The sequence below is a fragment of the Nelumbo nucifera genome, chromosome 5 (assembly GCF_055504915.1).
Source record: "Nelumbo nucifera cultivar China Antique chromosome 5, China Antique-T2T, whole genome shotgun sequence".
Taxonomy (NCBI): domain Eukaryota; kingdom Viridiplantae; phylum Streptophyta; class Magnoliopsida; order Proteales; family Nelumbonaceae; genus Nelumbo; species Nelumbo nucifera.
In genome coordinates, this window is record NC_142653.1 from 23,914,930 (window position 1) to 23,985,415 (window position 70,486).

The 70,486-nt window shown below is 42.0% G+C and overlaps 7 protein-coding genes and 1 long non-coding RNA gene across 12 annotated transcripts in view; 2 read left to right on the top strand and 6 right to left on the bottom strand.

Moving 5' to 3' along the window:
* Positions 1-1,649: 1,649 nt before the first annotated feature.
* Positions 1,650-2,315, top strand: LOC104595837 (uncharacterized). Its single transcript, XR_016076638.1, has 2 exons — positions 1,650-1,791; positions 1,881-2,315. It is a non-coding gene; the product is annotated as an uncharacterized LOC104595837 (long non-coding RNA).
* A 12,798-nt stretch (positions 2,316-15,113) lies between these two features.
* On the bottom strand, positions 15,114-16,434 carry LOC148791297 (uncharacterized). Its single transcript, XM_088888144.1, has 3 exons — positions 16,243-16,434; positions 15,894-16,134; positions 15,114-15,619 (listed from the first exon to the last, which is right to left on the bottom strand). Exons 1-3 carry the CDS (start codon positions 16,432-16,434, stop codon positions 15,114-15,116), a joined length of 939 nt encoding a protein of 312 aa, XP_088744270.1.
* Positions 16,435-22,698: 6,264 nt separating this feature from the next.
* Positions 22,699-25,324, bottom strand: LOC104595838 (B3 domain-containing transcription factor VRN1-like). The gene is made up of 4 exons (XM_088888145.1): positions 25,177-25,324; positions 23,878-24,754; positions 23,329-23,700; positions 22,699-23,110 (listed from the first exon to the last, which is right to left on the bottom strand). The coding sequence occupies exons 1-4, from the start codon at positions 25,246-25,248 to the stop codon at positions 22,926-22,928; spliced, it is 1,506 nt and encodes a 501-aa protein (XP_088744271.1). The 5' UTR covers positions 25,249-25,324; the 3' UTR covers positions 22,699-22,925.
* A 9,719-nt stretch (positions 25,325-35,043) lies between these two features.
* LOC104595839 (B3 domain-containing protein Os01g0723500-like) lies at positions 35,044-36,829 on the bottom strand. 2 transcript variants are annotated; one of them, XM_088888535.1, is made up of 4 exons: positions 36,635-36,829; positions 35,972-36,473; positions 35,644-35,786; positions 35,044-35,501 (listed from the first exon to the last, which is right to left on the bottom strand). In XM_088888535.1, exons 1-4 carry the CDS (start codon positions 36,827-36,829, stop codon positions 35,190-35,192), a joined length of 1,152 nt encoding a protein of 383 aa, XP_088744661.1. In that variant the 3' UTR covers positions 35,044-35,189. The 2 variants fall into 2 exon arrangements, with proteins under 2 accessions (XP_088744661.1, XP_010255061.1); XM_010256759.3 differs by having other exon boundaries at positions 35,864-36,473.
* A 624-nt stretch (positions 36,830-37,453) lies between these two features.
* Positions 37,454-39,313, bottom strand: LOC148791298 (putative B3 domain-containing protein Os03g0621600). Its single transcript, XM_088888536.1, has 4 exons — positions 38,736-39,313; positions 38,152-38,533; positions 37,906-38,027; positions 37,454-37,758 (listed from the first exon to the last, which is right to left on the bottom strand). The coding sequence occupies exons 1-4, from the start codon at positions 38,934-38,936 to the stop codon at positions 37,462-37,464; spliced, it is 1,002 nt and encodes a 333-aa protein (XP_088744662.1). The 5' UTR covers positions 38,937-39,313; the 3' UTR covers positions 37,454-37,461.
* A 3,568-nt stretch (positions 39,314-42,881) lies between these two features.
* LOC104595840 (B3 domain-containing protein REM16-like) lies at positions 42,882-45,482 on the bottom strand. The gene is made up of 4 exons (XM_010256760.2): positions 45,288-45,482; positions 44,667-45,207; positions 44,375-44,568; positions 42,882-43,501 (listed from the first exon to the last, which is right to left on the bottom strand). The coding sequence occupies exons 1-4, from the start codon at positions 45,396-45,398 to the stop codon at positions 43,154-43,156; spliced, it is 1,194 nt and encodes a 397-aa protein (XP_010255062.1). The 5' UTR covers positions 45,399-45,482; the 3' UTR covers positions 42,882-43,153.
* An 18,021-nt stretch (positions 45,483-63,503) lies between these two features.
* Positions 63,504-67,861, top strand: LOC104595963 (putative pentatricopeptide repeat-containing protein At3g11460, mitochondrial). Its single transcript, XM_010256911.2, has 2 exons — positions 63,504-65,966; positions 67,141-67,861. Exons 1-2 carry the CDS (start codon positions 63,793-63,795, stop codon positions 67,253-67,255), a joined length of 2,289 nt encoding a protein of 762 aa, XP_010255213.2. The 5' UTR covers positions 63,504-63,792; the 3' UTR covers positions 67,256-67,861.
* A 784-nt stretch (positions 67,862-68,645) lies between these two features.
* The window catches only part of LOC104595841 (B3 domain-containing protein Os01g0723500-like), a 5,478-nt gene continuing 3,637 nt past the window's right edge, over positions 68,646-70,486 (bottom strand). The window contains exons 5-7 of one of the 4 annotated variants that reach the window (XR_016076017.1): positions 69,817-70,028; positions 69,526-69,665; positions 69,066-69,207 (exon numbers count right to left, since the gene is read on the bottom strand). Coding sequence is in view for 1 of the 4 variants with exons in the window: in XM_010256763.2 (XP_010255065.1) it covers positions 68,935-69,207; positions 69,817-70,028 (485 nt within the window). In the remaining 3 variants the exon portion in view is untranslated. Of the gene's footprint in view, positions 69,208-69,525; positions 69,666-69,816; positions 70,029-70,486 lie in introns of all 4 variants that reach the window. The other 3 variants (XR_016076018.1, XR_002022585.2, XM_010256763.2) reach the window with 3 other exon arrangements.

Below are 70,486 nucleotides of genomic sequence, written 5' to 3' on the forward strand. Positions count from 1 at the left end.
CCTAACTGGTTCGATAGAAACACCTCTAAACTCTCCCTTACAATGCCCTCTTCTCTCCTTGGCAACAATTGTTTAACTTGAGATTATTAACTCACTATGTCTTACTTGTCTATTATAAGTCTTGAAATACATTTATGATATTCAAAATTTGAATAAAAAAAAGAAATTGAATATAAAACAGTATCTTTAGACTCCCAAACATGTCATGGAAACCACAAATACAATAGTACAAATTACAAAACCAGCATTCATGTATCAAGTTCAATTGTTGAGCCCTATCTTATTTGACCATGATTCTGCATTTGCACTCTTTCAACTGGAGTCAGAATTTGCTCCTAATGACTTTCTGAGAAAACTTGTTAGAATATATATTTGTCTTCTTAATAATTTTGAAAATAAAATGTTTAATTGCAATGCCTTGAAGCCTCCAAATATGAACAATCCAGAATCCCAATATGGAGATGAATTATCACTGTGAGAGAAGAACATCAGTTCTATGTTTTCTACACGTTTTAAGGATAGTTTAATATTAATTTCATTTATTTGGGGTAATGCTACGACTTCCTCTGCATATTTGCAGATTATCTAAGACAAACCTTTTAATAGTAACTCATAATGCTGAAGCTAGGACAGAACCTTTTTACCTGCACAAGTTTTTTGCACATGCTGAAGCTAAGATCTTCCTCATTTCTCTCAATTCTGTGTCTCCTCCTTCCAATGAGTTGTACCATTGATGCTGGGCCTTCTGGTTGTGAACCATAATTTCTAATACCAATTGGTTGTGCGGGCCCAGCCCAAAGCAAATTTGACCGAGACGTTATAACTCACAACAAATGCAGGGAAACCAGCAGCAAATTGGTTCATTCTATCCATCTGATCAGATTTCACAGGACCTCACTACTCATCCATTCAATGTGAGAGAGAGATTCGTTTACGCTCCAGTCTCCACGTTTAATTCTTGGATTGCGGTTTTTTTTTTCTGCAACAGAAAATTCAGGGCTATGATTCGATGTTTACATTTGCAAAATTTTTACTATGAAAAAAGGTATATATATATACACCAGAAAAGTCCAAAAAAAAGTCGAATACTTAAGTACCATTTGTCTCTTAACTGTACTATGACCATTAACCCCTTCGCACGTGCCACTCCTTGAAAAGCCACGCCACGTTATGACGATGGTGCAGAGCAAGAAGATGATTCCCATCTGATGGTAGTCATGATATGGAGAAAGAAAAAAACAGTGAGTTTTTAGTCTGAGTAGGTTCTGCCATATTCGTCTTTAATAGCTTATCCTACGCCTACCGTACTCGAGCTCTCTTTATTGCTGTATCTGCAACTCGAACCACAAGGAAGAAGAGAAAATAAAATCAAAATGGGGAGGTATGCAACCATAACTTCCACCCTCTTCTTCTTGTCCAACAATCTATCTGTTCTGTGTTTTTTTTTTCTCATTCTCTTTTATCGATTATGTATTTCTTGACTGGTGACGGACTGACGGTATCGTGTCTTGTTTCAGGAAGAGAAGAAACCGGAGGAGAAGAAAGTAGAATATCAGAAGAAAGGAGAAGAAGGGAAGAAAACAGAACAAGAGAAGAAGGAAGAAGCCAAGCCCGATAAGCCAAGTGGGGAGAAGGAGGAGAGGAAAACAGAGGAATCCAAGGATTCCAAGGGTTCAGAAGAAGCCAAGGAGAAGGAGCCCCCTCCTCCACCAGAAGAAGTCGTTCTTAGAGTCTACATGCATTGCGAGGGGTGCGCTAAGAAGGTCAAGAGAAGCTTGAGGGGATTTGAAGGTTCGAGTTTAAGAGATCCATTTTGACTTTGTCTTGCTCTGTGAGAGGTTATTGAATGTGGGTCTCGCCTTTTTATTTTTGTGTTGAAGTTTTTTTCCAGACAGAGAGAGGAGAGAGGAGAAGACTTCACTCACTGTTCGAGTCTTCGAGAGAAGGAGAGAGGGAGCATTACCCAAGAGAGTTCGAGAGACCCGAGGGCACTGCTGCTGCAGCTGGAAGCCCAAGAAGCTTAAGTAGGTCGGAGTCCGAGGGGTTAAAGTTAAGGAGCCGGGAAGAGGAAGAGGATGATGACGATGAGAAGCGACGACAGAAACAAGAAACCCTAGACGAAAGGAACAACGCACGGAAGAAGAGATTAAAAAATGAACAGAGCGGGGAAGCGATGGGCTTGAAGAGCAGATCGGTCATTCAATGAACCACTTTTAATTAATGGAGTTCTTATTTTTGTATTCACATTTTATATGGATCTTCCGGCCTTCTATGAGATTTTCTATTATGAATAAATAAAGAGTTTACTTTCATTACCCATAGAGTAAAAAACAAGTAGCTCGACCGGTAAAGTAGCATACCTAGGGTACAAACACCAAAGGAAAGAGACCAGCGGTCCGAACTCCCCTCGAGGAAACCAACTCCCTAAGAGGAGTCTGAACTCCCTACAAAGGGCCCGACCTCCCTACTAAGAGCTCGAACTCCGTACGAGGAGCTCGAACTTTCCCTTTGGCCCCGAGCCACACAAAGCAGTGACCCAAATAGGCCCGTCTCATGACAGTTCGGGAACCCCCTCTTATCCGAACTCAAGACTTCGCCTCGCACATCGCTCCAAGCACTTTGCCTCCAGAGCATTGAACTAGACGAACCACACCGTACTTGACACCGAAGGAGTCCGTATCCAAGGGCGGCGAACCTGACTAACTTGGGATCTGACACTTGACGGCCGCACTTCAACGGCCACCTGCCATCATCACCTGCCACCACCATCTCCAGTTACAGAGACGGCTCCGACAAAAACAGCAATGACGGCTCTGCCCCAGCAAAGGCAATGACGCCCGAACTGGCAGAAGCACGGAAGTAATCATTCCTGACCGGACAGAAGTCTAGGAGTGATTGCGCGAGGTGGTTATAAAAGGCTCTCCACCCCCCCAAAGAGGAGGTATGCAAATTTTGCGCTATCTGGTTTTATCTTGCCTTTGAAGGATTTTAACTTGAGCTCCGAAGCCTTTACATCGGGTTCCCCCCGGAGCTTCCTCATCTCCCCTGTTTCAGGTTCCCTGCTACTCAGTTCAGAGGCAAGGTCGTTGACAGCTAAGACCGGCCGGATTGCGCATCATCAATTGGCGCCGTCCGTGGAAAAGCGCTTCAAAAAGCCTCCCTCCAAACTCTCATAACCTCTTTTCTTCAAAAAACCCAACACTCATGGCTTCTTCCAGCAACGCCGGATGTGGCACGGAGACAAACACCACCGGGGAACAACTTCAAGTTCCCGTGGTGTGCGTTGGACAGTTCACCATCCCCCTTTCGGTGGATGGGATCCCCAGCTTGATTGCGCCACAAGCAGTGGCACCCGTAAACCTTCCTGCCACGAGCATCCCCTTTCCTCCCCCCATTGAGACAACCTTTACTGAACCAACTGCCGTCCCCCTGGCAACCCGCCAAAACCGGTTGGACGACCTGATGCAGTGCATGCGGGCAATGCAAGCCCAAATGCAACAGTTCCAACAACACCAGCACCAAGTACTGCACAACATCTCCCAGTATCACTATAAACAGCAATTTCCCCAACTGCCGTTGAACCAACCACTACTTCCACCTCGGCACCCTGCTCCGAGGCCGGTTAAGGCCTCCCCGCCAAGGAAAGGCCTTCCGGCCCCAGAACCCCCCTAACAGCCAGGCCTCGTCCCCAGGCCAAAGAGAGAGAAAAATCATCCCCGCCTCGCAGCTCGCAGGCGGGTCGGGAACCTCGCCCGCAAGATCGGCACCTCGGCGCTCCAAGCCCGAGTTCCCGCTCACGGAAAACCGATTCGGCGCTCTGGCAGCAAACTACCTGCATTCCGAGCCCATCGAGCTCGGCAACACGGAGGCCAGCAGCGCCAGTACAAGGCCCACTCAACAACGAAGGCGCCGACGAAGTCACCGAACCGCCAGCCGTGTCTTGTCAGAGCTCAGAGGCAAAGAAGAGACGAGCTCGGACAAGGTAGGAGCTGCCCCGATTCTCTCAGTTCCTTCCCCCCTCGCATCAGAACTCCTGGCGGTCCCCTTGCCCAGAGATTTCAAGCTCCCACCTCTGGACAAGTATGACGGGTCCTTCGACCCCAACGACCACGATGACGCTTTCCAGTCCCAAATGCACCTCGCCAGGGCCAGCGAATCGTGCATGTGCGTGGCCTTCACCACCACTTTCAGGGGGGTAGCCCGCACTTGGGACAGGAACCTAGCCCCTGGGTCGATAAAGTGCTGGGCCCAGTTCGTGCAGGTCTTCACCGCACACTTTGTCACCAGCAAACGGTGCCCCAAAACAGAGGAAAACATCTTCGGAGTAGTCCAAAGGGAAGGAGAATCCATCTGGGGCTACATCAAGCGATTCAATGAAGCATGCTTGCAGATACCGTGGTTAGACCCCGCGGTGCAGCTCGCGGCGGCCAAAAGATGAGTAACACACAAAGAGTTCAAATGGCACATCGTAGCTAACCAACCCGCAACTGTGGCCGAATTCCTCAAGCTCGCGGACAAGTTCATGAGGACAGTGGAAGAAATCAACCAACGAACCGAAGGCGGGAACGAGAAAAGAAAGAGGGAAGGCGAGCCCTCCAACCCAGTCGACAGGAAAAACCCGGCCCGGGAGCCGAAGCCAAACCAGTCGTTCCGGGCTCCCCTAGCAGTTCGGATGTATTACACGCTGTTAAACACGAGGCAGACCGAGATCTTAATGACAATCAAGGACGCCCCATACGTGAAGTGGCCACCTCGCCTATAGGGAAATCCGAACGAGAGAAATAAGAATTTGTATTGTAGTTTCCATAGAGACCACGGTCATAGTACCGAGTAGTGTAATAATCTCCGGGACGAGATAGAGGGACTCATCCGTCGCGGATACTTAAGAAATTTTTTACAGCACAACAATAATAACAATAAGGCAGATCGGCAAGGGGAGCACGAAAAGGATGCCCCCGAATCTTGTAGCAGACCTGTCGAACCGTTGCAGCGACAGCCTCCGGAAGAGAGGCCAGTTCGGGGAACCATCCATGTAATTGTGGGAGGTTCGGTGGTAGCAGGATGTACCTCGGCAGCAGCTCGGACTTCAATTCGCGAAGCAGCCCTCGAGGAACGGAACCCCCCAAAAAGACCAAAGACCGAATAACCAATCTTCTTCACGGAAGACGACGCGCGAGAGGTCCACTACCCCCACGAGGACGCGCTTGTCATTAAACTAAGGATCAACGACTTCGAGGTCAGACGCGTACTCGTAGATTCGGGCAGCTCAGCGGACATCCTCTTTAAAGCAGCATTTGACCAGCTACAGTTACAGAGGAGCGAGATGAAGCCCGCGAACAGTCCTCTGGTGGGTTTCACCGGAGAGGAAGTAAGGCCCCTCGGAAAAATAACAGTACCTGTGGAAGTCGGCACATGGCCTTGCGCGGTCAAACTCAACCATGATTTCCTGGTGGTCGCGACTCCCTCCCCATACAATGCCATAATTGGGCGGCCAATCACGCATGTCCTACGGGCGGTGGTCTCCACCTACTATTTGGCCATGAAGTTCCCTACGGACTTCGGTGTGGGGGTAGCGCGGGGCGACCAGCTCGAGTCCCGCAAGTGTTATGTTGCCGCCCTGAAGGGAAAAACCAAGGTGGCCGACGACCTTGAACTGGAGTAGCCTGCGGAGCAAGGCGAGGAACGAGCTTCGCCCACAAAGGAAACAGTCGCAGTCCCGACTTCGGCTACGGACCCAGCTCGCACACTACAGATCGGGGCTTCCGTCGAGGAACGCCTACGAACCAAACTGGTGAGTTTTTTACTTCAAAATTTAGATATTTTTGCCTGGTCCGCGGCCGACATGCCCGGTATTAGCCCCGGCCTAATAACTCACAAACTTAATACTGACCCTGTACTCAGACCCGTTAGACAAAAGAAACGCAACTTAGCCCCAGAGCGCTAGAGGGCGGTCGACGAGGATGTCGAGAAGCTCCTCGCAGCAGACTTCATAAGGGAAGTCCATTACCCGAGCTGGGTGGCCAACCCAGTGCTAGTAAAAAATGCGAACGGCAAGTGGCACATGTGTGTCGACTACACCGACCTGAACCGAGCTTGCCCGAAAGATTGCTTCCCCCTCCCCAGAATTGACCGCCTAGTGGACGCGACCTCGGGACATGAATTGCTAAGCTTTCTGGATGCCTACTCGGGCTACAACCAAATCCAGATGGACCAGTCCGATGAGGAAAAAACCAACTTCATAACCGAGTTCGTCCTGTACTGCTACAAGGTCACGCCCTTCGGATTAAAAAATGCTGGGGCGACCTTCCAAAGACTTGTAAATAGGCTGTTTCGGCCCCCGATTGGCATGAAGATAGAATGTTATGTAGACGACATGGTCGTCAAGACACAGTTTTCACAGGAATTAATACAAGACTTAGATTCTGTCTTCCAAATCCTGCATCAATTTAGCAGAAAATTGAACCCTAACAAATGCGTCTTCGGCGTCACCTCGAGCAATTTCCTAGGGTACATTGTCAATTGGCGCGGTATTGAGGCCAACCCGGACAGGATAAAAGCCATCCTAGATATGAGACCACCCCAGAAAGTAAAAGAAGTTCAGAGGCTAAACAGCCGCATAGCCGCTCTAAGCCGCTTCATGTCCAAATCAGCAGACCGCTGCCTACCTTTCTTCAAAGCAATCAAAGGCAAAGGGTTCGAGTGGACCCAAGACTGCCAGCTCGCGTTTGACGAGCTAAAAGGTTACCTCGCTAGTGTGCCAACCTTAGCCCGGCCCGAGGAGGGCGAGGTCTTAGAACTGTACCTCTCGGCAAGCGACGAGGTGGTCAGTTCGGTACTAATAAAAGAAACAGACCGGGTCCAGCGACCCATCTATTATGTTAGTAAAATTTTGCAGGGAGCAGAGACAAGGTACCCGCAGATAGAAAAGATAGCATACGCACTGGTGATAGAAGCTCGGAAACTCCGCCCGTACTTCCAGGCTCACACCATCATCGTCCTGACTAACAAACCTCTGAGGCAAGTTTTACTCAAACCCGAGGTTTCCGGTCGACTGACGAAATGGGCCATCGAACTCAGCGAGTACGACCTCCAGTACAAGCCAAGAACTGCTATTAAGGCCCAAGCCTTGGCAAATTTTATCGCCGAGTGTGCGTTTAGCCACGAAGCCCCTGAGCCGGTCGAGCCTGAGATCCCCAGTTCGGGCGAGCTCGGAGCTCTCGAGCCAATAGAGTCTGAACCCCGTGAAGTAGCAGCTTGTGTAGCATCTCTCCTGGTTAGGCCGAACGCGAACTGGGATGAGGAGCCCTGGATCCTTCACGTAGATGGCCCCTCGAACCAGCAGGGCGGCGAGGCTAGAATAGTGCTACGCGGCTCGAGCGGAACAAAATTGGAAGGTCGCAAAGCACATAGTTATCTGCAGCGATTCCCAGCTCGTGGTCAACCAAGTTACAGGCGAGTACAAAGCACGCGAGCTCACTATGATTGCATACTTGGCAAAAGTAAAGGAGGCTCTACTCAACTTCCAGTCACACTTCATCAGGCAAATCCCAAGGTCAGAGAACACTGAGGCCGACGACCTGTCCCGGCTAGCCAGCACGAGTCACAACGCCATGAGAACCATGTACATAAAGGACTTACCTCGGCCCAACATTCTCGATGGGCAGAAGAGGTCGCTCCCGTCTTTGAAGCAGAGCCGAGCTGGATCGACCCACTCACGAGCTTCCTGCTAGATGGAACCCTCCCTGCGGACCGCAATGCAGCCAAGACGGTGCAGTGCCAGTCAGCCAAATACATCATAATAGATGAACGGTTGTACCGACGATCCTACACGCTCCCCTACCTGCGATGCTTGCGACCTGCCGAAGCCGAGCTCGTACTCCGCGACACTCATGAAGGCTTGTGCGGCGGACACCTGGGGGGCAGAGCCCTCGCTCAAAAGGCACTTCGACAAGGATACTACTGGCCAACAATGAAGGCAGAGGCCGTCAAGCTCGTCAGAAAATGTGACAAGTGTCAGAAGCATGCCAATATCCACCATCAGCCTGCTGCCGACCTCAAGTACCTCACCAGTCCATGGCCCTTTGCACAATGGGGCATCGACCTTCTGGGGCCATTCCCGCCAGCAACAGGTGGGAGAAAGTTACCAGTGGTGGCAGTAGATTACTTTACAAAGTGGATAGAAGTTGAACCTCTGGCAACAGTTACAGCCCGAAACATACAGAACTTCTTTTGGAAGAACATAGTATGTCGCTTCGGGCTACCCCGGATACTGATCTCCGACAACGGCAAACAGTTCGAGGATATCAAGTTCCAAGAATGGTGCCAAAGTATGGGAATTAGTCAGAACTTCACGTCGGTCGCACACCCGCAGGCAAATGGTCAAACAAAAATAATGAACAGGGCCATCCTCCGCACACTGAAAGCACGACTAGACCGAGCTAAAGGGTTGTGGGCGGACGAGCTACCAAGTGTTCTATGGGCTCACCGAACCACGAAAAAAACTGCCACAGAAGAGACCCCCTTTAACCTCACCTACGGCACCGAAGCGGTAATCCCGACGGAAATCGAAGTACCTACGCTGCGACTAGAAGCATACGACGAGCAGACAAACGGAGACGAGTTACACACCAACCTCGACCTATTGGACGAGGTGAGAGACCTCGCGCACATCCGAACTGCGGCCTACCAGCAAAAGGTAGCTCGGTACTGTAACGCCAGAGTAAAGAAGAGGAGCTTCTGCGTCGGCGACCTGGTTCTCCGTAAGATAATGGTACCTGAACCCGGCGTAGGAAAACTCGGACCAAATTGGGAAGGACCCTACAGAGTAAAGAAAGCACTCGGGGGGGCATACGAGCTCGAAACCTTAGAGGGAAAGCAAGTACCCCGAGCATGGAACATTGTCAACCTAAGGCGATACTACCTATAGACCGCCAAGCAAAGTGGATAAAATCACCACCAAAACAGGCTGCGCAAGTGCGGTAGCCCGGACAGGAAACAGATCGGACGTATGATTAGTTCGACAAATATGCTCAGTTCGGGAGAAAGAACAACCGACACTTAAGCAAAAGTCATTCCATTTCAAAAGTATGGTAGTACATAAAAAAAAAATTTACAAGCCCGGAGCTATTTCTTCATTATCAGAAGGCACTTCAACAACACCCGAAGGCCCCGCCTCGCCCTCGGAGTCTAGCTCACCGTCAGCAGCATTGGCCATCTCCTGAGTTATGCGCGAAGTGGATATGGCGCTAAAATCGAGCTCGGGGTACGTATTTCGGATCATCCACCGGCTTAGTTTAAAACCCCTCCTGTATGAATCCACCATCAGATCATCAAAGCCCGACGAAGCAATGTACTCATCGACAGCCTTCTTCTTGGCATCTTCGATACCTTGAGAAAAGATCTGCGTCCTCTCCCTGATGTCCTCCTGAAGGTACTCGACCTGATGCTGCAGATCCAGCCTCAAGTCCGTCATGTGCTTCACCACCACTCTCATGGCCTCGACATCTCTCTGAGACCTCGCCTGCCTGATCCGTGAAAAACGGGCAGTCTCTTCGGCAGCGCGATGAGCCTCTTCGGTAGCTCGCGCCTGCCTCGAGCTCCTCTCCACCTGAGCCGCCAAGGCGTGAATAAAAGAATTCACCTACTAAAAGGGACCAAGTGATTAAAAGAACCAACAAAACGAAAGCCAAAGAGCTCTAAAAGAGGGAGAACACTTGCCACCGTGGCATGGGTAACGGCACGACAGGCCACTTGATGCAGAGGGAGATCAGTCCACGCCACGACCTCCTCGGGGAAAATAGCCTCCTTACTCCTTTGAAGAGCATGGGTCGGTGACAACACACTCCTAAAATCTCCCGGGGCCCCCGAGCCCGAGGGCCCAGCTCGCGTATGAGCAAACCCGGAGTAAGCAGGAGCACCGGAGTATGTAGGAGCCCCTATGTAGGTAGTCTCAGCATAAGGGCCCCCTGCCGGCTCCTGCATTGGAGGGACCATCTTGGGCTCCTTGGGCAGATCTTCTGGCTGATAGTCCGACACCTCGGGCTCCGCATCCCGGGGCATCCCGGGGTGAGTTTGCTTGGCAACCCGCTTTCTCCTCTTCATGCCTTGAAACAAGTGCCCACCCCGGGTCCCTCGAGAATCCATCACACCTGCAAAAAGAAGCTCGCCATCAGTAAAAAGCAAGAAAGACCGCAAGATAAGAATCTCCAAGTAAAGAACCTACCCGAACTCAGGCCGGCCACAATGAGCTTGACCTCCGTCAGATACTGTTGACACTTCAGCCCAAGCCGCGCCCATTGCCAGAGGCCCTTCGCCGTCTCTTTGTCAAGTGTGACCCCGGAGTCAGGAGCGGCCATCCCCCACCCGGTCTAAAACGGCCACCCCAGCACACTTCGCACCCCGAAATAGTCTCGCTTCCATGCTGGGACCATGTTGGGGAGCTCATGTAAAAGCTTAAAGCCCGGGCGAGGAGACAGGTTGTAAGCTCGCCTACGCCCGGGGAGGGGACCCGCTTGCTTCTTAAGCATCAAGATTGAAGAAAAAATCTCCAAATCCAACAGAAAGCTCTCTTCACAAAATAAGGAGATATTCCCCACCAAATTTCGAATGGAATTCGGGTGAAGCTGGCCGACCGTCACGCCGAAGTGGTTCAAGACTTCGAAAAGGAGGGGATGGAAAGGCAATCGCAGCCCCGCGGCGAGCTGCTCCCGGAATATCACGATCTCATCAGGAGCGTGTTCCCAAGGAAAGCTACCCGAAGGTATGAAATAAGCGTACTCCCCGGGCAAGTTATAATAGGTAATGAGGGATTGGAGCCCCTCAGGCGTCATGGTCGAAGGACCAAACTTGTCTAACATCCGACCCCGACAAGAGGTGGACGCCAAACTACCCGAAGCGCCTCGGCCTACGAGCTCGAACTCTTCCTCGAGCTCTACCTCCGGCTCGCTAGGGCTATCGGGGGATGCAACTCGGTTCGTAGAACCTGCATCAGACCCGCTGAAAGGACTATCTGAGCCATTCAAGCTAGACATCGGGGAGTGAGATGGGATCTTGGAAAGTACTCACCCGGACAAAGGCTATAGACCACAGGAGCTCGGACGAGCAGAAGACCTTGAACGTGAACTGAAAAAACCTGGGCGCGAACTGGATGCGAGCTGAAACTCGGACGTGAGCTCGAGAGAAATACAAAAGTGACAACAACTGGGGTCCCCCCCGCTATTTATACTCACAGTGACCAAAAGGCGACGGCTTAGATCAAAGCCAATCTGACGGCCTACAGCCACGCTAACCGCACGTCCCCCGAGACCGAAACGTGATTGGCGCACGTCTTTTTGAAACTGACAAAGCGTCGGCGCACATCTTTTCGAAACTGACGGAACGCCAGCGCACGTCTCCTCAGTAAAAGCGGCAACGGCACGTCTTTTTCAAATTTGAAAAGACGCCCACTATCGCGCCCCCCAAGTGGCGCGCTTTTTGAAATTTCGAAATAAAACGCGCACCGCCACATCTATCAGCGATTAGGCAGGCCGGCGCGCTTCCTGCCTAATGGACGCTGGAAGAAACCCAAGGAACCCTGACAACGCACCTCGCACCGTCAGAACCAAGATTCAAAGTGCAGGGCAAATCTACCTGACACCTTGCGAACTCCCCGCGCCAGGGCAAGACCCTTAGCACAAGGAGTGGGGGGCAATTGATGCAGGAAGATTTGGCCCGACCTCGTAAATCATGCCACGTGGCAAAAAACAAGTAGCTCGGCACTTAAAGCAGCATACCTAGGGTACAAACACCAAAGGGAAGAGACCAGCGGTCCGAACTCCCCTCGAGGAGACCGAACTCCCCTCGAGGAAACCAACTCCCTAAGAGGAGCCCGAACTCCCTACAAGGGGCCCGAACTCCCTAAAAGGAGCCCGACCTCCGTACTAAGAGCTCGAACTCCCTACGAGGAGCCCGAACTCTCCCTTTGGCCCCGAGCCACACAAAGCAGTGACCCGAACTGGCCCGTCTCATGACAGTTCGGGCCCCCCCCTTATCCGAACTCAAGACTTCGCCTCGCACACCGCTCCAAGCATTTCGCCTCCAGAGCATTGAACTAGACGAACCACACTGTACCTGACACCGAAGGAGTCCGTATCCAGGGGCGGCGCATCTGACTGACTTGGGATCTGACGCTTGACGGCCGCACTTCAACGGCCACCTGCCACCACCATCTCCAGTTACAGAGACGGCTCCGACAAAAAGAGCAGTGACGGTTCTGCCCCAGCAGAGGCAATGACGCCCAAACTGGCAGAAGCACGGAAGTAATCATTCCCGACCTGACAGAAGTCTAGGAGTGAGTGCGCGAGGTGGTTATAAAAGGCTCTCCACCCCCCAAAGAGGAGGTATGCAAACTTTGCGCTATCTGGTTTTATCTTGCCTTTGAAGGATTTTAACTTGAGCTTTGGAGCCTTTACACCGGGTTCCCCCCGGAGCTTCCTCATCTCCCCCATTTCAAGTTCCCTGCTACTCAGTTCAGAGGCAAGGTCGTTGACAGCTAAGACCGGCCGAATTGCGTATCATCAGTTCTGGTTTCCAACTGTGTGTTAAGCTATTCTTAATTCTAGTTCAAAGTTCAAACATACAGATTGCATTGGGACAGGAGTGGAAGTCTTGTGAGTTCACGTTGTCGTAGATTGACCAAAAGCTTGAAATGTTCAATGTATCTATAATAGCTTGAAAACAAGTATTCCCATTCAATAATAGCTTGTTCTCTCCATTTTTTTATCAAACCTTTTATCTTGGTGTCAAGGGAATACAATTGAGACAAAAATTGTTAGATTTTCAATGTTAGAACTTATAACAATTAAGACTGACAAGTACAGCCGGTTTACAGTTGTTGCCAGTTGATTTCACACGGTCGGAGCTCGGTGAAACAAATAAATCGCCGCAAGTGGTGGTCTATAGAAAAGAAGAATTTCAGATTGGAGAGGAAATTGAGGAATAACATGTTTGGAAGGAAAATGAGGAGGGTGGATGCTTACCACTGGTTGATTCTTGTCGCCAGTTGACTCAATCCTCGAATAGGGCGACATGCACGCGCCCCGTGAACGTAGAGTCAACTGAGAGACGATCAAAATGGATTTGACTACCGGGCTGAAGGTGGTGGTGAAATCAACTCTGGAAACCAACGTGAAGCCTTGGGCAATAAGGTGAGTCTTGTAATGGCCACTGGAACCATCAGGCTTGTGTTTGATTTTATAAATTCATTTGGTGCTGACAACATTCATATCAGCGGAATAAGGAATAAGAGTCCACATGCATTGTAATCTTTGGCCATGGCATCACGCGCAGAGCGAAACGCTTTAGAATAGCAATTGATTCGGTATTGTCATCATTTAATTGAGCAAGAAAGCTATGGGGCAATGGATAGGTTGTGAGATGCGAGGGGGGGGGGGGGGGGGGCGGTATGGCTCCATGCTGTCGACTAGGAGGTGGTACAATTGGTGCGGAAGATCTTCGGGATGACACGTGCCACATGGACCAACATCTGGAGATGACGACTCAAATTAGGGTTGTTCATAAGAATGCTCAACCCGACCAAACCGATCAACCCGGACCGACCCAACCCGAGTCGGTCGGGTTTTCATCCGTACCGGTTGGTTTCGGGTTGGGCACATACATAAACCAAAATCTCGGGTCAGTTTCGGTTTTCTAAATTTTTATTTTATTGATTTACCTACCTAGTTTTACCTAGTTTTTTACTCTAAAAGGCCCATTATTGACACTTGTTTTTACATGAAGAATTTATTGATTTTATTCTTTACCTGAATTAAATTTAGATTTATCTTGGACTCTTCAATATCAAATTATCAACTAATTCAGATTTTATTTGGCTTTGTACAGGAGCAAAACCGAAACTGACCCAACCCAACACAAACCGACCAGGTCGGTTTGGCCTGTCAGTGGGTCGGTTTCGGTTCCCACCTTAGCTAACCCGACCAGGTCGGGTCGGTTGGGGAAATCCCAAGAAACAGACCCAACCCGACCCGTGAACACCCCTAGCTCAAATTGTGAGGGAAATGGTCCTGGCGATGGTGGAGTTGAGGTCACCGTCACGTTTGAAGGAAGATCAGAGGAAATATTTGGTGAGGATGCAGTTGGTGTAGACGACTCTGACATAGTTGAAGAATCTGAACTAGTGGGATGAGCAAATTGAGGTTGAAGATAGACTCCGAAGGGTGGAAAAACAATAGAACCATCAAGAGAAATACCGGGAAATAAGTGCTCATCAAAAGTGACATGTTGAGAAACATACTCACGACCAGTGGAGGGATGGAGACACCATTGGCCCTTGTGTTTGTTGCTATAGCCTAAGAAAATGCACTAATGAGAACAATAGGCAAACATGTTCCTGTTATAGGGACGGAGAAGAGGATAACACTCGCAGCCGAAGATCTTGAGTAACTTGTAATCCAGCAAAACACCAAACAACACCTCAAATAGAGATTTGCCATGTAGAACAGAGGAAGGGAGGCGATTAATTAAATAAACCGTTGTGAGTGCAGCATCGGCATAGAAGGAAAAGGGGAGCAACGAGGAGGCCAGTAAAGACAGTGTGGCTTCAATAACATGAAAATGTTTTCTTTCAGCCGAGCCATTATGTTCATGTGTGTGTGGGCAGGCAAGTCTGTGTGTAATGCCGACGGAGTCCAAATAAGACAAGAGTCTCTGGTATTCTCTACCCCAATCCGATTGTACAAATTTAATCTTAGTATTGAACAGGACTGCAACATGACATTTAAACTTTAAAAATACATCAAGAACATCGGACTTCTTATGCAATAAAAATAACCACGAGAATTTACTATAAGAATCCACAAAAAATCCCATAATAATGGAAACCAAAAGTAGATAACACTGGAATTGGTCCCCAGACATCAAAATAAATTAAATCTAAAGGACTATTAACAATAGTAGACGACGAGGGGAGAAATAACCTATGATTCTTGCCCATTTGACATGACTCACATACTAGATTCAACTTAGACTTGTATTGACCAACTTAAGGTAAGCCGAATTGCTTCACCACTTGTCTTACAATGCGAAGAGCAGGATGTCCAAGACGCTTGTGCCAATCATCAAGAGAGACATTCACCAACCAAAGCAGATGGTTTATTTGGAGCAAATTGATTGGAAGCGATACTGCCCGAAAGCTTATAGAGACCGTCTCTATTGGGCCCTCGAAGCAATGTTATCCCCGTATAATCCATCACAACAAACAAATCTCCATGAAATTCAAGATATAAATGATTATCTTGAGCAAACTTCTGGACATATAATAAATTCTTGGATAGGTTCAGCACATGAAAAATATCATTTATAGTAAACTGATGAGAGGCAGAATTAATAACAGATGAACCAACATGTCTAAACACCAAACCTGAGCCGTTACCAACTTTCACTTGATCGAACATTCCATATTTAGATCGATTTTGGAGATTCTCAACATCGGGTGTCATGTGATGAGTGGCTCCGCTATTCGGGTACCAAGTTGGGTCAAATGAGAAAGTAGAATCGTTGTTGTAGATTGCTGGTTTTGCTTCTTCATTCTGGAAGTTCAGATCATATCGGTGATGACACTTGACTACACCATGTCCCAATTTGTTGCACAATTGGAAAACTATTGGATTGTCGTGCCCCTGGCCTTTGTTATTGGTGCAACTATCAGAAGGACCATGCCCTTGCCTCGACTATAGTTGTTCTTGGGAGTACTAAACTGTTGATTATTACCGAAACCTTTCCCTTTGCGATTGGTGACATTCGTTGAGGGAGAATTGGAATCATATTAGTAGTGTTTTGTTCCAACCAGTTTTGTTCCAATCATATTAGTAGTGTTTTGGAATCATATTGGAACCAACTTGTGCTCTCATGGCCTCTGTTAGTGGTGTTTTGTTCCAACCAGCTTTCATGACCAAGACGAATTCGAAACACATCATCAACATCAAGGTCCTCTAGATCAGACCTATTAGTAATAGCGGTAACAACGGATTCATATTCAGATACGAGATCGACGAGAATATAGGGAATCAAATCACTGGCACTAATAGGTTCAGCTACTGTTGACAAGCTATCAGCAATTGACCTAGCTTTTCTAACATACTGAGAAATAGTCATACCTCATTTCTTTAAACTCTGCAATTGTCTCCTATATTGGAGCAGCCTCGAATGACAATAGTTTGCAAAAGACTTGGCGAGAGCATTCCACACTTCACGAGAGGAGCGATACCTGACAACTTGCGCAAAGGCACCCTCGGTGAGTGATGCAATAATCCATGAGAGCACAAGTTGGTCTTTCTCGAACCAGTCCAAGTATGCTAGATTTGGAATTCTAACTTCGCTACCATTTGGGTCCAGTATTTCTTTTGGAAGAGGGGCAATCGAGCCATCAACATAACCCATCAGCCGATTTGTGTAAAGAACAGGGAGTAGCTAAGCTTTTCAGAGCATGTAGTTGTCATTGTGCAGCTTAATTGGGAGATAGTGTGCGTCACTAATGTGGGAGGTGTTCGAACTCGAAGTGTGATCGAAGGTTGAACTTACGGTGGAGCTTTGTGCAATAGAGGAGTCACTAGAGGCCATTAGGGTGGTCATGGCTCTGATACCAAGTGAAGGTCACAACAACATGTAATGAGAGAACGAACTGGACCGATAATGAGCCCATCGTCCCTAATATATTTATATTAATAGAGTTGTTTATGTACAAGGAGTTCTCCTATCATGGGAACTTCACGGATAAGAAGATAAGAAGAGCTACATGATAAGATTTACATGAGAGACTGGTGGGAAACTAATGCAACTAAGAGAGCTATCTATTGTACACATGGAAGCTATTCTAATACTTGGCATGGGGAAAAGGCATGTATGATTTCCATGGTGTCTTCTACTTGTCTTCCCTCCTTCACCTAGGCTATTATTCTTGTACTGGTTTCTATATGATTCTAAGTATGGCATGGATAGTTGGATACTCGATCTCAGAGGCAGTCATATCAAATATAAGGACATGAAAGTGTGAATCCCATCATATCTGAAAACCAAAAGGTGGCCTTGCAAAGAATGATATTCTACAAACTCCTCCCAACCGTTCTGGAAAAACACATTTACCTTCACTTTCTTTAATCCTACTTTCCATATTTTACCACTAGGGACCCTAAGGACTGCAATAGAGGAGAGAGTTCCCCAGAATTTTCTCAAGAACTTCTCCGGGATCACTTGAAAGACAGTCCAATCAAAACTTCTGGAAAATGCAGAATAAAAGAATTTCTAATAAGAGGAGGCACCTCACGTTGAGGTTGGTCAGGAATTTGAAACTTCATTATACAGAAGGTAACAACATAGAAGTCCATACAGACAAACAGAGACAGACACTACTAGAAACAAACACATAACAAACCAGAGAGAGACGAGCAGAAACAACCAAAATAAAACAAAAACAGCTCCTCACCAAGGAACAAAGCCAACGTCTTTACGTCGGATTTCAATCAGTCAAATCGGAGCTGAGGGGTGCCAATCCAATCTTTCTGCAGCAAAAAGCCTTCCATTTTCATCCTACAGTGCCGCTTTATTTCATTTTCTGCTTGAGAAACTGAAGCTAAAATGACTAGCTTCTAAGAGCTCCATAACGTCCATAAGTAGCCTTTCTGTATTCCATCTATATGCAAAATTTTCCTTTTCCTTTTTCTTTTTTTCTAGAATAAGGCCCGAAAAAGTGAGTTCACTGCAGGTTGCTGTAACTGCAGTAACTCTTATTCTCTTAACAATGTTCCTGTACAAATAAAACCCTTGAAAAGTTGAAATCGAATAAAGATGTCAAGATATCACCACACCAGTCAATAGCACAAATCCTCGTTCGGCCAGGGCAGAAGAGTGAGCCCAGACCAGCCGGCTCAAAACTGGATAAGCTACCAGTACCAAACTCTGAAGTCATGATAACGTCGAGATAGAACAAGCCAGCACAGGCACTGGATGGGATTCTCAAGTGGGAGGTAACAAGACACAGACAGTAGAGTCTAGAGCAAGGGTGGGAGATGATGACAAAGTATCACAAGTGACCGCTTCACCACGCCTTCAAGTGCCCTCGCCGCGTCCACGTCTCGCCATCAAGTGTGTTTTGGGTGGGACTACTTATGTATTTTGTATTGAGGGAATGCCAATGGCATAATTGTAAATACAAGTATGATAGTTCAATATTTTGATGTAACCTTCTTCAGAGCATCAAAAGCTTAAGTTACTCTTTGAGGGAGGTAGGTAGTTGAGTGGTGCCAATACCATATAAAGGTTAAGGACGATGTCCCCTCGACACAAACTTGTATGTTTGTACTTGACACCGTTTAATGCAATATAAATCATCTTTTGACAAATTCATGTGCCATCTTGTTGCCTTTTCTTTTGTTGTTGCTTATCTCATAGGCTTACTCGACCCACAACGAGTGCCACACAGGGCCTCACCATCTAGCCCCGTGACAGTTGGTATCAGAGCCAGAGCTCTGCTACACATTAGACCCTGTCGATCGACTCACATCCAGCACAAACAATGAAATGCAACCACGACACCACCGATGACATACTACATGGGCTGTCTCAAGCCCACAACACTGACAAGGCACCAACCGACGAACCTTCCAAAAGCCAAGCCCCGAAGGGCCACACAACCAAAGCAGGCAAGCAGGACAAGTCCGTTGATCAATTAGCAAGCATGGACATGCATGTCTTGCGTTGCAAGGCAACCGTGAGCGAGACCCGAAATCGGGTTAATGAACTCCAACTAAACATGGAGACTGTTGAGCACGCCATGGTAGAGCAGGAAACCCATGTCAATGGAACCCTCAGAGAGATCCATGACACATTGCAACGTTCCCAAGCCAACTCCTCCCAAAGCAGCCTTCAAGGCATGATGGACAACTTTCAAGCACAATTGGATGAGATGAGGGGTGAGCTATTCCTCATAAAAAGGGTGATTGCCAATTCAACTAGCACCTCATCTGCTCCAACCACACACATAAAGATACGACAACCGACACCCTACTCAGGTGCGCGGGATGCCCTGGAGCTAGACAACTTCTTGTGGAAACTTGAGCAATATTTCTATGCGACTGGCATTCATGATGATCACATTCAGGTATGCATAGCCGCCATGGTCAAGAAAGAGGCCACGACTTAACAGTCAAACAAAGCCCACAAGAGGCTGAAATACATAGACATCACCCTTGGCAGGAGGCCAACTCAAGCCTTGGTAGACATCGGGGCAACACACAATTTCATCTCCCGGGCAGAAGCTGAGCGCCTTGGCTTAACCACCATAAAACAAATGGGCTGGGTCAAGGCTATCAACTCGGGGGCCAAAGCAGTCGAAGGCATGGCTCGTGGAGTAGAGCTCCAAGTTGGCCATGGAGGGGCAACATCAACCTAACTGTGGTTCCCTTGGATGATTTCCATGTTGTTCTCGGAGTGGAGTTCCTAACACAGGAAGAAGCAGCACTCATGCCTCACATCAACAGATTACTCATCTTAGACGAGCGCTCCCCTTGCATGATCTCGGTGACAACAACACTTCAGGTACATGGGAAGCAACTTTCAGCCATTCAATTGTACCAAGAAGCAGATGTCCACCTAGCTAGCACCATGTCAGCAACAGAGAAGGTCCCCTCTTTGACACGTCACATTAGCACCATAATGGGTAAAGAAACCATCACGAAGAAGCAATCTCCGCCCAAGGCGTTCCAACACCAGCCTCAACAACAGTGCCAACATCAGCGTAACTGTCATCCAACGCTGAAGGTGCCCAAGAAACCAAAGGCCATCCCTAACCACAACCATTTCAAACACACCCACTATAGGGGAGAGCGAGTGCCATCCTACCCACATAGGTACCCTTCCTGCAAAAGCCATCACTCCATCCCTCCTAGGAACCTTGCGAGGAGCCACCATGGGGGGACAAATCATTTTGGGAAATTAAGTCTTGACAATCCAAAGCCCATTTTGCTCTGAACCTGGCCCCAACTTTCCCTTCAACCAAGCCAAACAATCCTCTATCTTACCTTGAAGTGGCCAGGAAAGGAGTGAACCTAGACCATAGCCATAAGATTCCCCAACACAATGAACACTTTCAAGACTAACCATCAAGACCATGCCCGAGCCCTGGGAGAGATAGTGTTCATGGAGCAGCTGAAGAATCCTCCTCCACCAACAGCCGGATCAAAGCATCAAGTAAGAGTTGGTCTTCGAGGACGAAGACCAAATTGAGTTGGGGAGACTCACAAGTGACCACTTCCCCGCACCTTCAAATGCCTTCGCCGCTTCCACGTCTCACCATCAGAGTTCCATCAAATGTGTCTTGGGTGGGGCTACTTATGTATTTTGTATTGAGGAGATGTCAATGGCATAATTGTAAATACAAGTATGATAGTTCAATATTTTGATGTAACCTTCTTCCATAACATCAAAAGTTTAAGCTAATCTTTGAGGAGAAATAGGTAATTGAGTTGTGCCAATACGGTGTAAAAGTTAAATACGAATTCTCCTCAATACAAACTTGTGTGTTTGTACTTACAACCATTTAGTGCAATATAAATCATCTTTTGACTAATTCGTATGCCATCTTTTTGCCTTTACCTTATTGCTTATCTCATAGACTTACTCGATTCACAGGGAGTGCCGCACTGGACCTCACCATCTAGCTCCGTGACAGAAGGGGATAGATGATTTGGATATAAACAGCTTTTGTACATAGACAAACAATCCTAGGAGTTAAACCTTGTGTCGGTTGCAATTCATCAGTTCAGACTTGGAAACACAGCCCTGGTTGCCCTCCTTACTTAGAACACACACAATCACAATAAGTGTCGTTCGTTCCCCCAAATTTTTGAAAAAAGAATAAAGAATAAAGCGATTCGTACCAATTTCCAGGTCCCAAAACGACCTCGACATTACAGTTTCCAAGTTGCAATGTCCATCGAAACATTAAAAAAAAAAAAACAAATTAATATAAAAATTTACCTGTCGGTTGATCATCAACCTGTCGTTCTCGAAAAATGGACGCATGAATTATCTTCAAGAAATGAAAGCGCTTAAATGGGGAGTATTGATCGAGGGAATCGTGTTGGCGTTTCCGGCGACGGTTCATTTCTTAGCAGCCACGAAGGACGACTTGCCCAAGGAGATCGGATTCAGGGATAAGGATCGTCGGACATGAAGGCAGTTCTCTTCTCTCGAGAAGAATTACCATCATCTCCATTTCAATAACCACCATTCAGTCAGTCAGCAACAATACTGACTTGGGCGGTTGTCATAATACTCACACCCATCACGCGGCACTGTCCGTGATAGCGATTAGCATATGTGAAGGAGCGTTCCCACCCTCGCCTGCAGAGTGCAGACCACCAACGCACACTCGCTGTTGTATCGTACTTTGAGTTAGAATTCCAGGATTGGCGCTAGTCCGATAGAGCCTAGAGGAAAGGAGAATTCGAGGATTCCGCTGAGATCAGATTGGCGCTGGTACACTAGAGGAAAGGGTTATTAGTTATTAGTTATGATCTTGTGTCGACCCTGTGGTGCTCGGATGGATTCGGATGCCGTATGCTTTTTCCTCCTCTTTCTTTATATTGCACTTCTTCCATCTAATAAGCCTGTGATAATCTATCAAAAAAGCCTGATAGGTTCATTGCTTCATATCAATATGACCATATACTCTGATCTGATCCAGTGTTCTTCGTGGGGCGTGGGTCTCAGCTAAATCACGGGTTTCATAGATAAGACGGGATAACCATGTCCGGTTCTTGCAACATTGCCTCTAATAATTCATGTCAGTGACTCAGTGTTACTGCAAGGATCTTAGATTTCAAGTTCAGAAGGCTCTCTTTGTTTTCAGTGCAAATCTGAACCGGCCGGATAGAAATTTTGCACTGGTTCACTTTTGAATCCATTTATTCATAATTATAATTTATACTTATATCTCAACAGGAACTGATATGCAAATTTTGCACCACCTCTCCCACCTTAATTCTCCTTCCTTTTAAGTGTAGACCACATTATCTTGCGGCGTAACTCCCCCCTATTCGAATGGGATGGAAATGGCATAATTTTATAATTTTATAGGAAAATTCCTGAACAGTATCCTGAATTTTGGGGTTGTGTCAAGTGAGTCCCTAAACTTCAAAACTTGCTTTTATATTATCTTGAACTTTCAAATTGTTTCTAATAAGTCCCAATCGTTAATTGATCATTAGTGAACACCATCACGTGATATCAGGTGTGCATTAAATAATTTCAAAATAACAAAATTATCCTTTATAATATTTTCTAACCATTTTACCCATTTGGTTCAAGTGTTATAAAAGATACTTTTGTCATTTTGAAATTATTTAATGTGCACCTAATATCATATGACAGTATTGACTAACTGTCAACACACAGTTTGAAAATTCAGGATACCTCAAAGTTCAGAATACTGTTTAGGTATTTTCCCTAATTTTATCCTCACAGAAATAGGATATGAAACAAAAGTAAACCAAATTTTTACACTCCATGCATTTAGACCAGTGCAAACAAACTGAGCCTAAAGTAAAACAAATCGGTAAAGCAATGGGGCAAAAGAAGAAAATTTGCTGGAGTCCTGACTCCCGAGGAATCTGATACTGAGGGAGTAATTAAGGAAAAGACATGACTTATAAAAATCTGTCCGATGCAGAACAAAGGACCACAACCTACACTCTATGCACCAACGCCCACCCTGTGAATTGGCACCTGCGGACAGTACATCTTTATATTTTGTAGCTTAATTACTAGCAACTAGGAAGCAGGATGTCGAACCCATGCATCTAAATCAGATCAGTGAGATCAAAAGAAAATAAGATGCAATAGTGAAGGAGAAGCCGGAATATTGATAAGAGATTTCAACGATGTGGAAATGGAAATGGGAATATAGAAACCTTCATCTCAATGTTGTTGGTTTTAGTAAGCTCGAAGACACAGCAATCTCCTTCTTCCAGGTTATTGTCCCGAGCAAATGCAGAACAACCTTTGCTAATCCTAGCCCGACCTCTTCTGTAAATGAACCGGACGTTCCACTTTCTTCCATCTGAAACACATAGTAGGAACAGTTTCATTTGAATCCAAAACTCACCTGATATAAATTAAAAAGAGCTAACATATTTAAAGCAAAAGATATATTTGAAACTTTTAGCTTAAAAGGACTCAAACGAGAAAAGAAACTTGTTTAGAGCCAATAAAAGACGGATCTCCTCTCCGAAACTGTAAAAATTTGTGCCATTTGTATATTCATGTTACTCACCAAACTAGGTCCTTTGCACAGATGCCATGATTCCATGATGACGGTGAAGAAAGGATTCTCAGACTGGAACTGATGGCCATAGATTACTCTACATTTTTCTTCATTTACCACTGACTTTCTCTTTGACACAGAAACTGTAACAATTTGTGCCATTTGTATATTCATGTTACTCACCAAACTAGGTCCTTTGCACAGATGCCATGATTCCATGATGACGGTGAAGAAAGGATTCTCAGACTGGAACTGATGGCCATAGATTACTCCACATTTTTCTTCATTTACCACTGACTTTCTCTTTGACACAGAAACTTTAGATCGTGCCCTAATATTAGCAGTGACTTCGCTCACCTCGTGTTCCGTGGATGAAGTATATCCACCTGCATTCCGAGCTAGCTATCAAGTCATTAGAGAATAAAAACCAGGGAATACCTCACCTAACAGCTTAAGCTATTAGGTTGAATGGTTCCTTGATACTAGTTAATTATAGGGTAAACTGTAAGCAATTTGTGTAACATGAAAAGAACACGGGGCATTAAAGAACTTACGAGGCTCACCTATTTGGTTCTCTTGCTCTGGTGATGAAATTTCTCCATTTCCATATTTTGGCTTTGGACAAGGTGATTCAGTATCATTTCTAGGAGTCTCTGTTTGTTCACTCCCATTGACCAGCTGGAGATCCACATCCCTAGATGAAAATGGAGCAAATGACAGGACATTCTTTGTGTTCTTAGTCGATTTTTGATGGTTGTCATTCATCCGATCGGGAGTGATGGAATGATTTGGAGCCACCCCAACTTCATTCTCAAAATTGAATGCATTGTCTTGAGGATTGTTCTGTTGGACTGATTTGAATGCATTCCCAGCAGCTAATGTTCTCAACTTTCCATTATCTTCAGTTTTCTTTCTTTTATATGTAGCAACAATAGCGGGTTTAGATGGCAGCATCTCCGAGCAAGTTTTATCTCCATTAAAGGGCTGACATGAATGCCTCTGCAATGGCGTATTATCAGTACTCGCTTTGGCCGTTCTTTGATTATCGCATCCATCAATGACCTTTTGTGAATAAGTACGGGTAGGAAACTCAGCCAAGAATTCCATGCAATCCTCCTCTTGTCTTTCCCCCTTGTCTACAAGTTTCCCTTTGTCGAGATTCTCTTCTTCATAATTCTTCGGATAACGTGGATACTGTATCTCAGACATGTCCAATATAAAAACACAAAAACAAGAATCTCCATCATATCTGAAGAAGAGAATTTTCCCTTCACACAGACGGTAATATTCAACAAATTCTTGCCAACCATTCTGGAGCCAAACCCTGCCATCGGCGTCCTTGCTCAATCCTATATCCCAGATATTAGCATCCCGAACCATGAGAACTGCAACACTTGACACATCTTCTCCAAATTTCCTAATAAACTTTCTTGGAATCCCCTGTGAAAACAGAACAACAATAACAAAGCATCCTTTTAAAATCGTCGACGGTGGATCCACAAGCCTTGTGGTTGAATTAATTGTGCAAAAGGGAATGAAACCTCTGTTCTAACCATGATTTGCCAAAACTTAGACAAAGCATATTCATTCGGCAGGATGGTAGATAATTACATCATCCTAAAGCCGCAGCTAGTCTTAGCTAGACAATAGAACAGATATCATCTACTCATGAAGCCTAAAGCTAACGAAACATATTCCTGATCATTAACCCCTTTACAGTATTTCTGTTTGTAAAAGAAATTTTGAGAATATAAGAAGGAACATTATATATTTACAGAAGTACAGAGAACTAAAAATAAGATGCATTACAAGATGATCTGGGGAACTAAAAATATATATTTTTTTTTAAAGAACGAACTTACGAGCCTTTCGGTGAAATCTTCGCCAATCAATATCTTGAAAAAACAAGGTTTTCTTGCTGGTTTTCTACCCATTTTAGTTTGATTCTTGCAGGGAGAGATGCAGAGCAAATGGAGTCCAGAGATGGGGGTGAGAGGGAGACGTGACTTGTATTTACATTAGCTTGATTGTTACGAATATCTCACATGGATGTACGATATGATCATCGCCATCAAATTTTGGCGGGATGCTTTTTTCAGTTATTCAAAAGGCTTCAAGGGATCTGACCGTTGGATCCACTCCTAAAAACAAAAAAAAAGTAGGGTAAAGTACACAAACCTCCCCTGAAGTTTCTAATAATAATAAAAGTCTCCCCTTTACTTTCACTTTAACAAACACCTCCCCTGAAGACGTTAGATTGATTACATCAATTTTTTCAAATCCTTTTATAAATTATTTTAAATAGCAGTAGACAAAAACCTCCTTCCATCTCTTTATTCTCCTCTTTCATCCTCCCTGAAACTCCAGGTATTGATCTCGAAAAATCTTCAGCTTGATCAAGCTGGGAGAGATCGAGGTGGCAGAGACACAGGACTCCGAAACATTTTGGACGGAGAACTCTATGTTCCATGTCACGCGGTATGTAGAGTATCGACATCTCGAACATCTCTGCGCTCCTCTCGTAATCTTTCGATCGAACATGATATACTCTGCTATGATTTATAAAAAGTAAAAAAAAAAAAATGACAGAAATTTTAAAAGAAGAAAAGAAACTAGATATGGGAACAGTTGGTGATATATAAATGGACCGGTTTTGGATAGGACCCCGATCAGTCCAAAATCAATTTAGACTGATTGGACGGATTAAAAATACATAATGGATCGGACCAATTTAATCCAAAATATTTATTAGATTGGATTGGACCTGGTCTGTCCTAATAAATTTATATTAGATTTGGTTGGATTAAGCCAATATCCCGTTCATTGATATAAGATAAGAAATATAGGTGTTAATAGATCAGGTTTAGGTTGAAATCAATCTAAATTAAAATGAATTTGAATAAATTGAATCGGTCCAAATTATTCATTGAATTAGATTGGACCTGGTCTATTTGTAATGAACTCACATTAATCGGATCAAATTAAACTAAATCCACTCCAATCGACACCCCTACATATCAGAAGGTTTGAAACTTGCTAGTTCCACAAGACCATGTGCATTATTGTTCTCTCCTTCACCAGTCTCTCCAACAAAAAGGACAACCCCCTTGTCGGAAACCAACTCTGCCACCATTTTGCCATCAGACATGAATCATCATTGCCACTGCTGGTTATCTTGTGGACTACCCTCACTAAAATTGCAGCGCTGATGTGTTATTACCTCCTCAATCAGGTTCAACTATGACATGAAAAAAATATGATATCTGAAAAACTTCTGCCCAATAATCTGAAATCATAAACGTACTAACTAATCAGGTGTTATTTATCAAAATTCATGAATGGATTTTGATTCGTCAAAACTCTTCCCATACCATATCTTTTCCGCATTATAGATTTTCCCCTCCCGAACAATGCCAAAAACAACCCTTTGTGTCTAATCCTGCTACAACGGGGGCCTAAAATTAAGTTTCAATCGCCAAAGCCCAAATGCCCTCCGGGTTCCCTTATTTATTGTCAAGCTCCTTAGTTTTTTTTTCAGTTTCTTTACATTTCGCCAATCCCAGCCAAGCAAGCCTTCATCGCCAACACTGTCTAATGGTGTTAGGTTTACGCTCTTTTCTCTTGCCCTAAAACAGAATGGTAAATAAGTGTTGTTATTCAAATGAGGGCAGTTTTTGATATTTTAAAATATTTTAAACGATGTCCTAACGATAGATAGGGGTAACTTCGTACCTATACATGTTTTTCATCTACGTTACCGAGGGAACGGAGGTTAAAATGAAACTTGATGAAGGAAGATTTGGCCCGACTTCGCAATCACTCCACGTGGCAAAAATAAATAGCTCGGCACTTAAAGCAGCGTATCCAGGGCGCAAGCACCAAAGGGAAGAAACCAGCAGTCCGAACTCCTTTCGAGGAGTCCGAACTCCACTTGAGGAGCCCGAACTCCCTACGAGGAGCCCGACCTCCCTACTAAGAGCTCGAACTCCCTACGAGGAGCCCGAACACTCCCCTAAGCCCCGAGCCACACAAAACAGTGACCCGAACTGGCCCACCTCATGGCAGTTCGGGACTCTCCTCTATCCGAACTCAAGACTTCACCTCGCACACCACTCCAGCACTTCGCCTCCAGGACGCCGAACTAGACTGACCACATCGTACCTGACACCGAAGGAGTCTGTATCCAGGGGCGGCGCACCTGACTGACTTGGGATCTGACGCTTGACAGCTGCACTTCAACGGCCACCTGCCACCGCCACCTGCCACCGCCATCTCCAGTTACAGAGACGGCTCCGACAAAAAGAGCAATGGCAGTTCTGCCCCAGCAGAGGTGATGACACCCGAACTGGCAGAAGCACGGAAGTAATCATACCCGACCTGACAGAAGCTTAGGAGTGAGTGCGCGAAGTGGTTATAAAAAGCTCTCTACCCCGCAAGAACAAGGTATGCAAACTTTGCGCTATCTGGTTTTATCTTGCCTTTGAAGGATTCTAACTTGAGCTTCGGAGCCTTTACACTGGGTTCCCCCCAGACCTTCCTCATCTTCTCCATTTCAGGTTCCCTGCAATTCAGTTCAGAGCCAAGGTCGTTGACAACTAAGACCGGCCGGATTGCGCACCATCAATTGGCGTCGTCTGTGGGAAACGCATCAAAAAGCCTCCCTCCAAACTCTCATAACCTCTTTTCTTCAAAAAACCCAACACTCATGTCTTCTTCCAGCAACGTCGGACGTGGCACGGAGACAAACACCACCGGGGAACAACTTCAAGTCCCCATGGTGTGAGTTGGACAGTTCACCATCCCCCTTTCAGTGGATGGGATCCCCAGCTTGAATGCACCACAAGCAGTGGCGCCCGTAAACCTTCCTGCCATGAGCATCCCCTTTCCTCCCCCTATCGAGACAACCTTCACTGAACCAACAGCCATCCCCCTGGCAGCCAGCCAAAACCGGTTGGACGACCTGATGCAGTGCATGCGAGCAATGCAAGCCCAAATGCAACAGTTCCAGCAACACCAGCTCCACCAGCACCAAATACTGCACAACATCTCCAAGTATCACTATCAACAGCAGTTCCCCCAACTGCCGCTGAACCAACCACTACTTCCACCTCGACACCCCGCTCCGAGGCCGGTTAAGGCCTCCCCATAGGATGGACGCCCCCACCAGGGAAAGGCCTCCCGGCCCCAGAACCCCCTAACAGCCAAGCCTCATCCCCCGGCCGAAGAGAGAGAAAAATCATCTCCGCCTCACAGCTCACCGGCGGGTTAGGAACCTCGCCCGCAAGGTCGGCACCTCAGCGCTCCAGGCCCGAGTTCCCGCTCACGGAAAACCGATTCGGTGCCCTGGCAGCAGACTACCAGCATTCCGGGCCCATCAAACTCGGCAACGCAGAGGCCAGCAGTGCCAGTACCAGGCTCACTCAACAACGAAGGCGCCGGCGAAGTCGTCGAACTGCCACCCGTGTCCTACCGGAGCTCAGAGGCAAGGAAGAGACGAGCTCGGACGAGGTAGAAGCTGCCCCGATTCTCTCAGTTCCTTCCCCCCTCGCATCAGAACTCCTGGCGGTCCCCTTGACTAGAGATTTCAAGCTCCCACCTTTGGACAAGTATGATGGGTCATTCGACCCCAACAACCACGTTGACGCTTCTCAGTCCCAAATGCACATCGCCAGGGCCAGTGAATTGTGCATGTGCGTGGCCTTCACCACCACCTTCAGGGGGGTAGCCGGCACTTGGTACAGGAACCTAGCCCCCGGGTCGATAAAATGCTGGGCCCAGTTCGTGCAGGTCTTCACCGCACACTTTGTCACCAGCAAGCGGTGCCCCAGAACAGAGGAAAGCATCTTCGGAGTAGTCCAGAGGGAAGGAGAATCCATTCGGGGCTACATCAAGCGGTTCAATGAAGCATGCTTACAGATACCGCGGTTAGACCTCATGGTGCAGCTCGCGGCGGCCAAGAGAGGGGTAACGCACAAAGAGTTCAAATGGCACATGGTAGCTAACCAGCCCACAACCGTGGCCGAATTCCTCAAGCTCGCGGACAAGTTCAGGAGAACAGAGGAAGAAATCAACCAACGAACCGAAAGCGGGAACGAGAAAAGAAAGAGGGAAGGCGAGCCCTCCAACCCAGTCGATAGAAAAAACCTGGCCCGAGAGCCGAAACCAAACCAGTCGTTCCGAGCTCCCCTAGCAGTTCGGACGGATTACACGCCGTTAAACACGAGGCGGACCGAGATCTTAATGACGATCAAAAACGCCCCATACGTAAAGTGGCCACCTCGCCTAAAGGAAAATCTGAACGAGAGAAATAAGAATTTGTATTGTAGTTTCCATAGAGACCACGGTCATAGTACCGAACAGTGTAATAATCTCCGGGACGAGATAGAGGGACTCATCCGTCGCGGATACTTAAGAAATTTTGTACAACATGACAACAATAACAATAAGGCAGGTCGGCAAGGGGAGCACGGAAAGGATGCCCCCGAATCTAGCAGCAGACCAGCCGAACCGTTGCAACGACAGCCTCCGGAAGAGAGGCCAGTTCGGGGAACCATCCATGTAATTGTGGGAGGTTCGGTGGTAGCAGGGTGTACCTCGGCGGCAGCCCGGACGTCAGTTCGCGAAGCGACCCTCGAGGAACGGAACCCCCCAAAAAGACCGAAGACTGAAGAACCGATCTTCATCATGGAAGACGACACGCGAGGGGTCCTCTACCCCCACGATGACGCGCTTGTCATTAAACTAAGGATCAGCGACTTCGGGGTCAGACGCGTACTCGTAGATTCGGGCAGCTCAGCGGACATCCTCTTCAAGTCAGCATTTGACCAGCTACAGTTATAGAGGAGCGAGCTGTAGCCCGCGAACACTCCTCTGGTGGATTTTAGCGGAGAGGAAGTCAGGCCCCTCGAAAAAATTACAGTACCTGTGGAAGTCGGCACATGGCCTTGTGAGGTCAAACTCAACCATGATTTCCTGGTGGTCGCGACCCCCTCCCCATACAATGCCATAATAGGGCGGCCAATCACGCATATCCTGCGGGCAATGGTCTCCACCTACTATTTGGCCATGAAGTTCCCTACAGATTTCGGTGTGGGTGTAGCGCGGGGCGACCAGCTCGAGTCCCGCAAATGTTATGTTGCCGCCCTGAAGGGAAAAACCAAGGTGGCCGACGACCTTGAACTGGAGCGGCCTGCGAAGCAAGGCGAGGAACGAGCTTCGCCCATAGAGGAAACGGTCGTAGTCCCGACTTCGGCTACAGACTCAGCTCGCACACTACAGATCGGTGCTTCCGTCGACGAACCACTACGAACTGAACTGGTAAGTTTTTTACTTCAAAATTTAGATATTTTTTCCTGGTCCGCGGCCAACATGCCCGGTATTACCTCCAGCCTGATAACTCACAAACTTATACAGACCCTGTAGTCAGACCCGTTAGACAGAAGAAACACAACTTAGCCCCAGAGCGCTAGAGGGTAGTCGACGAGGAGGTCGATAAGCTCCTCGCAGCAGACTTCATAAGAGAAGTCCATTACCCGGGCTGGGTAGCCAACCCAGTGCTGGTGAAAAAGGCAAGCGGCAAGTGGCGCATGTGCGTCGACTACACCGACCTGAACCGAGCTTGCCCGAAAGATTGCTTCCCCCTCCCCAGAATTGACCACCTAGTGGACGCAACCTCGGGACATGAGTTGCTAAGCTTCCTGGACGCCTACTCGGGCTACAACCAAATCAGGATGGACCAGTCCGATGATGAAAAAACTAGCTTCATAACCGAGTTCGACCTGTACTGCTACAAGGTCATGCCCTTCGGATTAAAAAATGCCAGGGCAACCTTCCAAAGACTTGTAAATAGGCTATTTCGGCCCTTGATTGGCATGAAGATAGATTGTTATGTAGACGACATGGTCATCAAGACACAGTTTTCACAAGAATTAATACAAGACTTAGATTCTGTCTTCCAAATCCTGCGTCAATTTAGCATGAAGCTAAACCCTAACAAATGTGTCTTCGGTGTCACCTCAAGTAAGTTCCAAAGGTACATTGTCAACCAGCGCGGTATTGAGGCCAACCCGGACAAGATAAAAGCCATCCTAGATATGAGACCACCCCGGAAAGTAAAAGAAGTTCAAAGGCTAAACGGCCGCATAGCCGTTCTAAGCCGCTTCATGTCCAAATCAGCAGACCACTGCCTACCCTTCTTCAAAGCAATCAAAGGCAAAGGGTTTGAATGGACCCAAGGCTGCCAGCTCGCGTTTGACGAGCTAAAAAGTTACCTCGCTAGTGTGCCAACCTTAGCCCGACCCAAAGAGGGCGAAGTCTTAGAACTGTACCTCTGCAAGCGACGAGGTGGTCAGTTCGGTACTAATAAAAGAAGCAGACCGGGTCCAGTGACCCATCTATTATGTTAGTAAAATTTTGCAGGAAGCAGAGACAAGGTACCCGCAGATAGAAAATCTAGCATACGCACTGGTGATAGCAGCTCGAAAACTCCGCCTGTACTTCCAGGCTCACACCGTCATCGTCCTGACTAACGAACCTCTGAGGCAAGTTTTATTCAAGCCCGAGGTTTCCGGTCGACTGACGAAATGGGCCATCGAACTCAGCGAGTACGACCTCCAGTACAAGCCAAGAACTGCTATTAACACCCAAGCCTTGGCAGAAGTAAAGGAGGCTCTGCTCAACTTCCAGTCACACTTCATCAAGCAAATCCTGAGGTCAGAGGACACTGAGGCCGACGCCCTGTCCCGGTTAGCTAGCACGAGTCACAACGCCATGAGAACTGTGTATATAGAGGACTTACCTCGGCCCAGCATTCTCGATGGGGTAGAAGAGGTCACTCCCGTTCTTGAAGCAGAGCCGAGATGGATCGACCCACTCACGAACTTCCTGCTATATGGAACCCTCCCAGCGGACCGCAATGCAGCCAAGAGGGTGCAGCGCCAGGCAGCCAAATATGTCATAATAGACGAACGGTTGTACCGACGATCCTACACGCTCCCCTACCTGCGTTGCTTGCGACCTGCCAAAGTCGAGCTCGTACTCCGCGACACTCATGAAGGTCTGTGCGGCGGACACCTGGGGGGCAGAGCCCCCGCTGAAAAGGCACTTCGGCAAGGATACTACTGGCCAACGATGAAGGCAGAAACCGTCGAGCTCGTCAGAAAATGCGACAAGTGTGACCCCGGAGTTCATCCCCCACCCGGTCAGGAGCGGGTCTCTTTGTCAAGTGTGACCCCGGAGTCAGGAGCGGCCATCCCCCACCCGGTCTGAAACGGCCACCCCAGCATACTTTGCACCTCGAAATAGTCTCGCTTCCATGCTGGGACCTTGTTGGGGAGTTCATGTAAAAGCTTAAAGCCCGGGCGAGGAGACAGGTAGTATGCCTGCCTACGCCCAGGGAGGGGACCCGCTTGCTTCTTAAGCATCAAGATTGAAGAAAAAATCTCCAAGTCCAAAGGAAAGCTCTCTTCGCAAAATAAGGAGATTGTCCCCACCAAATTTCGAATGGAGTTCGGGTGAAGCTGGCCGACCGTCACGCCGAAGTGGTTCAAGACTTCGACAAGGAGGGGATGGAAAGGCAATCGCAGCCCCGCAGCGAGCTGCTCCCGGAATATCACGATCTCATCAGGACCATGTTCCCAAGGAAAGCTACCCGAAGGTATGAAATAAGCGTACTCCCCGGGCAAGTTATAGTAGGTAATGAGGGATTGGAGCCCCTCGGGCGTCATGGTCGAAGGGCCAAACTTACCTAACATCCGACCCCGACGAGAAGTGGACGCCAAACTACTCGAAGCGCCTCGACCTACGAGTTCGAACTCTTCCTCGAGCTCTACCTCCGGCTCGCTAGGGCTATCAAGGGATGCAACTCGGTTCGTAGAACCTGCATCAGACCCGCTGGAAGGAATATCTGAGCTATCTAAGCTAGACATCGGAGAGTAAGATGGATTCCAGAAAAGTACTCACCCGGAAAAAGGCTGTAGACCACAGGAGCTCGGACGAGCAAAAGACCTTGAACGTGAACTGAAAAAACCTGGACGCGAACTGGATGCGAGCTAAAACTCGGACGCGAGCTCGAAAGATACACAAGTGACAGCGACTGGGGTCCCCCCCCCCGCTATTTATACTCACAGTGATCGAAAAGCGACGACTTAAATCAAAGCCAATCCGACGGCCCACAGCCGCACTGACCGCACGTCCCCTGAGACCGAGACGTGATTGGCGCACGTCTTTCTGAAATTGACAGAGCGCCAACGCACGTCTTCCTAAAACTGACAGAGAGCCGGCGCACGTCTTTTCGAAACTGACGGAACGCCAGCACACGTCTCAATAAAAGCGGCAGCGGCACGTTTTTTCAAATTTGAGAAGACGCCTGCTATCGCGCCTCAGTGGCGCGCTTTTTTGAAATTTTGAAATAAAGCGCGCGTCGTCGCATCTATCAGCGTTTAGACAGGTCGGCACGTTTCTCTCCTTTTGGGCGCTCGATGAAACCCAAGGAACCCTGACAACGCACCTCGCGCCATCAGAACCAAGATTCAAAGTATAGGGCAAATCTACCTGACACCTTGCGAACTCCCCACGCAGGGCAAGACCCTTAGCGCGAGGAGTGGGAGGCAATTGATGAAGGAAGATTTGGTCCGACCTCGCAATCACTCCATGTGGCAAAAACAAATAGCTCGGCACTTAAAGCAGCGTACCCAGGACGCAAGCACAAAAGGGAGGAAGTCAGCAGTCCGAACTCCCTTCGAGGAGTCCGAACTCCATTCGAGGAGCCTGAACTCCCTACGAGGAGCCCGACCTCCCTACTAAGAGCTCGAACTCCCTACGAGGAGCCCGAACTCTCCCTTAGGCCCCGAGCCACACAAAGCAGTGACCCGAACTGGCCCGCCTCATGGCAGTTCGGGACTCTCCCCTATCTGAACTCAAGACTTCACCTCGCACACCACTCCAGCACTTCGCCTCCAGGACACCAAACTAGACAGACTACACCGTACCTGACACCGAAGGAGTCCGTATCCAGGGGCGGCGCACCTGTCTGACTTGGGATCTGACACTTGACAGCCGCACTTCAACGGCCACTTGCCACCGCCATCTCCAGTTACAGAGACGGCTCCGACAAAAAGAGTAGTGGCGGTTCTACCCTAGCAGAGGTGATGACACCCAAACTAGCAGAAGCACGGAAGTAATCATACCTGACCTGAGAGAGCTTAGGAGTGAGTGCGCGAGGTGATTATAAAAGGCTCTCTACCCCCCAAGAACAAGGTATGCAAAATTTGCGCTATCTGGTTTTATCTTGCCTTTGAAGGATTCTAACTTGAGCTTCGGAGCCTTTACACTGGATTCCCCCCAGAGCTTCCTCATCTTCTCCGTTTCAGGTTTCCTGCAATTCAGTTCAGAGTCAAGTTTGTTGACAGATAAGACCTGCCGGATTGCGCTCCATCAAAACTAAAGGAAAGATTGTTATTATTGTGAGAAATTTCAAAGGAGGTTTTCAACATTTTACCCCAAAAAAAAATTAAGGACCAAGGAGATCGGGCCCATCGCTTCTGATTGAGTGCAATACCTCGTATAGATCACCACCGTCCATATAACGTAGCCGAGGAAGAAAAGATAGAGTAGCATACATGCATGGTCACCGTCAAATTAATTGTGGTATTAAAAAGAAGAGGAAGGATGAGAGAGAGACTTCGTACGATTTTAGTAGAGATTAAAGACTACAGGATAATCCCATTTACGATTCAAAAGCATAAAATGCATTCCTCAGTCGATCATATAATCTGGCCCATTTGTTTTTCATTTTCAGTATTACAGAGAAGAGAAGAAGTGATTTGTGCAGCATCAGTTTCAGATACGCTGGCCTCTGTGTTACAAGCTAACATCTTCACAAGCCGAAGAAGGCCATAGGTATAATATTAGAGAAGCGAGCGAGTTCTCCGAATCCCGCAGCTCGGAATATGTTGACGCATATGATCACTTTCCCTGCAACTGTTCCTTGGATGAACTCAAAGTGGCATGCTTCACCTTCTACTATATTATTGGCTTTCCAAAAAGCTGCCCACCCGCTTATAATATCTACACGACCATCCGTTCTTGGAGCGAAACTCACACGCCATGACCTCCCTTTAGGATCCAATAGCACTGCTTTTCCCTTGCCTGTGATCCCAACTTTTCTTGCTACAGCCTTTGGAACAACCTTAATTATTTCATCATCCAACATAAATAAAGCAAAAGGGCGATCAGATTAGATGAGACGTGAGGAAAACAAAATTAACGTAACTACATTTTCAGAATTTTCGTTTTTTTTTTTTGAATAAAATGTAAGGAACAGAACTCACCATATGACTTCTTCTGGACTTTCCACAAAGTGCTGCGAAATGTGGAAATTCTGTTTTGTACGAAGACGCAGCTTCAATTGCCTCACTTCTTGGTTGCCTTTCAATCCCGTAATTTGATTTCTTCCTTGGTTTTCCAGAGCCACCTGCAAGAAAGTTATATTGATATTTATCAGGTTTTGCGAAATCAATGCACAGTTGGGAAGACTGGAAGTAAAGTTACCGTTTCCCTTGCTAGAAACAACTGCTTTCATGGTGGATTTGGCCATTGCTTTGCCACACTTGTCCATCTTTGGGTGAGAATAACTCTTTCTCAGAGCACGATCAATACCTTTCTTGGTGGACCTAGCTATAACATCGCCTTTTTTTTCTTTCCTTGGGTGAGAATCACTCGCACTCTCATAAATCTGAGCAATTACTTTAGTGCGGGCTCTGGCCATTAATGTGCCTGGCTTTTCTTTGTTTGGGTGGGAAGCACTCATACCGTGATTCTGAACAACGACTTCCGTGGTGACTCTGGCCATTTCTTTACCTCTCTTTTGTTTCCTTGGCTGGGAATGAACGTTACTCGGAGCTGAAGGCAGATCCCTTTCACAAGAACTTCTGTCGTATATCTTGACGCTGAATTTGGACTTGCCGTTATAACTGAAAACTAGAAAATCCCCCCACACCAAAGAATGATGTTCTACAAATCTCTGCCAACCCGTATGGAAATAGAATTTTTCGTCAATCTTTTTCACTTTAACAGGCCAACTTTTCCCGGTTGGACTTCTGAGGGTGAGTCTTTTAGGCACCGATCCATTGAAATGCTTGATAAAAAGTGGTGGTATCCCCTGCAATTAAAATTGCAGAGATTAGCATTAGTGAATTCAATTCATATTGGAATACAAGTAATAACTAATTGTAAAACAACAAGGATAAGAAAATATCAATAACACGAACTGATCAAGTTGATCGACTTCCAAGAATCTCTTTCTGGGTTCTTGGATCTTACAAGCAGTTTGGAGAAGTCGGGGGCGACCAAGACTTTGAAGAAGGAGGGCCTGCTGCGTCGATACGGAATCATTCTACCCATCTCTACGGTATACGGTCTAGCTACCTTGACCCATCGAATTTCTTTTGGCCTAAATATCGACTTCGAGTCTTGGACGCTTGGCCTTTCCCACTTTTGAGTGCAGACATGTTTCATCCTTGATCGATCCGGACGTCAGAATTCAACGTTTGGCTGACCGTTAATACCCGTCCAACCAAATATCTATCATACGTAGCGTAAGTACATGGTAAATGTGAATGGTTGGTCCGTTGGTTCTGCTGACCGTAAAAATTCAACAGTACGATATATCATCAAGACCGTTGGATGAGAATCCAATAATTAATAACACGCATCTCTCGTCTTTTAAGGCATTTAACGGTCGAGAAAAACTGGAATAGTCCATGGCTCATGGCTGCATCTGTATGCAGCAGAGGCAGAGCAGGTCCCTGATGGTCTAATATTGGTCATTGAATTTGAATCCAAAGAAAAAGTACCAGCCGTTCCCGTTTGAATTTTGAATGGGTTGTAGTGCAAGGAAAGGTTTTCGTGCACTGAAGCTCTGTCAACAGTTCCAACACCCCGCCCAACTACGAATGGCATGGAATGGTTAGTGCAAAATCAGCCTCAACTTGAACCCGACCGAAAGCCCGGCTCGTTCCTGTTGAAGATTTCTGGCCGGTAGACTTGAGAATTCAGTCAGAGCTAGCAAAAAAGAAATGTTTATTATTAAACTAGTTTGGATTTTCTTTTTGTACATCAGATGATCATATCATTCCAATTGTTGAACGCTATTGCCACTTGGCAGCATCAGGAAAGCATGCCAGCTCTCCAAGCCCCGTAATTCGGAATATGTTGACACGTATTACAACCCCTGTTCCTTGCAGAGACCCAAACTCAAAGTGGCAAGCTTCACCTTTCGCTATGTCGTTGGCTTTCCGAAAATCAGTCCAGCCGCCTGAAATATTGAGACGGCCATCCACCATCGGAGACACATTCACATGCCATTGCCTTCCACGAGGATCCCAAAGCACTGCCTTCACCTTGTTTGTCAGCCCAATCTCTTTTGCTACAGCTCTCGGGACCGACTTAATTTCCTCGTCCAACATAAAGCAATAAGTAAGCGACAGGATGAGAATGAAGTTAATTCATTATTCATAAATTTACCAACAGCAAAAATCATTTTCATCTTCTTCTCTTCATTTCGAGCGAGTTAATTAGGATAAGAAACTCACGATAGATGTTTTTGTGAGATTCAGACAAAGTGCTACAAAATGTGGGGATTCTGTTTTGTATGAGCGGGCGGCTTCAATCGCCTCGTTTATCGGTCTTCTCTTCTTTGGTTTAGCACATCCGCCTACGTGCAGCGTGCAAGTATATTAATTATTATATAAATCAATGCTAGCTATGAGAAATATTTCAAAAAGAGATAAGAACAGTAAGCTAGCTTAATTGTTATAGATGATGAAAGAAATTTTTACGATTCACTTTGGTGGAAACAACTGGCTTTTGCAGGCCTCCGGCTTTCCTTTCTCCACGCCTTCCCTTCTTTGGGTGGGGGTGGGAAGAATCAACTGGATTTCTCTGTGTGTAGGCTGAAGAAGAGAAAGGTAGTTCCTTTTCACAAGCACTTCGGTCGTATATCTTGACACTGAATTTGGCACCACCACGGTAGCTGAAAATTAAAAGATCCCCCACCACCAAAGAATGAAATTTCACAAAGCTCTGCCAACCCTTTTGGAGGTACCATTGTTCCTTGACCTTTTTCACCCTTACCCTCCAACGTTTCTTGGTCGGACTTCTAAGGATGAATGTTGCGGGAACAGATCCATTGAAATGCTTAATAAAAGGTCGTGGTATCTTCTACAAAAGGAAAAATTGTAGTAGTTCCTCAGGGTTTTAACAAATGACAAAATAAATCCACAGTAAAAGACTGATCAAGAACCCACGGCCCTATAATAATGAAAGGGAATTGACAATGTTCCTTGAAAAAAAAAATTAATTAAAGAAGAAGAAAACAGGGTCAGGGTGGGAATCAATACATTTGCACCCCTTTTATTCTTACCAGCAATTTGGAGAAGTCGGGGGCGAGCAAGATTTTGAAGAAGGAAGGTCGGTTGCATTGGCTTTTGGTCGTTCTACTTCTACGCAGTTTGGCTTCACAATTTTGGTGCGTGCGGGGACGATTTGTCATCACCGGCTTTTCAGCCATTTTTACAGGCACAGAAAAAACAGCTAAACGCTTCTCGTTCCTTGCGCATTTCATTTATACTCTACTGTCCGTCCATAACTATAACTGAGAACATGCGGCGGCGCAGTTACGGCAACTGAAGACGTTGAAATGATGTCTGCACTGCAGGCTGCAGGCTGCAGGCTCGTCCGTCACCATCGTTACAGACAATTGAATGGCACATGGCATGGCTACTCTTTCCGGTTGGCTATTGTAATCGCCATTTGCCACTCTCTATTTACAAGTTATAAGTTTATAAACCGTTTGGGAGCGCTTAAGCTTTCACGTAACCTGAGAACTTGAGAGCAGCGGTCCCGTTAGCCACCAAAAGAAATTTTCTCTCTCTCTCTCTCTTAACTCTATTGTTTATGACTTTATCTCTTGTCTCATTCTAGAAATCAAACTTGACAACAAGCTTTTTTTGCAGGCACCGGACAACCAATTTCGGCTCTTATACCGTCCAGCAATAAGAAAAAGCAAAACCAAATATTAATTCTAAGGCCAAAAATTATCAAACCTTGGTTTGCCATCGTATGCTTGACGATAAATCGAGTTAGCTTTCTGCAAAGCCAAACATAGCCCGAACGATTTATTGCAAAGCCAAACATAAATCGAGTTAGTTACCACTTTGCTCAATCACCTCTAATTGGGGTGGCACTTGAAACAAAAATTGCAAGAGGCCCAAGCAACGAGATGGTTTTTATAGCCATATCCACTAAATTGGAAGGTAGTTTAAGTAGAAAACTAGTGAGATTGTTGAAAGATGGTTTGGGGGAGGTTTCTGGTTAGGGCGTTGTGGAAAATGTCCAAAGAACTGAGAGATGTAAATTGGTCAAAAACTATGTCTCTTCTCTCTAGCTTTTAGATTCTTAATTAATTTAAACAAAATATATATATATATATATTTGAGAGGGAGAGAATATGCTTTTCAATCTAATTTTCGAGGTCTAAAGAAGTAAAGATTATGTGAATGCCGACTCAGGAATTGAATTTGGGATAGATTGGACTACTTGAGAATTGGGATAAGCTGGAAACAGCATCTATTTGGCACTCGTCTGTCCGTGGGAGTCGGTTGTCCGGTGCTGGAGAAGCAGAGAGACATGCTCTTATGCCATGGCTGTTGGGGTTTGTAACAACTAATATGTAAGATGCTTTATTTTGAAACATCATGATTGTTTTATTTTGAAAATTTGAGAAGTAATAGAGGATATATTTGACAGTTTACTTCTTTCTGCCAATATTTAATGAGGATGGCAATGAGCTGGTTTAAGACAAAGTTTAAACCAAAGTTTTCAAAACTAAATTGAAAAGTTCGATTGTTCGGTCCGAATGGGCGGCCCATTCTGACAAAAAGAAAAGAAAAAATGAAAAAAAAAACAAAAACAACCAAAAACTGTTCTTAGGTCGAATGGCTCGATGATATAGGCACCTGAGTTAGCGGTTCGCTGATCAAATCAATGGTTTTTGGCCAAATAGAGGTTTTGGGGTACAACAGACTGGTTCCTAATTTTTCGGCCTAGTTTTGAAAACATTGAAAAAAAATGTAGAATCCTTTATTTCAAAACATACATACACACACAGATTTGTATATACGATACCTATTCATGGGTCGAGCCAGGCCAAGTTCGGATTGGGCTTTGTCTTATGTATCAACAGAATACATTCATGCCCAAGTCCGAGGGTTTGAATCCTAAGCCTAAGGTCAGCCCTCATATAAAGCTTGAAGCCCGGGTTTGAATCTGAGTTCAACCAGAAATTTGAAAATAGATTTTTTTTTCTTTTTATTCAATAAAAATGTATTTTATTTATATTAAAAACCTTCAAAACTCAAAGATAATAAAACATTTTACTATTGCTTAAAAAAAAGAGACGAGAAACAAAAAAATATTATATATAGATTTTTTATTAAATAAAATATATTTTTATTATATAATATATATTATCAAATCGGCCAAACTCAATTGGTGTGAACCTAAAATAATGTTCAAACCCAACTTAGAATAGACCGCACCAAACTGGCCTGGCGGCAAGGTTCAAAATATCGATACGCCTGATATGCCGGTAGGGGGCCGGTTTAGGTCTCCTCTACCCCCTGAACCAATCAGACCTCCAATGCACCCACTGCAGGGGCATATCAAAGGGGTCCCGGAATGATACGTATCGGCCGATACGGGCCAATACGTGTCAATACTTTGAACCTTGCCTGGCAAGCTACCCAACGAGTGGTGACAAACTTGGGCAATTGAGCTTGATGTATATTAAGAAATCGAAAATCAATCTGTCCCGAAAATAGCAGGAAGTTTCCTCTACAACTCCCAGCCCCCAAAACAGGTATAATGAGGAATAAAGGACAAGTGAGCTTTGGCCTTGGGGCATATTAGGAAGACCAATGCTTGTCAATATAGACATTTAGGCTGCGTTTGGAATTGGTGTAAACCAATAATGATGTAAAATTTGTCTTTGGTTCGCTTTTCTCAGCGTTTGGAGGAAGTGTGTAATCATGATCAACTAAAATTTCACTCAGCTTCAGTTTTGTGTGCGTTTAGATGGAGTGGAATTTTTATGTCATGAATCAACGTAAAACTTCATCAAGTGTAAAGTTTTACATTGATTATCGATTAAATACTACATCAATAAAATCAATGTAAAATATTACACCATTCACATCATGCTTTTCAAAAGTGCAACGGTCACAAATTCACGGTTCAGCATAAAACACCATCGGTATACTTTTACACCGATTTCAAACGCAACCTTAAGCAATACCATTTATATCTTTTCAACATCTACTAATAAATTTTACTAAATGAAATCTCATTGATGATTGCTGAGCAATGACTGATAAAGTATTCTTACACCTAGATTAGAAGAATTTCATTAACGAGGTTGATATTTCTCCCCACTTAGGAACATGCTTACCAAGGAATTGTTCCTGTTTTCTATTTAATCTAAAAGATTAATGTTTTTTTCTTTTTTTGATAATCAAAACTCAAAAAGAAACGCATTTTGAGAACCATAAAATAACTTGCACAAGGATCCTAATTAAACCATCTAAACCAAGGGAAGGGTTAATTGTTCATTCCCCATCCTTTGACAAAATGCTAGCAATAATTTAAGTCGTTTATTAATGTATGACTAAGGGCCTGTTGGTTTCCTCTTAATAGGAATCTTTCAATTTTAAGAGGAAATTGGTTGTTCGTTTCCTCTTATCACTTAAAGTGCAATCATACAACTTTTTGTTTTCTAATAATATCCCAACAAGACAAACAAAAACTCTCATATATAGGATCAAAATGGATATTTGATAATTTTGATAATTCAGAACAATATTCTATGCATTCGAAATTCATAGAAAAGAAAAATTAACCAATGCCAATATATCTCTTAACATAATTATTGTAGTTTTAGATGTCAGACTAAAATTCGAAAAAATGGGGACAGGCACAATGCAGATTTATGATTTATTTGCAGAGCTATAAACATCCAAAATGTGAATAACACACACTCTATGCACCGTCCGCCGGTAAATTAACATCAATTCCGATCTGTCACCTACTCTAACATTACTTTTGGCCTACAAATTCTGAGAACTGGCATAGGCTGAACCGTCGGTCTCCCAAGAAAATATTCCTGCTTCTTTGACAATTGGCATCCTCCAAAGTGGATATATTGCTTACCACGCCTACCCGGATTACCGAGTCTGTGGGGCGCATTTGCTTAATAGGAAGTAGCCTAATAAAACAAAGCCATTATTTCTCCACCACTATTACACAAGAGTTCATTGTTGCTACAGAGCTAAAACACAATAAAGGCCTTTGATTTGTAATTTGTGACCCACCAAAATGCCAGTTCATTTATTTAAATTCAATGTGAGGCCACATCAACAAATCAACCGCTTTGATTTTGTTGTTTCAGCACAGCGACAGTATTAGCAAATGTGAGCTGATTAAACAAATCCATTCAAAAGTTGACTGAATAACCTTGGTGACGATGTTCTTACACACTTTCTAAGAGGAAGAGGTTTAACGTTTTTGGCAGGTGGGCACCAGCCAACAAACATGGCCTTGGGAGACATGATATACAAACAGGTGGAAAGCGGAAACTGCTAGTTCTCCATAAAACCATCATCCCCAATAAAACTGTCAAAACTAAAAATGAAGAAGAATGCAGCTCTAACACACAACTAGTTAACTACAATTACAAACGCCATGCCCACCCCACAACTAGTTAACTGCTGAATTGAAGCTGCCATCTCAAAAAACTGTCAGAGCCCCGCCTCGCCTACGGCGTCTTTTATGTGCACCTCCGGTTGCTTCACTTTTCAGAGGAAAGACCTGTAGGGGCACCACCTCTTCGACAACCCGAAAAATCTTTACGTCAATGTGTAAAAAGTTATTCCTTCTCTTCCCAACCTCGAAAACGCAGACATCGCCTTCTTCCAAGTTGTTATGCAATACAAATTTTGGCCATCCGTTTAAAAAGGCTCCTTGACCGGGTGATCGCGAACGAAACATCACACGCCAAGTCTTTCCATCTACCGAAAGAATGACATCTTCACTTCTAGGAAGAAAATGCATTCTCACAGCCGCAGCTGGGATTGTCTGCAACAAAGTAAAAAAGTAATTTAGTAAATCATCGGCCACTCACACAATGTCATTACCCATTAATCACTGTGGTGGTGATTCAACTTTGAACAGTTCAGATAATCACTTCTTTATTACTTTTTGATATCTATGAGACTATGAACATCATTTAATTTTACAAACCACAGCAAGAATTCCCTGTTATATATCTTCTCATCAACCGACTAGATAACAGATATAAGTCTCTTATCCTATTTCTTCTGTAGATAACTACTCTCTATCCTATATTTTCTGTAGATAACTCATATGTGTATATCTCCCAGTCAACACAAACTCTCTGTACATCCTACTTGTATACAAACCAATACATACGATGATAATACAAGTGTGGATACAATTCTCTTCTTCAAGCTCTGACTCTGTTACTTCTAACCATGATAACGAAATTGCCTTCCTCCTTAATTACTGTTTAAGGATCTCTACAATATTACTTTCGCTTTGGTTAGTAATGTACAGCAAATAAAATTATTAATACAGCATACCGGGTTATAAACTTGTTTGAGAACAAGTGCAAACCATACAACATATATTTCTGTAACAGAATCTCTATTGGAAAATTAGGAGGATTTGTCTCCACTTTCAGCACTGTAATTGACACTCGTAAATTCTTGCTTTTTTATGTTTATTGAGAAAATGTATAGATGCTAAAGGCATCTAACTTGTCGAATTTTAGAGAGTACTCTGAACTTGAAAAGGAGTGAGCAGACAGATTGCACAGCAACCCTAGAAAATCAACTTAAAAAAAAAAAAAAAATCTCTTCTGCAGGCTAAAAAGTGAAAAATCATATTTCTACCATCAACCAACAGTATGAGGTAAAATATAAAGCTTACCAGGTAAAATCTCTTATACACATGGGTTGGTTGCATAACTATTTTGAAACTTGTTTCTGACAAAACTAAAGCTTCATTGGCCAATTCAAGGGTCCTCAGCATCTCCACTTCAGTAACAGGTCGTCTTTTTGATAGAAAGTGTATATGAAACGCCCGGTTTAAGCTTTCAGATAATTCTTCATCACCTGAATAATCTTTCAGATGAAACCATGAAAAGAATGCAAGTTAAATTCCCAAACAATGGTTAAGCTATTATGTTAACCATCACATGAAGGAGCATTTTTTCACTTACCCGCAGGTTCTTCTCTTTTGGGTTTCCGCTTAGCAGGGAGAGGTGTGGCACTCTTCTTCTCAATCTTCTTCCTTTTAGCTTGAGATGTATTACGCCAACTAAATGGTTCTGATCTCTCGGCCTCTTTCCCTTTACTTCTGAATGATGGAGAGCATTTAATACCACGTCCTCCCCGTCCTCTTTTTCTTTCATCCACATCCACTACAGATGAATATATAAATTCTACAGAGCTCTCCGTTGAACTTTCTTTCAGATTACATCCGCACTTGCTTGGGAAATACGAGCTCACCTTCTCACAGAGGCTAAACTGATCAAACAGTAAGACATCGAAAATCGAGTTCCCGGTGTATCTGAAAACCAAGACGTTCTTCTCTTTCAGACTATTTTCCTGAACAAATGTATTCCAACCGTGTTGAAAGAAGCAGCGGCCATCCTCATCCATCACAATTTCAACTTTCCAAGTTTTCCCACTTGGACCTCTAAGAGAGACGGAGCTCGAGATTTCTTTCTTTACGTGGTGCATGAATTTTGGGGGAATGTTCTGCGTGTTATATTGCAATACTCGTAAGACAGAAAACGAAGAGAGACAAGGATAAGAGGGTAGAGGGTGCTTCTACTTACAAGCTTCTGATCGAAATCGTTGGTGAGGATCTGAAAGAACTGTCTGGACTGGAAGTGGGTCCAATAAACATACTCATCGCTTGATCTGCATTCATCACACCTTCCCCCCATTTCCTGTACAGAGAATACCAGAAACTAAGAACGAAAACTTCTTTCAGAAAGAAAGCTTACTCAACACAAAAACAGAGAGGCCGATCAACAGAAAAAAACAATATCCTCACTCCTCAACTCACAAAAAGGAGTCTCTCTCTCTCTCTCTCTCTATAAAGTCGTACTCAAGAAGATTTCATTTTGATATGACGATTGACGGCCGATCCTGAAGCCGCTGTTTTTCAAAGCGAAGCAACAAATGACGTAGATCAAGCAAACACCCCTTCCCTCGTTCCTTTCCCGCCTTCTTTTCAAGTGTTGTTGGTCACGATCCAATACAAAATTAGGTACTGAATTGACTGACGTAAATTCCGATCTGACGATAAATAAAAATCCTCGCTTCTCCATATGATTAACATAACAGGTCAAATTGCCAATGGTGCAGATGGGTTCATTATAGGATGCGGGACATATTATCATATTAGACAGCCAGCTGATCAAGATCAGAAAATAAGCCTGTGATGGGATAAAATTTTGGGCGAATCGCCCAGCACCGTCTCCTTTGAGATAATTTATTTATATTTTATCCATTTTTTTATTTTTTCTTATTTTCTTACATTTGCACATAGAGAGAAATTTGAGTTATCGAATGCCTCTTATTTTAATAATACATGTTTGATGGAGGGAGATTTGGCCCGAACGCTTGGTCGCGCGACACGTGGAAGCAATCGGGTATCACCTAGTAAGAGCGTCAGCTTGGCACAGCGACATAGCCATAGCCCAAGAAGAAACCCGAGCTCTTCAAAAGACAATATGTGCTTCCCGGGAGGTAGAACCCGAGCTTTCCTAAGAAATCCCGAGCCCTACAAGGAACACCACGAAAGGCAAAGCCCGGACTACTCCATCTCGGGTAAGTCCGGGCCACGCTCCTATCCGAGTTCAAGACCACCTCGTGCACCACTCTGATACCTCGCCTCCAGGTCGCATGACTAAACGACCGTACCTGATACCAAAGAAGTTCGTACTCCGAGGCGGCGCGCCTGACTGATCAGGGATCTAACACATGACAACCGCACTCCAATGGCCACCTGCTACCGCCATCTCAGTCGTTGCAGAGACGGCTCCGACAAGGAAGACAGTGGCGGTTATGTCTACCCCCCCCCCCCCCCCCCCCGCAGAGGCGGTTACACATGATCTGGCTGATGCTTGGCAGTTTGTGCACCAGTGTCACGGGGGTAATCATTGGGGCCCCGTGCAGCACTCAAAATGGGCGAGTAAGCGTACGCAACAAAGCAAACACACACAAAATGGCAACAAGATGGCACACAAATTAGCAAAAGGCTATTTGTATTGCATTAATCAGTGGTAAGAACAAACACACAGTACAGTGTCGAGGGGATCTCGTGCTTAACCTTTACACGCTTATGAGCTCACTCAACTACCTACCTCCCCTCAAAGAGTACGTTAAGCTTTTGGGGGAGTGACAATAAAAAACATCAAAAAGGTGAAAAAGCATACTACAGTATTACAATAATGCAATTGGCAATCCCCCATACAAAAATACATGCATAGCCCACCCATGACACACACTTGGACACTAAAGTGGCGGCTGTAGGCACGGTGGTTGGCACTTGATAGCGCAGCGAAGAGAACACTTGTTACAGTCTCCCCCACTCAATTCAGTCTTTGTCCTCGAAGACTATCTTCTACTTGAGGCTTGAACTTGTTGTTGGTGAAGGAAGGTTTTTCGACTGCTCCACGAACCGGGTTTCTTCCAAGGCCCAAATAGTAGGTTGGGTAGATTGCTAGTGGATGTTCTTGATGGTGGGAAAACCTATGGCTAGTCCCTAAGTTAAGTCCCTGCTTGGCTGCTTCAAAATAGGATTTTGACTTGTTCCTAATGGTGGTAGGAAAGTTGGTAACCAAGGCCGGGTGAAAATGGTATTTTAGATTGTTAGGGTGTTGGTTCTCATGCATTTTTCCCCAAGGGTGACCCACAAGGCTACTACGGGATTTATCTTGACGGATGATGTGAATGTGGTCCCTAAATGGCTTGGGTGGCACTCGCTCTCCCCGGTGGTTGTGGTAGTAGGTGTGGGCAAAGTTTGACATGGCCTTCCCCACCAGTTGTGGGTGTGTGCGGCTTCTGCTGCAAAGGTGGCTTCCGCTGTTGTTGTGGCGGCACTAGCACTAACGTTAGCACTGGCACTAGCGCTGACTTCTTCCCAGAGTTGCTGCTATCACTTCTGGTTGCAATGGTGGTTGTTGTAGATCTCTCTGCCATCAATGGTGGAGGGTGGTGTTGGAGTTGCAAGGTAGAGACGTGCTTCTTCTTGGTGCTGGCGGTGGCAATCATGTTAACCATGCAAGGTGACCGCTCGTCCAAGATCATCAGGGTGTCGAGGTGAGGCGCCAATGCTGCTTTTTCCTGTATTATGAAATCCATTCCAAGGACAATATCAAAATCATCTATGTGAACGACAGAGAGGTCAATCTCTCCATCCCAGGTGCCGAGTTGTACTCTTACTCGGCGAGCCATGCCTTCAGTAGGTTTGGCACTTGTGTTAACTACTTTGAGCCAGCCAGGCTCTTTGGAAATGGCCAAATTAAGTCTCTTGGCCTCTGCAATGGATATGAAGTTGTGAGTGGCCTCTGTGTCAACTAGGGCCCTGGTTGGCCTCCCGCCAATGGTTACATCAACATACCTCAGTCCTCTCTTGACTGAGGATGGCTGTTTGGAGGTAGCCCCTTTCTTCATCATGGCATTGAAAAGTTGGAGGGCACCCACTCTTGGCGCATGGGTACTCCGTTCTCTATCACTCTGCTCATCATCACTTAGCTTGGCAATGAGGGCATTCATCTTTGCTCGCTTTGGGCAATTCCTGGTAAAGTGCTCCTCCCCACAAATGTAGCAAATGGGAGGATGGCTGGGTCTCCCTTGATATCTGTTGTTGTAGTAGTTTTGACTTTCTTGGGGCTGCTTCCCTTTGTGGTACTTGACTGGTTTGTGGTTGAAGGGTGGCTTCTCCTTCGGGGGACTTGGTTGTCTATCTCCCCCACTCGAATGTGTGGTACGCGGGCTGGCTGGTCTGCTTCCTTCATCATCCGATAATCTCCATTCAATAAGTTGTTCAGCCACGGCCATGGCGGAGGCAAGGTCCTGAACATTGCGTCGTTGGAGCTCAAGCTCAGCCCAAGGCTTTAGGCCATTCATGAAGTTGAACAATAAGTCCTTGTCTGACATGGCGGTGACTTCTAATGTGAGGGCTGAAAACTCTTTGACATAGTCATGGAGGGAGTCGCTGTGCTTGAGAGTCTTCATCTTGCAACGAGCGAGGCATTCCACGTTCTCTGGGTAGAACTGTCTCTTCAGCTCTCTTTTAAAGTCAGCCCAGGTACGGATAACAAACGTACCACGTTCTATATCAACACACCTTTTGCGCCACCACAACATAGCGACATCGGTCAAATACATAGTAGCAGTGCGTACCTGAGTCATTTCATCAGTCACATTGGCGGCGGCAAGGTACTGTTCCATTTGCCACAGGAAGTTGTCGAGCTCTAGTGCATTGCGGGTACCCGAATAGGGAGTTGGCTCCCTAATCTTGATGTGGGAGGGAGTATGTGCAAAGGAAGTGCTGGCTGGATTAGCGACGGCCCTCTTCAAGATTGCACATTCTGCTTTGAGCTCCTCTAATTGAGCTTGGGTGTCGGAGGAGGCACATGCGGCTGACTTCGGTGAGGCCCACTCCACTCTCATTTCATCTAGTTGGGCCTGGACGGCCATTGATGTGGAGGTGCTTCTTCTCCACGTTGCCCACTCGTTCTTCATCTCATCGAGCTAGGCTTGAAAACTGTCAAGCCTATCTTGGACCTGCGAGTTGGAGGAGCTTGCTTCTTGTTGGTGCACAGTGCTGCAAAATTGCTTGAGCGTGCCATTGATTTTGTCTTGGACCTCGTCCACGACTCCGCTCAAGTGACCTTCAATATTGACTAGTGTGTTGTCCATGGCTTCCATGTTTTGATGCAGCTCGTCTGTCGAGTCTCGCATCCCACCTACGGTGGCTTCGCAACGCAGCATGCGCAACTCAACGACTACATGCTTGTTGGAAGATTTCTCATGTTTGCTGGTCTTCGGTTCCTTGTCCTTGCCGATGTCGTCGGCGGGGGCATCATTGGCCTCATGGGATGTGGAGAGACCATGCTCGATCTCCTTTATGATGTCCCTGTTGTGCTTCATGCTGTAACTCGCGTTGCGGGTCAAATGGCTTAAAAGGAGCTCCTACTTTGATACCAACTGTCATGGGGGTAATCGTTCGGGCCCCGTTCGGCACTCGAAATGGGCGAGTAAGCCTACGCAACAAAGCAAACACACACAAAATGGCACACGAATTAACAAAAGGCTATTTGTATTGCATTAATCAGTGGTAAGAACAAGCACATAGTACAGTGTCGAGGGGATCTCGTGCTTAACCTTTACACGCTTATGAGCTCATTCGACTACCTACCTCCCCTCAAAGTGTACATTAAGCTTTTGGGGGAGTGACAATAAGAAACATCAAAAAGCATACTGCAGTATTACAATAATGCCATTGGCAATCCCCCATACAAAAGTACATGCATAGCCCACCCATGACACACATTTGGACGCTAGAGTGGCGATTGTAGGCACGGTGGTTGGCACTTGATGGCGCGGCGAAAAGAACACTTGTTACATCAGGGCAGTTATAAAAGGCCCTCTTAGTAAAGGTAAGTGATACTTTTGCGCCTTCTGATCTAAGAGAATTTCTCATCTTCCTTGCTTTCCCAAGAGTGCTAACTTGAGCGTCGAAGCATTCCCATCGAGTTCCTCCCCCGAGAATCTCATGTTTCCTCCCTGTTTTAGGCATCTCCCACTCCGTAAGAGGCAAGGTTACCAGCAACTAGGGCCGATCGGATCGTGCATCATCATTGTTATTATTACATTTAAAAAAATATTTAAGAGAGATCTTTGATTTTCCAACGACTCTTGTTTTAATTCATGTTATTATTACATTTAAAAGAGATACTAGTAATAAAATAAATCAAGGTTTTTTTAAACCGAATCATACAGTAAACCGGTCAGAGGTCCAGTTCCCGGGTTGAACGGATGGCCCGTTCTGACAAAAAATAAAAATAAATAAAAATATAGAAATGGCCAAAACAGTTAAACGGTTCAAACAACTTGATCGCACGGGTCTACGGTTTTCTCACCAAATCAACAGTTTTTCGCAAAATGAGTAAAATGGAACCGGTCACCTAACCAGTTCCCAGTTATTCCAGTCCGGTCCAATTTTGAAAACCATGATATAAATCAAATAATATAAATAGGTTAAGGTTAAACAATCAAAAAATTATTAATTTAAAAGCCACTAAACTTTCACTAACAATAAATATTAACAAAGCTTAGTAAATATTAAAAATGTGTTCGAATTCCACTTAATAAACACTAATAAAAATAATAAATTTAAATATAAAAATAATAATTGATAGTTTTAATAATATTATTACATAACTTATGAGTTGAAACCTTAATAAACGCCAATAAAAAATATTAATTGATAGTTTTAAAATATAAACAATTAATTAAAAATCCAAAAAAATTCTAAAAAACCTAAACATGATTAAAATACTAAAAATATTGAAAATTAAAAATAATTTATATTAATAAGGGCATTTACTAAAAATAATTAAAATGTACAATTAATAGTATTTCATTATTAAAAAATACCAAAAGTTATTAAAAAATAATGAAAATTAGTTGTATTTTTTAATAACTATGGTATTCATTTAGTTATTTAAATGATGAAAATACTGGAATTTATTGAAAAATAATCGTATGCAAAAATTACTAAATAATAATGAAAAAACACCAAAAATTAATTAAAAATCCATAAATTCTGAAAACCTAAAGCTTAATTAAAATACTAAAATTAATTTCAAAATTAGATTAAATGTATTTTATTACAAAAATATTGAATAATAATGGAAAAAATATTGTATTTTAATTATTAATAGTAATATAATTAACATAATTATTTTTAAACTATAATTAACAGTAATTATAATTTAAACTATAAATAGTAGAAAATTACATTTAATTATGATAATTTCTAGAAATTATTGTATTCTAAATAAATATAGTAATTTAATAATTACAATATTTTAATAATTAATAATAAAAAGTAACAAATCGTTTATAACTTAACCTAACCCGATTATATCTATAAATTTATAGGCCCAACCAACTATTTTCTTTGATTTAGGTCTAGTTAAGATATGCACCATGCCCACACATTATCAAGGATAATTTAATCCAAAGTCTAATTCGATATCAAACTTTTGGAGTCCATTGATGGCTTTAGCGGATAGGGACCAAGCTAAACAACACCTAATAAGCTCAACTTAGAAGTTATATGCATATATGGTAAATATTATTATATAGTATTTAAATAACAAATTTTATATTAATATATATATATATAAATGTTATATATATTTTTTATGCTAGACTATAATTAAATAAAAAATTTAATTTATAAAAAATAATAGTTTTATAATTAACATGGGCCTCTTTATCAACAAAAAATGTACAAACCCAAGCCCGAGCCCGGCCCTACCATTAGGCCTGGATCTTGAACCCAAGCCTAGCCCTAATATAAAGCCCGAAACTTGAGCCTGAGCCGAAAGCCCCATCTATACACAAAATGTCTTATTTTTAGTATACTTTTATAAAGTAATATTATATTAATTTAGTAATAATTTAATAAATTAATGAATTAATTTATATTTCCTAATAGTAAATTGATATTTATTAATAATTTAATAAGCATTATTATATATAACATAATTACCACTTTATATATGTAATAGTATCGGGTCGGGCTTATTTGAGAAAGCCTGAGCTCGAGCTCATGGGCCTTAAATTTTGCCCAAGCCTGAAAAATAACAGGTGAGGCTAGGCCGAGCCGTCGGAGTACCTGGCCCATGAATAAGTCTAATTGTATGTATAAGTAATTGTATACATCAAAAATCATATGAAATAAAAATTTAAACATATTTAATAAAAATTTAAACATATTTTTCATTTTTTTTTAAATGGACCTCTCATGTCTTGGCCCAGTCCGCGGCCTGGCTTGGCCCCACATGACACGATTTACACTTCTACTTGAACCCGCCCAATATAGAGGGCGGGGCGGGGAAATTCAAGGATTCCCCATCCTTGATGTGGAGTAGGGTGCCTTGCCCTTGAACTCGCCCAACATTGAGGAGTAGTTGCCTTGCCCTGAACTTGCCTGACAGTAGGGACGGGGTGGGGATGAGATAAAGTGTCTCGACTATGGGGCAATGGTAGGGATGGAGTGCCCTACAATGAACCCACCCCGTTGTCATTCCTATATAATTATTAATTATTAGTGAAATTAATAAAAATGTTAGCTTTTATAATTATTTTTATTTATTTAAAATTAATTAAAATTTCATTTAAAAATAACAACAATTATTCAAATTACTACAAATTATTAATAAAACTCAATTTATTAAAAAATATTTATTCATATTAATTACAATAATTATTTTCTTTAAATCAACATTAAATGAAAATTACAATTATTAAAATTTTAAATATTAACAATAACTTTGAATACTTTTTGTTAATTAACAATAAATTTTGATTGTTAATTTAATATTAATTAATAGTAAATAAATTTTGATTGTTAATTTAATATTAATTAATCTCGACAGCAGTAGCGGTCGAGATCCCCGGCACGAGAGAAGATTGAGAATATTTTCGATCATTTTGAGTTATGGGACGCTCAATGAACGCCACTTATGCTCTTATGCCACATAAGTCAGAGAATCCTGATCGCCGAGCTGTATTCCAGCCATACAATTAAGCATGAAATTACTCGGGATCGTGCGATGCACGGGATAGATTTCCAATTGGGCCAAGTCGGTTTATATCCAAATTTACTAATTTTACTTATTTACTTAAAACAGTAACTCTGTTAGTAAATTATTAAATAATTTTACTAACTTTCTATTTCTGTTCTAGTAATTTAAGTAATTTATGATAACATTATTAGTTTATTAATTTTCTAATTTAGTAATTTATGGAAACTTTACTAATTTATTAATGTTCTAATTTACTATTTAGCATAAAATTTTCTAATTATTAACATTTTACTAATATACTAATTTCCAGTAATTTAAGTAATTATTAACTTTATTGCTAACTAACTTTACTTGAGTAATTTTAAGTTCACTAATTTTTTATTCAGTAACTTAAGTAATTTTCTAATTCAACACTTTAAGAATAATAGTTAGAAAATCACTAAATATTATTTATAAATTGTTATTACTTAGTTTCTTTATAAAATTACACTAAATTATCTTTAATTTTCCAAAATGTAATTTTTGTAAATTCTGAAAATTTTATTACATCTGTGTAATTTTGAAAATTAATTTACTTTTTTAAATTACCATTATTTATTTTTATTAAATAGTGAAATAATAATTATTTTCACTAATTTCAATAATTTACACTGAAAATTACACATTTTTCAATAATTTTCCAAAATCCTTTCAATGTTATTAATTATCCTAAATTTTACAAAATATTTCAATATTTTCCAGTAAATATTTATTACATTTTAAAGAAAATTTTCACAAATTTCCAAAATGGAAATTCCTTAAAATATTATGAAAATGCAACTTTATGAAAAGTTTGGAAACATTGTATAACTATGAAAATTATTTTTTACTTTCTAATATAAACCCTATACTCTGCTTGTTTTGATGTATTAAAATTTAGAAGGTGGCAAGTAGGGGTGCAAATGGGCTGGTTTAGCTCAAGCTAAACCTGAAAAAAGGTAATTAGGGTTAGTATAGATACTATAGAATATATGAACTGGATCCAACCCAAACCAAACCCCAGAAGGTCAGATTGCGTAAAGATTAGAATTGGGGGTTCAATAACTTAGATTGGGTTAGAGTTAGACTTTAAAACCTAACCAACCCAGATAAACTTCATCCCTAGGCGTCAGCTTCAAACTAGTATACTTGCCTTTCCAATTCACTTTTTCCCCCTCCGTATCAGCCTCTCCAATTCACGTAAAGACATGAACTAATCCAGTCTCTACTCCAACTACAACCACCTAGAGAATTATTCCAAATGAGCAAACTAGCACCTTACCCTCCTTCCATTTCATAGTTTACACAACACAAATTTCTATGCTATTGGAAATTAGGGTACACAATTTTCGTCCCAGCCCAGAAATTGCATGCTTGGGCCTACGTTTTGTGTTCAGCCCAACCTAAGTTATAAACATTATTATTTGTACATATTTATGTATGCTATTTTATGTTATGTTTTATATATAAACATAAATTATAATACATATATGATATTTTAATAATATCTATAAATACTTGCATTGGTTTTGATGCAGATCATACCATATATCAAATATGATTAATACACTTCCTCGAACATATGCGAAGTGTCAACTCTTACACTATTAATTCATAAAATAAATTTTATGCACAATATAGGACATATAACTTTTAGTATTTTATATATTTAATATTTTATGCATAAAGGTCAAAGGCCAGGAATTAGGCACAACTGGACTAGGCCTAAGCTTATGTTTCAAGCCAGAACCTGGGCTGCTCCACGACTGGGCCTAGTCTATAGAACTTATAACAGGTGCTAAGCTCGATCTGGTCCTATTTACGATCACCCAGCCCTTACTGAAAAATGTATGGTATAATCAGTAACATAAGGCTTAATTTGAAAGGAGTACAGATGTAAATATGTAGAATGCAAAGCCTTATATTTTGTAATATTTTGTATATATTTACATTGTATATATTTAAATAAATACCAATTGAATAGTTACCACTTCTGATACTTTTACATATATAAATATACATTGGAAAATGTGTTTTCTGTCATTAACGAAACTAAACCAGAATACATATTTACCTTGCACCGGGGTTTACACTCCATTTGCATCCTAGTCAAATTCATTAGCTAGATATGTATAAAATATCAAATATAAATCACTACCAAAAAAAGATATATAAAACTGGAATAAAAGAAACATCATAAAACCTCGTTTACATAATGACCTTCATGCCACTTAAAAGGCAAGACGTGAGATACCTTATATTAAAATAGAGGGAAAATCTATGATGCAGAAAAGATGTGGTAAAGAGTTTTAACCAATCAAAAGCCACCCTTGAATTTTGATAAATAACACCTTATTCGCTACCATGCTTATTGGTCAATTGTTTTTTGAATATCATATCTTTTCCATATCATATCATAGTCAAACACTAAAATAGGAACTACTTTGATTACATTCATATTTTCCTACAACCTTAAATGCATTATATATATGTTGCATATTTTGTGGTGATGCTAAATCTAAAATTTGTAGCTCAATTTGAAAAGAGTGCAAATACAAATATATTCATTGCAAACCCTTGTAAACGGTACTTATAGACATTGTATTGGCACTGTATTCTACCCAAACTGAGTAGAAATAGAGCAGAAATTATGACTTATGTGAATGTTGCTCAATATGTATGATTTTGCTTTGTAAAAACGAAAAGAATTGACATGTTAATAAAGTTAAAAAAAAAAAACCATGTCCATGTAGCCTAGGGTGTCAAATGGACTGGATTTGGTCCAATCCGATCAGTTCAATGTGAATCCATTAGAAATGGATCAGATTAAATCCAATCCAATGCTTATTTTGGACCAGTCCAATTCAATGTATAGAATTCTAATTTGTTCAAATTTATTTTAATTTAGATTAATTCAAACCCAAACCTTATCGATTGACACCTATATTCTTATCTTCTATCAATGGATAAAGCAGGTCCAGTCCAATCCAATCCAATAAATACTTTCGGCCATTAAGTCTCGACTGGTCCAGTTCAAAATGTCTTGTTGGTTCATCCAATCTGTCCAAATTGACACCCGTACAAGTAGCAAACACTTCCCCTTATAGGTGTTACTTTATCACATTAACAATGAATGGGAGGTGATAAAATGGATTATAATCACATTTCCACAAATTCAATTAACACCCAAAACAAGAGAAAATCTACAAGCTTTTTAACTATTTGGTGAGGAAAATGATAGATGCAATGTGGCAAAAGATGGATAAAAAGTCCAAGAGAATAGAAATCACACATTCCTAATAAAATCATTACGTTCATCATTTTCTAATTTGAAGGAATGATGCGGACATCCATGATAACATCTTCAGTCTTTGTTACAGAATTGAGCTCAAAGATACATTTATATCCTTTCTTTAGTTTGTTTGAAACTGAAAACTCACGCCAACCATATCGTATGAATAAACGAGAATAGTGATTCCGGAATCCTCTACTACATAATGTCACTGGCCACAACTTTCCCTCAGGATCTCTCAATCTAATATTGCATCTGCTAAACAAGCCATTTGCAATTGCAAATGCTTTGGGAATATTCTGCATCCAAACCAAAAGAAGCTTATCACTCCACACCACTGAAGTTTACTCGTCGCGTATGTTATAGCAACGTAAGGCTATTCAAATTCGAGGAGTCTCTAACGTTATTGTGTCCACACATTTTGGGGGCATTTGTGAAAATGTTTTTTTTTTGTGAAAATAGATTGTTTCTTAAAACAATATACAAAAAACATGTTTTTGATTTTGTGTGTGTGTTTTATCTTCAAAACTGAAACAAAAAATATGTCATTTAATCTGGTTTCAAAAATGATGAAGGAAGATTTGGCCCGACCTCATAATCACTCAACACGTGGCAAAGACAAACAACTCGGCACAACAACGCACACAAGGCGCAAGCACCAAAGGGAAAAAACCAGCAGTCCAAACTCCCTACTAGGAGCCTGAACTCCCTAAGAGGAGCCCGACCTCCCTACTAAGAGCCCGAACTCCCTATAAGGAGCCCGAACTCCCTACGAGGAGCCCGAACTCTCCCTTAGACCCCGAGCCACACAAGGCAGTGACCCGAATTAGCCCGCCTCATGGCAGTTCGGGACATTCCCCTATCCGAACTCAAGACTTCACATCGTTCGCCACTCCAACACTTCGCCTCCAGGACGCCGAATTGAACAAACGTACCATACCTGACACCGAGGAGGTCCGTATCCAAGGGCGACGCACCTGACTGACTTGGGATCTGACACTTGACAGCCGCACTTCAACGGTCACCTACCACCGCCACCTGCCACCATCATCGCCAGTCGCAGAGACGGCTCTGACAAAAGGGAGTAGTGGCGGTTCTGTCCAGCAGAGGGGATGACACCTGAACTGGCAGGAGACCAGAGGTAATCGTACCCGACCTGACAAAAGCTTAGGTGTGAGTGCACGAGGTGGCTATAAAAGGCTCCCTACCCCCAAGAACAAGGTACGTGAACTTTGCGCCATCTGGTTTCATCTTGCCTAAGAATTCTAACTTGAGCTTTGGAGCATTCATACCGGGTTCCCCCCGAAGATTCCTCATCTTCTCTGTTTCAAGCTCCTTGTAGCTCCGATCAGAGACAAGGTCGTTGACAGATAGGACTCAGCCGGATTGCGCACCATCAAAAAACATTCTTTCATATGATTAATCAACATCATGTTCGATATATCATATAATTTCTATGCTAAAAAATGTTTTTATTTTAAAAATCAATATCTTATTGTATCTAAAAATAGGATTCAAGAACATGTATTTGTTTTGCATTTTTTTTTTAATGATATGATGATTCTAAAAAACAAATGAAAACAAAAGATGTATGTATACAGGGTCGAATGTGCTTTTGACACAACAATCAGAGTCCAAACAGCCATTACAGCCATACATAGGGAACATCTCTCTTCTCCTTTATGGCGATATGTGATGTTTTCAATGTATGACTGCAATGGCTGTTGGGTAAGGGCGTAAGCCGGTTACCCAATTTTAGGATTTTACATTGCATTGGGCCTAAGATTTTTAGGCAGACTGAATCAAGTTTTGACAAAATGACAACCGAACCCGCCCAAGATGCACCCCTACTATTGAAACCGTATGTTAGGACATTGTATTGAATTTTCTCGAAGTACGGTTGAATTGCTATGTTAGAACTTAAAAGGAATGCTAAAATGATAATATTTAGCATTTAGGGTAGAATATTTAAACCTCCCCTCATTTTATTGTAAATACTAAAACTTCCCCACCTTTTTTAAAATGGACCAGAACCTCTCCTATTTGATGATGACATAGCCTCATTGGACAAAGACATCCCCTTCCACGGCAATTCTTTAGCATTAGTTACGCTATGTGCAGATATTTAAAAACAAAAAAAAAAGAAAAAAAAAACAATTTTGCCTTTATGATCGTCTCCTAATTAGACACTTTTATCACAATGGTTCTAGTCTTCTAAATATTTGTTTCTATTGACTGATCAGAATAGCATTAGAGTTGACTCTAGATTTGCTGCTCACAGATTGCGTTTCACATTGACCTCAGAGCATGTTCTGGCCACACATCCAAAACAGAATGATGGTTCAGTTAGCTTAGAGTCGGAATTTTTAAACCTAAAGTACAGTTGATGTGAGTGCCAGATTGGAATTGATGTTAATTCACAGACGGACATTAATGTATGCAATGGGGGTTTTAAATATTTTAAATGTTTATAGTTCTAAAAATCAGAAATCTGTATTGGGCCTGTCTATACTTTTCCGTATTTGTATTTATAGGGTGGAATATGAATCTGAATCTGAGGTATGAGTAAGGCGTCTTCTATGATTAGCAGGTTGAATGTGTTTACCCTAATATTTATTTCATGTTAATGTTAGGATAAAAAAGTAATAAATTAGAGCGAAAAAATAATAAATAAATTAGTAAAGGGAAAATCACAAACACAAAGATGAAAAATCACCAGGTATTCATATCCGTCGCAAATATTAGATGCTTGGATCGTTGTCTCGAAATAGGGGCGTGGCTTGCTTGCAACGTTTTCTTCTTTAATTGGCCTTCTACCTATAGATAATATAATAATACTTCATTTAAGCAATGTACAGAAAACCCGACTGAAAACCATGGAAAATTCCACTTTCCAGTTTCCATCTGCGCCCCTACAGGCGCGCGCATCTGAGCGTGCATCGGAAACATCTCTCGCATTTGTCATTGTGAGATGTTTTCAATGTACGATTTGGATGTGCTGTGGGGCGCCAATGTGATCTCAAGAAAAAGAAATCTAGGGAAAAAAATCTCACTCGACGATTAAATTTGGAGTGATTAGCGTGATTGGTTTCTTCTTGCTCTTTCATCGTTTTGTCGTTATTGTTGTTGTCGTTGCAGTCTTCGACAACAAAATCAGGAGGATAATCCTTCTCGCAGCAGCTTCGATCAAACACCATGACATCAAAAATTAAACGTCCATGGTGTTGAAACACTAAAAAGTCTCCAACATTAAGATGGTGTTCTTTCACAAAATCCCGCCAACAGTCGTCCCCAAAATACATGCGCTCGCCACTTCTCCAACTGACCTTCACATCCCATGAACCCCTGCAACTATTTAGTCTCGCCTTCTCTATCCAGCTCTCTCCGCTCAGTTGTCTACTGAAAGCCAGCGGTATCACCTGCATACGCAAACGCAGTTTAGTGTGGCTATATGATGCTTTCTGGAAACTGGATGTGTGTGAGGTGGGACCGATCGATAGAGATGGAGACTAGAGAGGGGGGGGGGGGCGTTGGGGCGAAGATCACTTACGAGTTTTGTCGAGAAACCCGCCAACAAGACCTTGAAGAAGTAACGTTTATGGGGAGGAGTCTCTTTTAGCATTTTCAGCTTCCGTAGATTATCAGAAGGCATGACTGGAAATCACACTGTTCCCAGGAAGTACTGAAGAAGAAAATAGTTGGGTTCAGTAAGATTTATAATAAAATTGGACGGTTTATTTAGCACGTCTCTCGGTTATTTATCTATTTTTTTCATTTTTTATATTTTTTCATTTTTTATTTTTAAAATATAAAACAATAATCATTGATTTTTATTAGGCACTATTAATAAAGAGATCTTTGGGTTTTCAAGGCCTTATTATTTTAATGATTATTATATTTAACAAAAAAAGACATTTAAGAAGGAGATAGACCTTTGAGTTTTTCAAAGGCTCTTATTTTAATGCATGTTAATATTACATTTAAATGAGAGAGATAATAGTAATAATATAAATAAGTTGAGTTAAAATAATCAAAAAATTATTAATTTAAAAATCTAATAAACTTTCACTAAAAAAAAATATTAACAAAACTTAGTTAATACTAAAAATGAGTTTCAATTCCACTTAAAAATCAAATGTAATAAATACTAATAAAAATAAGAAATTTAAAAATAAAAGTATTAATTGATAGTTTTAATAATATAATGCAGAACCATTTTATTAACAGTATTTATTGCAAAAATTATTTAATAATAATGAAAAAATACCAACAATTAATTAAAAAATAAATTTAAATATAAAATATTAATTTATAATTTATAATTTTAATAATATTATTAGATAAATTTGTATTAATGCATTTTAATTAATTAATAATTTTTATGAGTTGAGATCTTTATTGCGTATAATGAACTCATTAAAAATGATAAAAATTAATGAAAATTTAAAATGCAAAGCCTGTTTTATTAAAATTATTTTATAGAAAAAAATACTGGATAATAATGAAAAAATACCGACAATTAATTAAAAATCTAGAAAATTCTGAAAAACCTAAAGATAATTAAAATACTAAAAATAATTAAAAAATATTGAAAATTAACAATATTTTATATTAGTAAGGGTATTTACTAAAAATAATTAAAAAGTACAATTAATAGTATTTTATTATTAAAAATACCCAAGCCCGAAATTATTGAAATTTTTTTATAATTAGTTGTATTTTTATTAACTATGTTATTTATTTAGTTATTTAATTTATTTTTGCTCAAAGCAAATACAAATTAATTTTGTAGTGACTAATATGCAAAAATAAATACTGAAAATCATTGAAAAATACTCATATGCAAAAATTACTGAATAATAATAAAAAACACCAAAAAATAATTAAAAATCCAAAAATTCTTAAAAACGTAAAGCTTAATTAAAAAAATAAATTAAGTGTATTTTATTGCAAAAAATACTGAATAATAATGAAAAATAATGTATTTTAATTATTAATAGTAATATAATTAACAATAATTATTTTTAAACCGTAATTAACGATAATTACAATTTAAGCTATAAATAGTACAAAATTACATTTAATTACCAAAAAGTTAGATTTAATTACCAGAAAATTACATTTAATTAGTTTTTGCCAAGAAATCATCAATATTTTTTAAAATATGATAATTTCCAAAAATTAATGTATTTTAAATAAATACAGTAATTTAATAATTAATTATTTTAATAATTAATAATAAAAAGTAACAAATCGTTTATAACTTAACCTAACCCGATTAAAGTATAAATTTGCAAACTCAAGCAACTATTTTCTTTTGAGTTAGGTACAATTTAGATATGCACCATGCCCACACATTATCAAGGATAATTAGATTTGAAGTCTTATTGTGTATCAAACTTTTAGAGTCCAATGATGGCTTTAGTAAATAGAGCCCAAGCTAAACAACCCCTATTAAACTCAACTTGAAAGTTATATGCATATATGGTAAATATTATTATGTAATATTTAGATAATAAATTTTATATTAATATATATAAATGTTATGTATTTCTTTATACTTAACTAGAATTAAATAAAAATATTAATTTATAAAAAGTCATAGTTTTATAATTAGCACATGCCTCTTTATCAACGAAATGTTTGCTTCTATCGACGGGAAAGAAGGACGAAGAGAGGTAGGAAACCAAAGCCCAAGGTAGAGGGAAATGACAGTGGTATGAGCAATGTTGTTATTTTTTACGATAGCATATCCTATGTGCATAATCGGCTTAGGGAGAAATTGTAAACCGAAATGGTGTGGTTGTTGATGCTGCCTCTTTGGCTGGATCTTGAACCCAAGCCCAACCCATATATAAAGCCCGAAGCTCGAGCCTGAGTCCAACACCGAAGCCCGATTTGTACACAAAATGTTTTATTTTCTGTATACTTTTATAAACTAATACTATATTAATTTAGTAATTTAATTTATATATTGTAATAGTAAATTAATATTTATTAATAATTTAAGAAGCATATATATATAATATTTATTATATATAACATAGGTATTTTTTTTATATATGTAATAGCATCAGACCAGGTCATCGGGCTACTTGGCCCATGAATAGGTCTAATTGTATATATAAGCAATTGTATACATCAAAAATCATATGAAATAAAAATTTAAACATCTTTTTCTCAAATTTTTAAAAAATGGACCACTCATAGCTTGGCTTGGCCTGACCCAAGGCTCGGCCTAACACGACCCGATTTACACCTCTACTTGAACTCGCCCAATACTAAGGATGGTGTAGGGAAATTGTAGGATTCCCCATCCTTGATGAGGAGTGGAGTGACTTGTCCCCGAACTGGCCCAACATTGAAGAGTGGTTGCCTTGCCTTGAACCTACCTGACAGTGGGGATGGGGTAGAGTGTCTTGACTTGACTATGGGGCAAGGATAGGGATGGGGTGCCCCTCCTTGAACCCACCCCGTTGTCATTCCTATATAATTATTAATTATTAGTGAAAATAATAAAAATATTAACTTTTACAATTATTTTTATCAATTTCATGTTAATCAAAATTTCATTTAAAAATAATTAAAATAATAATAATTATTAAAATTATTATAAATTATTAATAAAACTAAATTTAATAAAATTATTTATTCATATTAAATTAACAATAATTTTTTTCTGTAAATCAACATTAAATGAAAATACGGTTATTAAAATTTTAAACACTAACAATAATTTTAACACTTTTAGTTAATTAACAATAAATTTTATATATTAATTAATAATAAATAAAATTATTAAATCTTTCAAATTTTCCGTACATCGCACGGCTCCCCGCTCTAGTATATATAATATATCGGTAGCTGTAACTCCGCGAGCATGGCTATCGTCGTGGGGCGTTTTTATTCGTTATAAGCCGCTGTCACAGACAGCACGTATTCTTACAAGCCCATCGTGGGTTGCTACGTATCAATGCTGTAGTATTGTCGACTCTTCAACTCCAGGAGCGCCTGTCGAGCGTGCCTTCCTGCAACTGGATGCAAAATTACAACATTAATCCTCGCCGCCCATTTCTTCCGTCTCGGTAAAGAATTAAAGATTGTCTGCTCTTGTTCATAAATGAGACCATCATCATAATTCATAAAGCTGCAGTTCAACAAAGAGTAGAAGAGAAAAAGATTAACGGAAAAGTTATGGTTGACAGCTCAACTGTTTTTAATCTTCTTCGTTCCCACCCAAAACAGACTTCTCTCCGTTTCAAGTCTCCCGTTTGTCTTGAGTCTCGTTTCTCTTCAACAGAACACAGAAATCCTGTATCCAACGTAACCAAATTGATAGCCCCCCGCGCTCCATCCTACGCTTCAGTCCTTCAAGGACTCAAAGAACTTAAGCCCATTCAACAGATTCACGCCCAGATAATTACATCGGGCCTTGCTCAAAACATCTTCCTCTCCAACAGGTTGATGAACTCTTACGCTTCTTGCGGACTCCTGAATGTGGCAAAGCAGATTTTTGGACGAATTCAAAATAAAAACCTGGTTTCTTGGACAATTTTGATATCTGGGTTCACAAAGAATGAGCGTTATTTCGAGGCTTACGAGGTGTTCTGTGACATGATAATGAGTGGCTTCCTGCCCAATGTGGTTACTATTACGAGCATTCTATCTGCTCTTGCTAACTTGGGCTTGATTCGGGTCGGAAGATCGTTACACTGCTTCTTGATCCGATATGGTTTGGGAGTTAACGTCTTCGTAGAGACATCCTTGGTCCTTTTGTATTCGAAAGTTGGCTGCATGGATGTTGCTTGGAGACTATTTGACAAAATGCCCGATAAAAATATTGTTACATGGAATGCTCTTATTTCAGGCTATTCCAATAAAGGCTTTGGTGACGAAGTTCTTCAACTTTTTAATTTGATGCAGAGAAATGGATTTTCTCCAGACTTTTTTACTATAGTCAGTTTGATATCAGGGTGTTCTGCCATAGGTTCTTTACAGTTGGGGAGTGTAATTCATGGTTGTACGATTAAAACTGGGTTCGAGAATGATCAGATTATTAAGACTGCTCTGATTGATATGTATGCAAAATGCAGGTGCGTCGAACATGCATATAGCTTATTCGACGAGATGCCTGTGAAGGATGTGGTTACATGGACATTGATGCTCTCTAGCTTTTCACATGTTGGGTATATGAACAAAGCTATGCAGATCTTTAACGAAATGATTGGGGTGGATGAGGTAGCACTGGATTCTATCTGTTTGATTGGCATCCTTTCAAGTTGCAGTCGATCAGGAGCTCTACAACAGGGCAGACGTGTTCATGCATTGATGATAAAAACAGGTTTTGAAGATGATATTTTTGTAGGATCTGCACTTATAGGCATGTATGCTAATTGCGGGAATTTGGAGAGTGCAAGAAAATTCTTTGAGGGAATGAAGGAAAAGGACATTGCATGCTGGAATGCCATGATTGCTGGTAATGGGATGAATGGGTGCGGAGATGATGCAATTGATCTTCTTTGGAAAATGCAGGGGAAAGGCTTAGAGCCAGATGAATCAACTCTGTTGTGTGTCTTGTGTGCATGTAGTCATGCTGGAATGGTTGATCAAGGGCTTCACATTTTCCATTGCATGGTTAGATATTGGCATATATTACCAAATCTACAACACTATACTTGCATTGTTGATCTTCTTGGTCGTGCCGGGCGACTAGATGATGCCCATTTGCTGATCAATACCATGCCTTTGCAGCCTGATGCTGGAGTTTATGGGGCCTTGCTAGGTGCCTGCAGAGTCCATGGAAATATCGACTTGGGATTACAGATTTCAAAAAAGCTTTTTGAATTAGATCCAAACGACGCTGGGTACTATGTCTTACTTTCAAATATGTATGCAACTGTAGGAAACTGGGAAGGTGTTAAGATGACAAGAGTATCATTGAGATCAAAGGGATTGAAGAAGACCCCAGGGTTCAGTTCTATCGAGATAGATATGGAGATTTTTACATTCATGGCTGGGGATATAGATCACCCCCAATACCCTGAGATTCATAGGATATTGAAGATCATGATTAACAAGATTAAAGAAGTAGGTTACGTGCCCGACATTAAGCTTGTATTCCAAGATGTACCATATGAAACAAAGATAAACATCCTGTATCACCACAGTGAAAAGCTGGCTATTGCTTTTGGATTAATGAGAACTAAACCTGGAACAACCATCCGGATAACAAAGAACCTACGTACCTGCAATGATTGCCACACAGCTACCAAATTTATCTCCAAGGTCTTTGAAAGACCAGTTGTCATAAAAGATGTCAATCGCTTCCACTTTTTCCAAGATGGAGCTTGTTCTTGCAAAGACTACTGGTGACTTTTAAATTTATCTACATTTATTACTTCTTTACTAGGAAATTTTCTTAGTGTACATTAGTCTTGTTCTTTCATCATTCATTAGAAAAATGAAAAGCTATCAACAACAGTGCAAATAGATATTATTGATTGATTGAGCAAATTGGAATGTCTCAACATTGTGATTTCAGCATTACTAATTCTGAGGAATAACAGTTGGAATTATTGAGTATTTGATAGAACCCTACAACGGGACTCAGGTAGTATGACTTCCATAGTATAAACATTGCATACAATTTAAAGTAGAGCTTCAACTAAAGCTATCTTGGTGCAGCAGTTCACCTTCATATAACCACAACAACCTCCCCTGCATGGGTGTCACGTGTAAGCCCTGAAGATGCAAACCACAAATCTTCATCCAGCTCTGGTGGAAAATAGATCCACACTTCCCACATCCCAATATTAATCCCAGTAGAACATCTACCCTGCCAACTAAATCATTCCAAATATTAATCCCAATAGTCGAGGGCAAGGTTTAAAGTATCAACACGTATGACCGATACGTATCACTTCGGGACCCCTCCGATACACCCCTATAGTGGGTGTATCGGGGGTCTGACCGGTTTAGGGGGTGGAGCAGCCCTAAATCTCCCCCCCCGAACCGGTTCCAGAAAAATATATAAAAAAGTAATAAAAAAAACAGTCGATTAGATATTTTGAACCTTGGTCCAGGGTCTTGAGAGGGGTCAACTGGAAAGACATAACCTTCAGAATTTTCTAGCAGAAAGTGGCTGCTCTGACTCTACCTGTTTTCTAACACTTTTCATCCCAAGATTTTACCATTGCATCAAGCCATAACAAGTAAAATGGATTTTTTGCTTGTATTTTTCAGAAAAGGTATTTGAGAAATGATTCCCTTGTTTTTTTCAGCCGATATTTTTATCTATTGGGAATTTACATATTCAAATTACTTTATGAATTGTATTTATACATAATCTGTTCTATGTACCTTATAGTTGGTTGTTTCAATTTGTTCAAATTGATGGAAGGGATTGTGAGAAACTGAGTATACGGACTTGCCTCTTGATTTTATACATTCAAGTTACCATATGATTCAAATGTATATTGAATCTGTTCCATGCACCTTATAGTTGGTTGGTTCATTTTTTTTTTTTTTGATAATTTGTTTCAGTTTGTTCAAATTGATGAAAGGGACATCAACCGCGAGAATGGGAACTTGCCTCTTCACAGCCCAAAAGGTGAGCATGCTCCTAACGAATCATCAAATCCATAAAAGACACCCATAATGTCATCTTTGAGAGAATGCTCACCACCATACGGATGAAGTTTTTACAACTGCTGTGAACATTGAATTGATACATCAAAAAGGAAAAGGGTTAGTTCCTTGCTTTGATTGTGTCAACATACATGCCAATTATGGGCAGAGATGGTTGAGCCCATACCACCATACAAAATTGCAGCTGATAGGATTCTAATCTATTCTTTTTGGTTCAGGCAGGACACTGAGTTTAATTAACTCTAAACGAACTTTTCCATAAAAATAGGAGCAATGTTACTTAGACTTTTATTTGGGTGAAAATGTTACCATGACTTTGGTCACCGAGTTTCATCTTCAAAGGACCAGTATCACTTGGACACTTGGTGGTCCCATGCACTTTAGAGATGGCAGGTCAACTGCTTCCATGTCGGGCATAAATGATGCAATCTCACTTGGCAAAGGGTTGGTTGCAGTAATGAAATATACTGTATCAACACAGATTGATGAGCAGGAAGGGTCAACATGAGGTTTGAAATAAAGGCTTCGTTTGTTTGCAATACTAACACTAAACTGTGGTCTTTATGTACTTTGGCATTTGAGAGTGTTTGTTTGACATCTAAAAAAGTAATGATTATAACATAAAAAATGTATTTTCTAACATTTTTGTACTCTGAAAAAAGAGCATTACTGCACCTATTTTTTAGAGACAATTTTGTATTCTTTTGATAATCAACTTTTTAACCAAGTTAAGGCATTGCCTCGAGCATAAGGTAATTGAAGCATTTAATGATGGGGCCCACACTTAACACTGATTTCAAAGAAACAAGATGAGTGAAAAACTGTTTAAAATATAAATCATGTTTGCATTCATAAACTGAAAAGAGGGTAAATATGCAATGTACATATTTGCATTGCAACCAAACACAACCAAAAGTTTTATAGATATAAGCAGACAGAAGAGATAAGGTACTTATCTAGAGAGAAAGAACTAACTGCTACAAGCTGTTTTGCATACCCAAAAAGACATAAAATTAAATGACCATTTAAATTAGTAAATTTTTCTTGATTGAAGTAATATTTTAGTTCTTTTACTATTTTCCAACGTTTCCTTAGCAAATCCTGATAATTCAACTTCACAAACTATTAAAATACATGTTTCTTATGTGCATTTTATGTATATATACCTTGTTTATAAAGACTTTTAGATTTAATTTTATTGACGTGTTTCTTTATTTGAGTTTTCTTAGCATATATGTGCATATCCATAGCATATCTTGATGTCTCTTAAAATTACATTTCCAATGTTTAGACCTCGTACAGAATTGCAATAACTGCCATGTATAAATTGCAGTATAATTCTCTTAACCACACACACACACACCATGTATAAATTGCAATAACTGCCCATGGTTTACATATAGGAGATAACATGCCCATGGTTTTGTAATATTTCATGGTTTCATCTATCACTGGCATAACATGCCCATGGTTTACATATAGGAGATTAACTGAAAAAACACTAAAGAAAAATGTTTTAAAGTTCACAAGCATACATATGCAGAAGGCCATGAACATTAGTATTTGGCCATATACTTGGTACAAAATCTGAAAACATGACAAAAAGAACAGGAGCATTTCCAGTATGAATCTTCAATTCAATGTGATGGTTGTACCACACAAATGCTTCTTATGGATATGTCTCTCCTCTCAACTGCTTCCATTGTCAACAAATTTAACTTTCTTGTCCACCCGGAAGATACGAACACGCATATCAGTTTTTCCAACAAGTTCAAATGCACAGATATCACCTTTTTGTATGTTGTTATGACGCACAAAGGAAGCCCAACCACGAGAAATAGAATATTGCCGACGAGAAACAAGTAAATTCATCTCCCAAGATCTACCTCTGTTGTGAAGCAGAATTTTCATATTTTTTCCATACCCACGAAAATGTTCCTTACTGAAATAATTTGGTATGTGCTGCATGGACCAATTTATCTACTTAGTTAAAGAAAGACTATACGTAATAGTATGCAGAAGGAAAAGATGAATTATGCACCAAAGAATCATGTAGTCATCACAAAATTTTAATAGGTTTAACTTCAAACTGTAACTAACATGAAAGGCATGTGTTTTAATCTCTTGATAAGCATAAATACAGGAAAACACAAATCCATAAGTGTAAATTCATGGTTGTAAGCATTTTCTAGTTACTTTTCTTTTCTTTTACCATAAAATTTCACTTCCAATTTCTGGGTTACCAATGAAACACTACATGATATGTCTTAACTGACTCACACTTCGCATTTTCAATGTGATACCCGGATGCCTACATGGGAATGCATTATCTTGCAGAGAGTTCAACTTTCAGTGAAAATTCTGAGCGCAACACCTTTCCAGCCTTTTGCTCACCATATTCTGAGCGCAACACCAAGGACCTTACATGCACCTTATTTAGTTCACTCATAACCATCAAATATAATTGGTTAACAGAAATAAACAAATTTGATTACATCCTCCATTGCACACAAAAAAGAGTTATTTAATTTAAATTAAGAAACAAAACAAAATTTGGCACAGAAAACTCACCAAAATAAGCCGCCTTCCTCCCACATTATACTCTCTCATACACCACTTAAAATAAGGAAAATCAGAGGTGAAGGATTGGGCTGTTCTTCGCACTCTTTCCCTTCCTTCAGTTCTCATCTGTCCTTTCGACAAACAACCTCTTGTATGTGAATCCATCTCATCAATAGGCAAGTGAGCATTCTCTATCTTAGCCTTTTCATGGGATACAAGATCTGTTCAGTTTTCAGAGTTTCGTTTTAATTAGGGGATTGAAGATGATGGACCAAGTCATGTAAACAAATAACTAGAAAAAAGCAAACCAGTGAATGGTAAAGATAGCATTTGATTGTATAATTCAAATGCTCTTATTGCATGGAGAACAACTGAAAATGCTGGGACACGATACATTCATCCATTAGACAATAAAACAACATCATGGTGGAGTTACAAATTTTTTATTTTACAGAGAGAAGGATACACAATTATGTCAGGTATAAATTCACATAAGCACACTTATATACAGATAATATAAATAAAATTCTGTGATACTGAAACCAATTATTAAACAGTTCCATATGACAGACCCAGAACTATCCTATTTAAATCAGGACGATCAGGTCTGACCAAATTAAACCCAATTATACTTCAGATCTATAATTATTTATGATAATAACAACTTAAAAATTTTATT

Coding starts and splice junctions, on each gene's coding strand:
- LOC148791297 (XM_088888144.1), bottom strand. CDS start 16,434: ATGGGTTATGTTGATGGCTCGATTGCCCCTCTTCCAAAAGAAATACTG. Junction 16,135..16,242: donor GGTATCGCTCCTCTCGTGAA/GTGTGGAATGCT, acceptor ACTATTTCTCAG/TATGTTAGAAAAGCTAGGTC. Junction 15,620..15,893: donor CAGAGGCCATGAGAGCACAA/GTTGGTTCCAAT, acceptor GACATGGTGTAG/TCAAGTGTCATCACCGATAT.
- LOC104595838 (XM_088888145.1), bottom strand. CDS start 25,248: ATGGGTAGAAAACCAGCAAGAAAACCTTGTTTTTTCAAGATATTGATT. Junction 23,701..23,877: donor AGAGCAAGAGAACCAAATAG/GTGAGCCTCGTA, acceptor CTCGGAATGCAG/GTGGATATACTTCATCCACG. Junction 23,111..23,328: donor GCATCTGTGCAAAGGACCTA/GTTTGGTGAGTA, acceptor TATGTGTTTCAG/ATGGAAGAAAGTGGAACGTC.
- LOC104595839 (XM_010256759.3), bottom strand. CDS start 36,829: ATGAAACATGTCTGCACTCAAAAGTGGGAAAGGCCAAGCGTCCAAGAC. Junction 35,787..35,863: donor TGTTTCTAGCAAGGGAAACG/GTAACTTTACTT, acceptor ACTTTCTTGCAG/GTGGCTCTGGAAAACCAAGG. Junction 35,502..35,643: donor AGTCCAGAAGAAGTCATATG/GTGAGTTCTGTT, acceptor GAAATAATTAAG/GTTGTTCCAAAGGCTGTAGC.
- LOC148791298 (XM_088888536.1), bottom strand. CDS start 38,936: ATGAAATGCGCAAGGAACGAGAAGCGTTTAGCTGTTTTTTCTGTGCCT. Junction 38,534..38,735: donor CCGACTTCTCCAAATTGCTG/GTAAGAATAAAA, acceptor TTCCTTTTGTAG/AAGATACCACGACCTTTTAT. Junction 38,028..38,151: donor TGTTTCCACCAAAGTGAATC/GTAAAAATTTCT, acceptor CGCTGCACGTAG/GCGGATGTGCTAAACCAAAG.
- LOC104595840 (XM_010256760.2), bottom strand. CDS start 45,398: ATGGGGGGAAGGTGTGATGAATGCAGATCAAGCGATGAGTATGTTTAT. Junction 45,208..45,287: donor ACGATTTCGATCAGAAGCTT/GTAAGTAGAAGC, acceptor TATAACACGCAG/AACATTCCCCCAAAATTCAT. Junction 43,502..44,374: donor TGTATAAGAGATTTTACCTG/GTAAGCTTTATA, acceptor ACTTTGTTGCAG/ACAATCCCAGCTGCGGCTGT.
- LOC104595963 (XM_010256911.2), top strand. CDS start 63,793: ATGGTTGACAGCTCAACTGTTTTTAATCTTCTTCGTTCCCACCCAAAA. Junction 65,967..67,140: donor TGTTCTTGCAAAGACTACTG/GTGACTTTTAAA, acceptor AATTTGTTTCAG/TTTGTTCAAATTGATGAAAG.